Source organism: Arachis hypogaea, chromosome 6 (genome assembly GCF_003086295.3).
Source record: "Arachis hypogaea cultivar Tifrunner chromosome 6, arahy.Tifrunner.gnm2.J5K5, whole genome shotgun sequence".
Taxonomy (NCBI): domain Eukaryota; kingdom Viridiplantae; phylum Streptophyta; class Magnoliopsida; order Fabales; family Fabaceae; genus Arachis; species Arachis hypogaea.
In genome coordinates, this window is record NC_092041.1 from 71,046,507 (window position 1) to 71,118,595 (window position 72,089).

At 35.0% G+C, this 72,089-nt stretch overlaps 4 protein-coding genes, 1 long non-coding RNA gene and 1 other non-coding gene across 9 annotated transcripts; 3 read left to right on the plus strand and 3 right to left on the minus strand.

The window, feature by feature from the left end:
* Positions 1 to 12,071: 12,071 nt before the first annotated feature.
* Positions 12,072 to 15,808, minus strand: LOC112696681 (uncharacterized). The gene is made up of 7 exons (XM_025749508.3): positions 15,444 to 15,808; positions 13,998 to 14,389; positions 13,648 to 13,883; positions 13,355 to 13,571; positions 13,158 to 13,250; positions 12,956 to 13,057; positions 12,072 to 12,588 (listed from the first exon to the last, which is right to left on the minus strand). Exons 4-7 carry the CDS (start codon positions 13,553 to 13,555, stop codon positions 12,211 to 12,213), a joined length of 774 nt encoding a protein of 257 aa, XP_025605293.1. The 5' UTR covers positions 13,556 to 13,571; positions 13,648 to 13,883; positions 13,998 to 14,389; positions 15,444 to 15,808; the 3' UTR covers positions 12,072 to 12,210.
* An 837-nt stretch (positions 15,809 to 16,645) lies between these two features.
* Positions 16,646 to 26,686, minus strand: LOC112696682 (uric acid degradation bifunctional protein TTL). 2 transcript variants are annotated; one of them, XM_025749510.2, is made up of 8 exons: positions 25,981 to 26,639; positions 25,766 to 25,894; positions 25,519 to 25,680; positions 22,775 to 22,866; positions 18,412 to 18,629; positions 18,218 to 18,319; positions 17,263 to 17,356; positions 16,646 to 17,156 (listed from the first exon to the last, which is right to left on the minus strand). In XM_025749510.2, the coding sequence occupies exons 4-8, from the start codon at positions 22,776 to 22,778 to the stop codon at positions 16,900 to 16,902; spliced, it is 675 nt and encodes a 224-aa protein (XP_025605295.1). In that variant the 5' UTR covers positions 22,779 to 22,866; positions 25,519 to 25,680; positions 25,766 to 25,894; positions 25,981 to 26,639; the 3' UTR covers positions 16,646 to 16,899. The 2 variants fall into 2 exon arrangements, with proteins under 2 accessions (XP_025605295.1, XP_025605296.1); XM_025749511.2 differs by lacking the exon at positions 22,775 to 22,866 and having other exon boundaries at positions 25,981 to 26,686.
* Positions 26,687 to 30,846: 4,160 nt separating this feature from the next.
* Positions 30,847 to 30,930, plus strand: TRNAL-CAA (transfer RNA leucine (anticodon CAA)). The gene has a single exon. It is a non-coding gene; the product is annotated as a tRNA-Leu (tRNA).
* Positions 30,931 to 31,481: 551 nt separating this feature from the next.
* LOC112696685 (purple acid phosphatase 22) lies at positions 31,482 to 45,306 on the minus strand. Its single transcript, XM_025749513.3, has 5 exons — positions 44,933 to 45,306; positions 44,254 to 44,545; positions 32,576 to 33,144; positions 32,403 to 32,491; positions 31,482 to 31,966 (listed from the first exon to the last, which is right to left on the minus strand). Exons 1-5 carry the CDS (start codon positions 45,278 to 45,280, stop codon positions 31,750 to 31,752), a joined length of 1,515 nt encoding a protein of 504 aa, XP_025605298.1. The 5' UTR covers positions 45,281 to 45,306; the 3' UTR covers positions 31,482 to 31,749.
* LOC112696686 (nuclear pore complex protein NUP85) lies at positions 34,192 to 38,846 on the plus strand. Of its 3 annotated transcripts, XM_025749514.3 has the most exons (6): positions 34,192 to 36,429; positions 36,991 to 37,097; positions 37,282 to 37,353; positions 37,452 to 37,508; positions 37,810 to 37,929; positions 38,537 to 38,846. In XM_025749514.3, exons 3-6 carry the CDS (start codon positions 37,315 to 37,317, stop codon positions 38,660 to 38,662), a joined length of 342 nt encoding a protein of 113 aa, XP_025605299.1. In that variant the 5' UTR covers positions 34,192 to 36,429; positions 36,991 to 37,097; positions 37,282 to 37,314; the 3' UTR covers positions 38,663 to 38,846. The 3 variants fall into 3 exon arrangements, with proteins under 3 accessions (XP_025605299.1, XP_025605300.1, XP_029143372.1); XM_025749515.3 differs by lacking the exon at positions 36,991 to 37,097 and having other exon boundaries at positions 35,791 to 36,429; XM_029287539.2 differs by lacking the exon at positions 34,192 to 36,429 and having other exon boundaries at positions 36,962 to 37,097.
* LOC112696687 (uncharacterized) lies at positions 44,031 to 45,489 on the plus strand. The gene is made up of 3 exons (XR_003150842.3): positions 44,031 to 44,407; positions 44,906 to 45,056; positions 45,174 to 45,489. It is a non-coding gene; the product is annotated as an uncharacterized lncRNA (long non-coding RNA).
* Positions 45,490 to 72,089: the final 26,600 nt, after the last annotated feature.

Sequence of the window (72,089 nt, forward strand, 5' to 3'; positions counted from 1 at the left end):
AGTCCATACTTTTCCCGAGATTTGATGGCCCAAACCGGCATTGGAAATCAGCTTCAGAATTCCCAGCGTTTAACGCCGGAACTGGCACAAAAATTGGAGTTAAACGCCCAAACTGGCATAAAAGCTGGCGTTTAACTCCAGAAAAAGTCTCTACACATGAAAGCTTCAATGCTCAGCCCAAGCACACACCAAGTGGACCCCGGAAGTAGATTTTTACATCATTTACTCATTTCTATATACCCTAGGTTACTTGTTCACTATTAATAGGACCTTTTGTCTTTTTATCTCTACCTCATGACACATTGCACGTTTCTTATTGTATCTTCTATGGCATGAGTCTCTAAACCCCATGGTTGGGGGGTGAGGAGCTCTGTTGTGTCTTGATGGATTAATGCAATTACTACTGTTTTTCATTCAATCACGCTTGCTTCTATTCTAAGATATCACTTGTTCTTCAACTTGATGAATGTGATGATCCGTGACACTCATCATCATTCTCACCTATGAACGTGTGCCTGACAACCACCTCCGTTCTACTTTAGATTGAGTGAATATCTCTTGGATTCCTTAATCATAATCTTCGTGGTATAAGCTAGAATTGATGACAGCATTCAAGAGAATCCGGAAGGTCTAAACCTTGTCTGTGGTATTCTGAGTAGGATTCAAGGATTGAATGACTGTGACGAGCTTCAAACTTTTGAGGGCTGGGCGTTAGTGACAGACGCAAAAGAATCACTGGATTCTATTCCAACCTGATTGAGAACCGACAGATGATTAGCCGTGCTGTGACAGAGCGCGTTGAACATTTTCACTGAGAGGATGGGAGGTAGCCATTGACAATGATGAAACCCTACATACAGCTTGCCATGGAAGGAGCCTTGCGTGCATGAAGAAGAAGATAGTAGGAAAGCAGAGATTTAGAAGATAGATCATCTCCAAAACCTCAACATGTTCTCCATTATTGCAAAACAAGTATTTATTTCATGTTCTTTTACTTTTCACAATTAAACCTGAGAATTATTGATATCCTGACTAAGAGTTACAAGATAACCATAGCTTGCTTCAAGCCAAAAATCTCCGTGGGATCGACCCTTACTCACGTAAGGTATTACTTGGACGACCCAGTTCACTTGCTGGTTAGTTGTGTGGAATTGCAAGAGTGTGATTGCAATTTCGTGCACCAAGGGACCTGAGCAAAAATCTGATTCAGAGGATGAAAAAGGACTGCTAATGTTGTTGGATTCTGACTTTCCTGCACTCGAAATGGATTTTCTGGAGCTACAGAAACTCAAATGGTGCGCTCTTAATTGCGTTGGAAAGTAGACATCCAGGGCTTTCCAGTAATATATAATAGTTCATACTTTGCTCGAGTTTTGATGACGCACATTGGTGTTCAAACGCCAATTCCCTGCCCTATTCTGGCGTTAAACGCCAGAAACAGGTTACAAGCTAGAGTTAAACTCCCAAAATAGGATACAAACTGGCGTTTAACTCCAAGAAAAGTCTCTACACATGAAAGCTTCAATGCTCAGCCCAAGCACACACCAAGTGGGCCCGGAAGTGGATTTTTGCATCATTTACTTATTTCTGTAAACTCTAATAACTAGTCTAGTATAAATAGGACCTTTCACTATTGTATTAGACATCTTGGATGCTAGGATTTGTGGACGTTTAGTCCTTAGACATTGGGGGCTGGCCATTCGGCCATGCCTGGACCTTCATCACTTATGTATTTTCAACGGTGGAGTTTCTACACACCATAGATTAAGGTGTGGAGCTCTGCTGTTCCTCGAGTTTTAGTACAAAGTACTACTGTTTTCTATTCAATTCATGCTTATTCTTGTTCTAAGATATCCATTCGCACACAAGAACATGATGAATGTGATGATTATGTGACGCTCATCACCATTCTCACTTATGAACGCGTGCCTGACAAACACTCCCGTTCTACATGCAAACGAGCTTGAATGCATATCTCTTAGCCTTTTGGTTCACGATCAGAGTCTTCGTGGTATAAGCTAGAATCAATTGGCAACATTCTTGAGATCCAAAAAGTCTAAACCTTGTCTGTGGTATTCCGAGTAGGATCTGGGATGGGATGACTATGATGAGCTTCAAACTCGCAAGTGTTGGGCGTAGTGACAGACGCAAAAGGATCACTGGATCCTATTCCAACACAAGTGAGAACCGACAGATGATTAACCGTGCGGTGACAGCGCATTTAGACCATTTTTACTAAGAGGACGGATGGTAGCCATTGACAATAGTGATCCCCAACATACAGCTTTCCATAGAAAGGAGTATGAAGGATTGGATGAAGGCAGTAGGAAAGTAGAGATTCAGAAGGAATAATGTATCTCCATACGCTTATCTGAAATTCCCACCAATGAATTACATAAGTATCTCTATCTTTATTTTATGTTTATTCATCTTTTAATTATCAAAACTCTATAATCATTTGAATCCGCCTGACTGAGATTTACAAGATGACCATAGTTTACTTCAAGCCAACAATCTCTGTGGGATCGACCCTTACTCACGTAAGGTTTATTACTTGGACGACCCAGTGCACTTGCTGGTTAGTTGTGCGAAGTTGTGAAAAAGAGTTGAGATTACAATTGTGCATACCAAGTTGTTGGCGCCATTGAGATCACAATTTGGTGCACCACCATGTGATAATAATGGAGCCATTGCACAAGTAAAAGAGGCAAGATCACATCAAAAGTATAAGCATATCTTGAGAATGTATCAATTGATAAGATAGATTGTTGAATATAGAGACGTTGAGATTCAAAAGATTACTGGGAAAGATAATCTAGCAAACCCATTCACTCAGGCGCTTAAATCAAAAGAGTTTGATAAGCATATGCCGGAATTGGGATTGAAATATATGACTGATTGGCTCTAGTACAAGTGAGAGATTTTATTGGAAATATATGTATGCCCTAGATCCAATCTGTCATTGACTCTAGTGCAAGTGGGAGATTATTGGAGATAAATGTGTATGTCCGATAAAATACTATCATTAATTATTATTAATCATAATAATGAGATATACATTTTTGAGTACTTTTAATTTAAACTATTATTAATCATAAAATCACTAAAATTAGGACATTAGTGATTTGGGTAGATTAATTTATATATAATAGTATTCATTGGATGAAGATTAATAGATCTTATTTATTAAATTATATATATAAATGGTACATATAGAGATATAATCGTTGAACTGACTCACTCTGAGAATTCCTAATGGTTATGGTTATCGTATATTTGTCAGTATGATATTCTCATGATGAACATAGTATTAGAATTTTTCTTTGACCTGCGACTATCATAGTAATTAACAAAAGTATTTATTATACTTTGATTTGGAACACCTAATATTCTATGATACTAGTTGAATGGATATTAGGTATGATTTAAATACTTTTAAAATTAATGATTAGTCAATATGGAATCTATCAACTGTGGTAATAAGTTCGAGCTTTACGAACTACGATTATAATGAATGAATTAAACAAAACCTTGGTCAAGAGGTTTGAATGAATAAAGAAATGAATTTCATAGGTCATTCATAATTCATTATAGTAATGGTAACAAGTTAGAGTTTGACAATTAAACTGTACTCTAAAATTAACCAAGAACTAGAAAGATGGTTGAAGGAATTATACGTTTGTTCTTTTTGGATTTTTAGTAAAAATATTATTACTTCAAGCTATCGAGTCGTCAAGAAGTGTTGCTAGACACCAACCTTGATTAGTAAGGTTAGTATGGCTAATTTACTACCCACTTAGTATTGAACCTATGGGGTCACACACTAACGAATGTTCTAATCATTGGTAAAGAATTATTTAATTATTATTTTGATTTGATCAAATAAATAATTATATTAATTCAAATAAAATATTATTATATTCTTTGTTAGCACCATAAATATAATAATATGATAATTGAGTATATTAAGTAATAAATTATTTATTCTATAATGAGTTTTATATCTGGAGAAGATTTAATCGATTCTATTTCAAATCAGTTACCAATCTCATACTATATATATATATATATGTATATGGTAAAAGAAACATAAAAAATTTTTCCTTTACCTCTACATACACAAATAGTCTAATTCTTGGTAAAGAATTTATGGTACAAAGAGTTGTAAGAAGTTTTTTAGTTAAATCTATTGGTCAAGAAGTTGACAACAAAGATCAGTTTCAGTGTGGATACACACAGTATCTTGGTACTATCAAAGGAGAAAATTTTATTCACTAACGTAATCATGTATTGACATCTAACCCATCTTATTTCGATAAAATTTTAAGCATAAATAAATAAATAGAATTACTTTATTACTTTTGCTGCATGTTATGAGCACTTTATAATCCTACAGGAACCTCTAGTTTACTAGGCAGTCATTCATGCCGTGCGCATCTTAGGGCTTACATTTTTCTGAGGGCATCTTAAATTCACATTCTTTTTTATTTTTTAAGGGACTCTTTTGCCCTTAACATAATGTCTTTTATCTTCTAAAAATTTCTTGTCATTAATCTTTTTACATAATGACATTTATGTCCTTTATTTTTTTTCTCTTAAAATTTTTAAGCTCTCTATTATCATATTTACTTTTTTGTCTTTCATATTTTGTAATAGGATTATTTTATCATTTTCTCTTTAATTTTATTATATTAACCTCATAATTTTTAATAATGATAATTTTGACCTAACTATTTCTACTTTTACTATTTTAACATTATATTTTATCAAAATGACCACTTTACTCTTAAATTTTACAATTACTCGTTTTAATATTCTATTTTTTATGCAAAATAATTGTTTTACTCTTAGATTACATAATTACTTATTTTAATCTTATTTGCTACCAAAATGACTAATTTGCCTCTTTTGTCTCCTAAATTACTATTTTATCCCAACTAACACATTTAATGAAAAATAATAATTATGTGCATAATGAGAATCGGGGGTTCTCAGCATGGTAAATGTGCCGCATACATAAGATATAAGGTCCTGGGAAAGCCAGAGGTAATCCTAGAACGCCGACACTCAGATTATAAAACTTAAAGGACTAAAACAAAAACCATAAATCAAGGTGGTTTTCTAAGGGTTTCTATCTCAACTAAAACTAAACCTAACCCTCAATCCTCCTCCTTTCCTCCAATCCTCCAACACTAGAGAACCGCATAAACAACCAAGCAGACAATAACAAACATAAGTAGAATACAAGTACTGCAGGTAGCAAATATAACAATTAACATGGTAACTTCACTTAGGCATTCCCAAATAATGCACAAACAAGCAATTCAAACAATATGCATATGACGCATGCCTGTCCTATGGCTGATGAGTCGCATCTGTCGGTTATCAAGCCAACCTGACAAGTCCAGCTGCTAAACCATAGACTGTCCCTTGATGCGCATCCCCAAGAGTCTATGCATAGCTTTTTCTCATTCATATATAAACTTTGCTCATTAGCGGATATCCTTCCCGGGAATTTATATGTGCCCGGTCACCCTTACATCATAGGGTTAACAGAATATCGAGTCTCAACCTGGAGCACGTGGTGGCAAGCCACTACTCTTTACCCAAGAAAACTCGTATCTCAGATAACATAAGTGCATAAGCCTCATTCCATTTATATTCATTTGTAACCATTCATTTTAGCATCACTTATACATCATATAATTGTACTTTTATACATAATTCATCATAACCCGGAGCAAGTGGCATGAACCACACCTTTGCATCTACCCGGGGAGCCTCTATACTAAGCAAGTAGGGCGAAACCATAACCCTTGTGTTTACCTAGAAGGTACGTTCTCATATGCCCAGGAGGAACAAAGGAGGGGATCCTAACCTCCCACCATCTCCTGGGGATCGTACTTTCAAGAAAGTGCGCTCAGATGAAATATTCATATCTTTCTTTGATCAGTTTTATAATATACAAAGTATATATATACACACACATACATATATATATATATATATGTGTGTATTTATGCCACCTAACTCCCCATACCTAATTCATCACTTCTCAAGGTTCCTTCATCTCCAAGTTACCACCTTTTCCTAGCTTAATCTCATTACTAGGCATACAATTTAGATCTAGGGCTAAAGTAATGAAAATAGAGGTTTAGAGGTTCGAAATTAAACTTTAAAACACTAAATTCATGTTTGCTAAAATAGGGGCCACGCGTACGCGTGGGAATGTAATTTGCCCATCATGTGTATGTATTACCTCATCCGCGTACGTAGGTACACTGGACAGAATCGAACGTTCGCATATGGAGGGATCCACGTACGCATACATTGCATATTAGTCAAAAAATGGTTAAAGTCTGCAGAATTTCAATTTTACCTACCGAACTTCCGACGCACATAACTTTCTTGTTTTAAAACATTTTTCATCTGTTTTTTGAACGGCGTAAACTTTACGAATCCAATTTTTATATGAAACAAGTTTGAAACAATTTGGAAGTCCAGAATCCAAGTTATAGCTCGCCGAAGTTTGACCAAAAATTAGATTTTCACAAAAGTTCATAAACTTCTATTATCACCAACTAAAACTCAATATCAACACTCAAAACATACAAACAGCACCACAACCTTTCAATTCAACATCACAACCCCACATTCTATCAAAGTCCAGCGTACCTCGATCGTGCATACATTTTCTTCCAATATTTTCAATAATAGCATCTAAATCATCAACATTAACATATCCACCATCAACATTTACATTTACCACCATCAAAGTCATCATTCATTAACCTCCTCACCACATCAACTATATTCATGTCACAAAACCAATGAATTTATCATGCCTCATCAAATCAAACATACATTGTCAACTAAACTACCAATCAAATCCAGCATTTTCAATCCAACTTATCCTAGGTCATCTAGCTTAAGTTTTCACAAGACATTACATATTAAATACGAGAAACCAAAATCATACGTTGACCAATTTTCTCGTATATCCCAAGACAATCCACTTAGGCGAAATTGCAAGCCTTCAACTCCAAAAATCCGCAACCAAGATCCAAACCAAGCTTCCAATTTATATATTTACACACCTAATACACATAATTATACATACATACCCAAAATTCAATAATCAACACACTAAATCAAGGAATTAGCTAGAGTTCTAAGATTCTCACCTTACCCAAGAGCCAAAGAAGCAAGAGTGAGCGATTTTCTCAAGCTAATCAGGCCTTATAACATCAAAGAACCAAAACCTCATCACCACTCCATTTAATTTCAAAATTTTGGAGAAACTAAGGCTAAGAACGAGAATGAAGTTTCCTTACCAAATTATGCACCAGACTTTGTAGATCTTGTCACTGGGGATGCGTAGCCGCAAACAGTGTGACGATCGGAGCTTAGAGTGAAAAGTTATGTGGGTTAGAATCAAAACCAAGGGTTAGACCTCTTCTTCCCTTGCTCTCCCTCCAAGAACGTGTTTCCTTGGTTTGGGGAAGAAATGAGCTTCATCTCATTGTGTTAAGGGAAAGTGGGTTGGGCCTTAGGCCCTATTCGACCGGTTCAGCCCGTTTGGTCTAATATTGGGCCAAATTCTTTGAAATTAGTGTTGAAATTCTTATTTTGATTTGCTCTATCTTATTAAACTATAAAATTTATATTTCTAATTTTTTTATTAAAAATTAATTTATTGATTAATTATTTGCTAAATTTTACAAGGTTTACAAGTTAACGTTGAGGGTTGTCCTTATTGAAATGAAATGAGGAGATGATTGATTAACAATGATGAATATTGAATGAGATGATTTAAGCTCCCTGGGTAGATGCAGTGAAGTGATTTCATTTGCTCCAAGTTAAGATATGAGGTATTGATATAGAATTGTTGAGATAAAATAGTTGGTGATGGTTCTATTTATGATTCTATTTTTGTTATGTTGGAGAGCTGGAAAGTTGGGAAAGATAAATTAGATTTAGTATTTTCTTATGAGAGTTGCCTATTCATGGATTAGTGAGAACCTAGGATGAATATTTGATGAAAGGAAGCTTAGGATACATAGTGAGTTCCTATTATAGTGCATTGTATTTATCTGGCACTTTTACCGTATTGGGAACCCATGGGTTGGGGGTTCTCATTTCGTATATATCTCTTGTTTTTCAGATGCAGGTCCTGGAACTCAGCAGTGAACTGCAATTCATCTGAAAGATGGGGAAAATCATTGGACTCCTGTTTTACTTTGCTTAGAATCTCTCCATATTTTATCTTGAAAAATTTATATGTATGTGTAGTCATCATTTTGGAAAACTTTCCTATAGAGAATTTGATGTATATTTTGGGAGAGATAGGAAATATTGTTGTCAAACTGATTTTATTTCTGTACCCTAGTCGGTCTAAACTTCGCAGGTCGCGACTAATGGCTATTATATATACATATATACCGTGTCTTTATTCTATTCTTCCTTATTATTTATACCTTATCTGTTTCGCTATCCAAATACGTTTTATCTTCTGTTTATCGATATGTGAGTGTTTCGTTTTGCGATTTCATTTTACTCTTTTTTTAGGCTTCTCATTTACTACTTTCTTTAATTTCAACTTTTATGTATATGTATATATATATATATATATATATATATATATATATTATAATTCACCTTAAGTCATACCATCTTATTATCATTAACTTATGACTCGAGTATAAGGGTTTGAATATTAGGGTGTTACATTTTTTTATTTTTTAAGGAAATCTTTTGTCCTTAACTCCTTTTATCTTCTAAAAAATTCTTTTGTTCTTAATCTTTTTACATAATGACATTTATGTCCTTTATTATTTTTTTCTCTTACAATTTTTATGCTCTCTATTATCATATTTACTTTTTTTTCTTTCATATTTTGTAATAGGATCATTTTATTATTTTCTCTTCAATTTTACTATATTAACCTCACACTTTTCAATAATAATAATTTTGCTTTTAGTGTTTTCACTTTGACTATTTTAACATTATATTTTATCAAAATGATCATTTTACTCTTAAATTTCACAATTACTCATTTTAATATTCTGTTTTTATGCAAAATAATTGTTTTACTCTTAGATTACATAATTACTTATTTTAATCTTATCTTCTACCAAAATGACTAATTTGCCTCTTATGTCTTCCAATTTACTATTTTATCCTCAATTTTTTAATGATTATTTTATCCTTTTTTAGCCTAAATTATCGTTTCACTCCTATTCTTTTATTCTTATCTTATTACTTTGTTATAATTATATTTTTACTCCTAAAGCTTACTAAAATTATTGTTTATGCCCAAAATTTTATCCTAATTATATTTTTAATCTGAATCTTTTAAATAATTATATTTTTATCCCTAAATCTTTGATGTTCATATTTAAGCCTATTATTTTGTTATTTTTATTTTTAGCTCACTTTTTACTCTAAATTACATATTAATCATATTTGGTGCATCTTACATTTGTGATAAACTTAAAACCTTTGTTTATGATCCTTTTAGAATTTTTTAATTATTTTTCTTCCAATCTTTTAATCTTTTACATAATTAACTTCTTTAAGCATCATATAATGAATTCTTTACTTGATTTTCAACTTTTACAAAATTGTAATTTAACCCCAAGGGCGTTTATACAATCGATCATCATCATACATATTTATCAAAAATTCATATCAAACACTTGTAAAATATATCATTAACTCATCAATCATTCAATCATCAATAAAAACATTTGTAGCTATCAATCATCATTAAAATATCATTAAAAGTGTATTATTTATATATGAATTCTTCTAACTATTCTAATCCTTACCTTTCTTGTTAATCCTTCTAAGTTCCTTCCTTAGGTTTTATAATCACCAAGAACCTTCTAAATGAAAAATAACACAACTTTCAATCACATGGAGGCCTTATGACCGAATTCACAATGAAAGAAAAAAAAAAGAAATTTCTCCTACTTTTGAGCTTGAATTTTGATGTTCTTGCTACTCCTTTGGAAGTTCTAGAGGTGGCTTTTTATACAAGAAAAGGAACAAATTAAAGTCCTTTATAAAAAAACATAAAAACCGAATTTATAAAGAGAATGAATGAAGAAATTCTCTTCACTAATCTTAAAAATTTTAAGATAAAAAATAAAGAAGATGATGAGAGTTATTTGTCTAATTTGACTTTTTGTTAATAGAGTTTGTGCTTTTGAAAATGAAAGAGGTAATTGTATGAATGATTGGTTAGTTTTTCTCTCTTCTTTTCCTCCAATTCAGTCACTCTTTCTTTCTTCTTCTTTCTTTTCTTTCTTTCTCACTAGGTAACTTACTGTTTTTAGTGGTGAAAAATTAAAATAAAAGAGTAAAAGAGAAGGGACATTAACATTAAAGTGAAAGAGAGATAAGGATGATATTTTAATTTCTTTTTTTCCTTTTTTTTCTTGATCTTATCTCACTTTTCTTTCTTGATAATCAAGACAAGAAATTTTGACATCTAATGGAATAAAGAGAAGGAGAGAGGGCCGAAGTTGAGAGAAGAGATTTGCATAACCTTAAATATCATATGATACTAATTTGATGACCTAATCTTGCTTACCTCCAAGTTAATTCACCACATTGTGAATTAACTTGTGGTGGATAATGAACGAGGAAAGGGGAATGATATACGAGTAGTAAAACATGTGGCTAGGATTAATTCTTAGAGGATAATTACCAAAAATAATAATTATTTGATCACTTATTTTTACTATATCAGATAAAGCAAATAATCATACCAATAGGAGTAAGACTAGTATCATATATTTGTTATCTCAACTCTAAAATATTTTTAAAATATTTTGGTGAAGTTAAACGAATCAAAGAATATTCGTAAAAGTTTGGGTTAAGTACTTTTTTCGTCCCTAAAGTCTGAGACCAAAATCAAAATCGTTCTCGACCTTTTTTTATTATTAAAATCATCCTCAACATTACAAAACGTTATAAAATCGTCCTTTTTATTTTAATTTTATTTTTTACTAAATTACCCTTAATAATTAATATAAATAATAAAAATAATATTAAAAAATAAAAAACAAATCCTCCCCCTCCAGCCCACGACACCCATCCCCCCGGCATCTGCACTTTTGTATCTCTTCCCTTTCTATTACAAGGGATTGGAAGAAAAAGAAAAAGCAAGTTTGATTGTCTCTGTAGCCTTTTTTTTCTTTTTCCACACCACACGCTTCTTCATCTTCTAATTGAAAATCTTCTCTTCATTGTTCAACAAAAATTTTATTCCTTGGAAGTGTTCTTGAACTTCCATTTCAGCAATTCCATTCTCAAGTTTGCCTTTTTTTTGGCGAACACAATAGAAATAGATACTTGTCTATTAGGTGTTTGCTAAAATTTCACAATATCAACCATCTAAAGAAACTTTAAAGCTTGATACTTTTTTGGGTTTAGATAATAAGGCCCTGTTGAAAGTTGCTGAGAAATTGGAGCTGAAGGTGCACTACAAGAAGTACGGTTAACAGCAGCGGTTTTAAACCGCCGCAAAATCATTTTCTGGCGGTTCACCAGACAGCCATGGATATGGGCGCCGCAGTTGGATTTGGCGGCGGTTTCCAGCAACCGCTGGCATAACCGCCGCTAAATCAATATTTTGCGGCACACTAACAGAAAACCGCCGCCGAATTTTGCTGACACAATTTCCCTCATATTTACCGGCGGAATCTTAACCGCCGCAATGTTATACGATATGTCTGACTGGCCGCACGTTTAGCGGCGGTTTTAAAAAAGCCGCTAAATGCTAATGTAGTTTCTGTCAGAGATTCCGGCGGTTACAAACCGCCGCCAGATATAATAGTTTCTACAATCATCGAACCAAAATAGAGGCGGTTTAAAACCGCCGCTATGTAATATGAAATTTAAAAAAAAATTAAAAATTTAGAATTTTTCAAAAAATCACACCAAATTGGTTTAAAATATTATTCAATGATTTTTTAAAATTCTTCTTATATTTTTTATTATTTTAAAGATTGAATATTTTCAATCTTAGAATCTAAACTTGTATCAAAAACAAAATCGAGATATAAGCAAAACATGAAATATATATATCCATGAAAATACGAATAAAAAAAATCTCTTTCAAAGAGTTGCTCAGTCTAATTCAATAAAATGTTTGCTTCAATGCAACATATCTCGAATTCTAATATTCTAGTATTCACTCTATCATCCCACAAAACTCATCCCTGCAGCGATGTCTGGTGGCAGCTCCTCACCCTGCCGTTGAAACAGATAAATTAGAGCACTCTCCATCGCCTTCATCTTTTTCTTATCTGCTGCTGCCTCATCCTCCATCGCCTTCCTCTTCAACTTCTCGCCTTCCAGCTGTGCCTCCAGTTCAAGCAGCTTCCTCTGAGTCTCCTCTTGTTGGACTCCGTTGCCAAGCCCATGTGAATTTGGACCGAAGAGTTGACTAGGAGTCGGTCCAAAACCCACACCACGTACTCTACCCGGTTTCTCTTTTCCGAAAACCTGAGCAATGGAATCATTCTGAGACAACACTCTAGATGACTCATCCTGTTGCTCAATCTCCTCAATTCTTTCCTACAGACACAAATTAGCAAATACAACAATTTTGTTGATGAGTCCATCTCATGTCAAAAACACGCCAAATGATAACATAGGATGCCAAACACTATAACTAGCTGTAACGGATAGATAAAAATCATTCATTCAAATTCCTGCTCCCAACTATTTCCAAATTACGTCGAAGTTCAAAAAGTCTATAAACATAACAGGCAAATTAGCAATCACACTTAAAGTAAGCTGGAATATGAATTGTAAAAGTATCTAACATAGAGTATCAAACCATTCATCAAACAAGAACAAAAACAAAATAACATAGAAAATTAGACTATTACCCTATTTGAGGTCATAACTTTATCTACCAATTATAAATAGTGGTACTTACACCGATTGCTCTTGCTTCATCATTCATGTAGGAGCCGTCCTTTTTTTTGTGCACTGCGATCCATAACTCCCCTCTTCCGACTATTCTCCCTTGTTGTTCCGACTGTATCAACAAATTTTATGCCATTACCGTTTTTCATACAATCAAGGCAATCTCAAGTCACAGAAATAGTCCAAAGAGTGAACAAAAAAAAGTAAAGTACCTCTTCTTCGATTCGCCGTGCAAAGCTTTTTGAACCGCCAGTGTGGGTATATTGTTGTTTTGATCGATTCTTCGCATTTTTCTTGCACTTCTCCTATTGGTCCAGTAGAGACAAAAGGTGATCATAAGATGATCTAAAAAGACTCAATGCAACAATAATTTTCATAAAAATTGTGTACCAATGATATACTAGATTACCTTCGTTTCAGGTTTGGCGCGATAGTCAAGGAACCATCTCCAATGTTCTCGATCAATTCCCGGCGGACGATTCTCAATATTTTGTTTAGTCGTGAACGTTGGCTTGAAATAAGCATTATACAACCTCAGCCTTGTCTCCTTCCAGGACTTCCCCATACTTTTCAAGATATTTTTTTTTGATAACTCCTTCGCTATCTTCATCAATGTGGAAAATTTGCTATACAAATAACCAAAAATTTGTCAAATATTGTAAAAATAAGCAGATGTATTTTAAAGGGGATATAAATTTTTACCTTCACACATTCGTTATAGACTTTGTCCTTTGTAGTAATCTTACGCCAGCTTTCCTCACAGATAGGAAACTTTCCAAAGTCAGATCCTAGCAGACCAAGCACGCCACTCAACAATCCAGCTTCGTTTCCAATGGCTTGCTTTGCTTTGTTGAACCTAAGGACGATCTTTCTACCGTTAGGCCGTTCCATGGCCTCCCTCACGCTTAGTCTTGCCGGCTTCATTGTGCCATCGGAATCTATAAGCCAAACATAATACCTTATGTTTAAATAAATGGACAGCATGCGAGAGTAATAAAACTTAACAAGAGTCTAAATCAGGTTGAACACATCAAATTTAATAGCTAAATTACCGATTATCCTGACTTCCCAAAACTATGTAGTCTTGCGTCCTTTGCGATTCTGAGCTCTAGAATCAACAAAGGATTCATCAGCTGCTTGATCAACAGAATCCACATCATTAGCATTATCTGCCGAGTTTACATGGCTTGGCTCCGAGTTTTGAATGTTTGTTGTGCTCGTTTGTAGAGCCGGCCTTGGTACACTGCGCGGCGGAAGGAATGGACGTGAAGTTTGAGGGACACTATCACCACTGTCCGGAAGAATTTCAGAGTCATCGCAGTGGGAAGCCGAGGCCGGAGGCGGGACCGGAGGCGGAGCCGTTTGTGGTTGCTGACATCCTGGTCCTACTTTTGGTTTTCTTGTGAAACGACCTTTTCTAGCCATCATAAATTTTATAGGGCGCCTGTTTCAACCAGAAAAGAAATTAGAATCAAGAAGAGTCAAAGCACATTCATGCTGTTTTGGTAAATTTGTTACAACCAAAATTGAAATATAACTCATTGACTAATTCATATAGAAAACACAACTCTAAACATGGATATTAGATTACATATATGTGGAAATATAATTTCTGCCTAGGAATCTAAGATACTCCCAAACATTTCTCTGAAGAAGATCCACATACATTCAAGAGTGTAGCACATGCAAACGGCAAGTCCAAATTTCATAACCGCGTTCCATATATAGCTTTGGGCTTCAAATATCACATACACTATATCCAATAATAATATAATTTTATTCAATATCTCCTTTTACTGCCATGAACATTCTAACGATAATAAATGGAGTAGGTTAATATATTTATTTAAGGCTAAGTGACTAAATAGGACAAATCTATGCTAAACGGCCACGTTGGTGACTGCAATCGGGGTAACATCTAATTAGAAGCTCTCATAAGTTCCTGAATCAGTCAATGCATTTTTAATACTAAGTCAAGTATACTTCTAAAAGAGTGGTGCATTTTAAACTACCAAATCTAAAACTTGTATACCCTTCCGATGCACAAACTCCGAAGTCCCACTCCTCCGTTCCCAACTTTACATTGAATTTTCCTCTCCATAACATTCCTACTTCTGCATCAAATTAATCCTTTTCAAGTGATATTTGCATTTCAGTAGTACAAATTATACAACCCAAATTAGCCCATACATAAAGCGGACGTCAAGCTATGAATTTTAAATCAGGAAACTACAGAGCAGGTTAAAATAGTGTAGCCTCAAGTCAGCAACAAACTGAATCAAAATAAATCCTCTTAGTTCATTAGAATTCATAAGTCCTTATTCTATTACGGGGACTATACACCTTCATATTAGCATTCTATTGTGTTCACCTCTTACCCAGAAGAAAATAGGCTTACGGTAAAAGGAACAAAACAAATTTCAGTCATATTAAGAGCACCCACTGAAATCAACAATTTTAACATCACCCATTTTGGTGTTAGAAAGAGGGAGGGTTACCGGAGCAGAGACATTGGGCCAACAGTAATCCCGACCGGAAGACGACCACACGGGCGGAGAGACCTGAGCGACCGGCAGCTTGTCGAGACCCAGGATCCAACGCGAGTTAACAATTTTTCGTTGGAGCCCAAGATGTCAAAGCTTCTATGGGTTGGGGGTGCCTTCGTTAAATGTTTTTGAGTTAGGGTTGGAGTGTATAAGGATTGGGGAGCAGATGATATGACTATCGCAGAGGCTGGGGTATGAAAATTTCAATCAAAGGAGTATAATATAATTTGGCGGGTCTTTGAATTTGCCTAAAACCCAAATCCCTAACTTCTGCCTTTTAAAGCAAATATATTAATAAGATAAAATAATGCATCAGTAACAAAATCCAATTGAAAAATGCACTATGTTAGCCATGATGCAAAATTGTACAGGGGTTAGTCGATATAATAATAATAATAATAATAATAATAATAATAATAATAATAATAATAATAATAATAATAATAATAAATTAATAATATAGTATAGGGGTTAGTAATAAATTGAATTCAATGGATTTGACTTAGGTGAAAACATTCTTGAATAAAAATAGAATCAAGTATATAGTCGAATTAGGTGTATGTTTAAAATGCTAATATATCGAATGAATTGGTTTTGATTTACATGTTTGCTTTAATTAAATTCGTTTTTAAAGGAAAATATCATTATAAATGTTTAGTATTTATTTTTTTTAAATTAAACTAAAAATAATTTTCATATGGCCCAATTAATAATAATTATATTTAAAAAATAATTTTTTAAAGTTAAAAATATTATAATAAATATAAATATTTAACAAAATAACTAAATTTATTCATTTATTGATACATAAAGTTATGCCAAAGATTTTAATTTTCACAAGAAAAATTTAAAACTTGCCAAAGAACCAGTCATGATTTACCACAAAATTTTAAGCCCTGGCGAATGAACATTTAGTTCTGCGTCACATTCCATAAGTTTTCCAACATGAAACATTATATATTTATATTTATTATAAAAACATGGCAGTTAACAAATTATTTATTTAATATAAATATTATTTGTTGTGCTTACTGAAAATTATTTTTAAAGTTTCATTCATAAATCTTATGATACAATAAAGTTTATTTAAAATTTATCTTTTAAATAAATTAAACACCAGCAAATGAAATATGTATAAAAATAGACTGCAGAGGTTTTTATTGTGGCACGGAATAGTGATAAATTCATTAATTAATCAACTCTAAAAAATAATAACTGTACCAATCTTTGACTAAAACTCGCATTCCCCAAGTTCTCTAACATGATAAAACGTTCCAACAAGAACAATCTCAAAATAAATAGCCTGAGTAGTTATAAAGTCACGACAAAAATAATGAACAAGGTTCGACTTTCCTAAATAACCTGAATTGGAAATCTTCAGATAACCTAAAGCACTGTCCTCACGGATTCAAGTACCGTGTTGCCAATTAGCCAAGTGCCATGCATTCTTCGTTCCAGGAGACATTCCACTGTAAGGATATTCATTCTCATCTGGCGTTTTGTTGAGGTCATATGACAGCAGGGAGTAATTTCGTCCTGCAGAAGTGGTCTCATCAGACCCATCAGAGGACCCATCAGAGGAGACAACGCCCTCTTTTTCCATCGAATCTGGAACCACCTCTCCTGGTGTTTCGGATGCATATTGAAAATTGGGTCGAGATAACCCTGAGAGTTGTGCATCATATCCAAACACAATAAAAAAAATTAAAGAATTAGAGTCCGAATACAATCCTAAACATTATTAACATTGCATATATCATGTCTGTCTTACTGTCCCATAGTCGTTCAAGGCCATGTTCTATGAGCTTGAATTCCTCCCGTGATGCAACATCAAGTTCAACGACCAGAGTATTTTCATAGCGTGCCTACACAAATTTCCAAAATTAACATGAATAATAAGAAGACTTATCAACCAATTATCAAACAAAAAGATATTAGGACAACAAGATATTACCCAGGGAATTAAGATACTGCTCAGAACTAACTACTTATCTTTTAGAAGCCTTTACGACCCATGTACCATTTTCATGAATAATTGGGTGCTTTGATTAGCCTCTGCTTACGATTCCACTTAATTGAGGTCCGGGAAAAAAAAGTAATAAATATACGAATACTAGCTATGAAGCTCCATACATATGGTAATGAACGAACTAATAATTTTCTTTGACATAATACTTTATATTTGAATACTAGTTATGAAGCTCTAAGAAGAAATTGAAAATAAATAGCCTGACATGGAATCCAATAAATTTTGGGCAAATTATACTGACCCTTCTAAAGTTTGGTTAAATTTACTGTGAATTCCTTTTATTTGCCCAAATCACATTGAAATTGACTGTGAAATTCACCTTTTAGAAGAGTTCTGTATTATCTTTATATTGATATTCTGTGTCACATTTTATAGAATATAAAAATACCAATGGTATCTAAATTTTATGAGAGGGTTGAATTTCATCTAAATTCTTTGAGCTCACATCATGCCAACACAACCAAGGGGAAATAGAGTTTACTCTGATCTAAAAAATACAATTAAATATCCATCCTCAATGGTGACTCAGCTTCTTTAATTCTAATCATTATGGGATGAACAAAAATTCACGTATAAATGCAAAACTGTTTCCCTTGTATCCATTTTACCAAAACAGCACAAGGTAGGAATTAAGTTACATGGATAGAGAGATGTGGTTTAAATTAGATAAATGGAAATGAAAAATAGGAAGCATTACCTTCGCCTCGTCAAGTATTTTCTGTGTGAACCACAATTCCGTACTTGTTATAAACTCAAACCCGAATTTAGCCCGGTACTTTCGGTCCCAAAATAGCAATTCCTAAAAATTTAACATAACCTCATGAAATCGGTTTCAAAAAAAAATATGACAAGGAAACACATACTAATTAATTGGAGTCTATGCAAACAAACCCTCATCAGAGAAGCTGGCGCTTGGGAAATGGCTCGATAGAGGTGACTTTGTCCAGAAAATGCATCCAGCCATGACTGTATACGCGATTCTTTGAACCACAACTGCCTTGCAAAGGATGTTGCATGGTCCAACGAAGAGAATGGAGACGCCTCTATCATCTTCTCTGCGAACCAAGCACTTCTAGTAATGAGAAAGAAGTCTCGGCTCTCCAATTTCCCTGAAAGGCAACGGAGATAGAACGAACGTACAGGGACAATTAAAAAATGTGATTGTAGGAAATCTTATATGAGAGGCAACAGTTAGATGAAATCGATTTATATCATAACCAAGTCAAATCAATGAGCTTTATATTAGGGGATACATTTTAAATAATAAGAAATAACTAAATCTAGATATCTTTTCTGGTAATGAAATGAATATAATACAATCAACTATCTCTCCTAGCTGAATCATGACAGTAGTATATATGCATGAAATCCCGTGAATATGAGCTACATCCATCATGGAGTAATGTACTTTATGACTCAGCGGCCTCATCACAATCCTCATTCATGCCATGAGTAGATTCCTCTAAAACCTCATCTCTTGTCAACCGCAGGCCTTCAACATCAAATTCAGGCAAGCTCGTCATACAAAACTGGGGGTGAAAGTCGACCTCACAATGTTCATAATCTTCGCCCATGTCAAACAAATCTCTTGGCATCACATGGACTACTACACTCCATCCGTTGTCTACCTCATCCTCCACGTAGAACACAAGACGCGCCTCAGATGCTAGGATGTACGGCTCATCGTCTTCTCATTCACCGGTGTGAATTGGATTGGCAAAATTGACACAGGTATGACCCAACTCGTCTTGTCGTATGCCTCTGCCCGACGTGGTGTCTGTCCAGAAACACTTGAACAAGACTACATTGAACTGACCACTGTAATTTAGCTCGATGATGTCTACTAATCTCCCGTAGTACGAGACACCGCCAACGGCAACATTGACATCCCGTTTGCTTGCATAACTCCTAGTATCCGAAGTGACATAAATCCCGCTATTTTGTGTTTTCATCCCTTCCTCCCTCGAGATGGTTCTAAATTTAAATCCATTGATGTTGTAAGCTTGATAGCGTCTGGCCTGAGCAAGGGGTCCACAGGCAAGCCATTGCAACTCGTTCGAATGACTGGTGCTTCCAAATGGGACCTATAATTGAACCATTAGAGGCAAGAAAGCATCAAAGGGTAGTGGAATCCTATGATATTAAGGATTACCTGATGCCTAAACCAGTTGGGGAATTCTCTGTGCACCGCATTGTCTATAAGAGACTGGGACCTTGTTCTGCTTCGCATTTTTCTCTTTGTGATGGCTCTGTACTCACTATGCACAAATCAAAATAATATTCACCTTTATTATTGTTAAAGCTATATTGGCTCGTTGGATAATTTTAGAACTCGGTCCCGATACTTACTCTAAGAATTTCTCTACAGTAATGCAATTGACCAGTACATGACGATGTGCCTAAAGAATTTCAGTGGGGGTCAAAGTAAAAAATGAAGCAGCCCCGACCGCCTTTCCAACTTCTGGGAACATGCTGGCAGCCTCACTGGGCAGGGCATCACTCAACCGATCGTCAACCCGACTTGGTCGGTTGATCCTAGTCTCGACGTTATCTAGATATCTTGAACAGAACGTCAGAATCTCTTCTGACAAGTAGCCCTCTGCAATAGATCCCTCCGGTTGTGCCCTATTACGCACGTACTGCTTCAGACGACATAGGTACCTTCGGGAACATAACACATAAAATTATAGGTGACAGATATCCTAAAAAAATAGATCGAGAAAGCTTAGGTAGATTTCTACCTCTCAATTGGGTACATCCACCGGTAATGCACTGGGCCACCGAGGCGTGCCTCCTCGACCAAATGCACCGTTAGATGAACCATGACTGTGAAAAAGGAAGGTGGAAATATCATCTCCATGTGGCATAGAGTATGGACCACACGATCCTGAAGGAGAGGTAGTTGACGAGGATCTATGCATTTGCTGCATAATAGTCGAAAAAAGGCTGATAACTGAGCCAAGACAGCGGACACTTGGGTGGGCAATACATGCCTTAACGCAATTGGCAAGAGATGTTCCATTAGAATGTGGCAGTCATGACTCTTCAAGCCCGATAACTTGCGCTGTTTTAAATCAACACATCGAGAGATGTTGCTAGAGTACCCGTCTGGAAAGACCACATTCTTGATAGTCCTAAGAAATACCTCCTTCTGTGGATTTGACATGGTAAAGACTGCAGAGGGATACTTTCCACCTTCAAGTGGCCACATATCATACCTGATTCCCATCAACTGGAGATCTTTTCGAGCTTTTAGGTGGTCTTTGAATTTACCACTCTCGTTCAACATGGTGAACACAATGTTGTCACACACATTCTTCTCTATGTGCATCACATCTAGATTGTGACGTAATTCGTTGTTCTCCCAGTATGGGAGATCAAAGAATATACTCCTCTTTTTCCAGGGAGACTCGTCTTGTACCCCGGTCTGCTGTACGCGCCTTCTTTTACCGCCCACCGCTTGCACCTTACCGTGTGAGACTGGCACACCCTCCAACTGTCTCAAGATATCCCTGCCAGTGAGTTTGAAAGGGGGGATCTATAATCTACCTTTCCATCAAATCTAATCCGGTCCTGCCTATATCTGTGATCGTGATTCAGGAAGCGACGGTGACCCATGAAACACCATTTCTGACTGAAGGTGAGTCGCCTAGTCTCAATGTCCAGATTGCACGTGGGGCAAGCTCTCCCGCCGTACGTATTCCAGCCAGATAAATTGCCCAATCCAGGAAAATCGCTGATGGTCCACATCAACGCAGCACGCATCTTGCATGTTTTCTTCTCACTGGCATCGTATGTATCAACACCGGCCCACAACTGCTTCAACTCATCGATCAGTGGCTGTAAGTAGACATCTATGTCATTGCCAGGCATTTTAGGACCAGGAATAATCATGGAGAGAATAAAGTTGGTTTGTTTCATGCAAATCCATGGGGGTAGGTTGTACGGAATAAGAATCACTGGCCATATTGAGTACTTTGAACTGAGGTTTTCATAAGGATTGAAGCTATCACTAGCCAGGGCTAAGCGAACACTGCGCGGGTCGCCAGAAAAGTCAGTATATCTCCTGTCAAATGCTTTCCAAGCCTCGCCGTCCCTGGGATGCCTCAAGGAACCGTCAGAATTGGTTCTTCTCTTGTGCCACAACATGTCCACTGATGTCTTGCTGGACATGAATAATCGCTGCAACCGTGGAATCAGAGGAAAGTAGCGGAGAATCTTCGCCGGCAGAGGCTTTCCATTCTTTTTGACAACGGCATTGATCCTTACTACGGAATTCTTCCGAGTCTTTTGCTTCCACCTGGATGCTCCACACTGTTTGCACCTAGACAGGTCTTGATCGGAGCCCTGATACAGCATGCAGTCATTTGGACATGCATCTATCTTCTTATACTCAATACCGAGCTTCCTTATGATTCTCTTGGCATCGTGCAACGTCTTCGGAATCACTGCGTGCTCAAAGGCATCCCCCAGTAGCTCTAGAATCAAACCAAAAGCCTTGTCACTCACTCTGCACATGCACTTGATATGGTAGAGCCTCACCAAGAAAGACAGCTTCGAGAATTTTGAACATCCCGGATACAATTCCTGCTCACCATCCTCTAGCAAGTCGTGAAAGGCACGAGCCTCGCGGCTAGGTTCGTCAGATATGAACAGCAGCCCCTCCGCAACGTTTCCGACATGCCCATTAATCGAGTCTTCATTGTCACTTTGAAGTCCCGGCAAGTTGAATGCGTCGTGGACCATGTCACAAATTTGATCTCCTAAATTTACAGTGGGTTCTAGTTCTTCCCTACCGTTGGGTCTCTCGTCTACTATCCTCTCACCGTGATGTAACCAGAAGGTATAGTTAGGGGGAAATGGTTTCATTAGAAGATGATCGTAGGCGTCCTCTCTAGTTTGGAAAAATCGGAACCCGCACAAAGGGCATGGACAGTGTATCATCCCATCGGATGATGAATTGGCAAATGTGAAGTCAAGGAATCTATTCAAACCATCCCTATACTCTACACTACCTCGTGGCTTTGTAATCCAGCTCTTGTCAATGTCTAAATAAATGAAATAGCACAGACAACTAAATGAATAGTAAAAAATTACATTAAACTATAAAAAAAAGATGAAAAAATGGGGTGTGTGTCAATGAAAACCAATAACAGTTTATCACAATTATGAGATGGGAGAGTGCCATACGTAGTAAACTAGACAGTATATTGCAAGCAGAGCTATGTAGAAAGGTATTGGGGAGGTTGCTTACTCATTGTCAAAATGTGTGCTTTCTAAAAAATTACTGGTAGAAAGAATTGCTGATCCGAAGTCCAAAAAATGAAATTACAAAGAAGGAAAAACCTTAAAAAATGAGGAAAAAAACAATAGGGGTAAAAGTTAGATTTATGTAATAATTAATAAGAAACTAAATCACAAAGAACAGAAACCTCAAATACAAATTTTCAGCCCTTAATTACGGGTTAACTCAACAAAATAATAAGAGAATTGCCGGATATAATTTCCTCTGTTATGTTTAATTTAAATTCTTTGAAAGATAGATTTGATTAAAAAGATCACTTGGAAAAAAATGTTCATTTTAGGGAAAAATTAATAAAAATTTTATTCTCCAAAAAATATTTTGGAGATAAAGCTTAACATTTACTCCGAAGATTATCTAGCAAAGCATGCTGGCATGTTTATGTTGACGATGAAGATCTTTGCAAGGATGACAAAAGGTTCTTGATAAAGCAAACTAACATGCAGTGGCAACTACATATATTAATACTTATATAATTCGTATATAACTCTCATGCAGTGACAAAGGGCTATATATACATTGAAGACAACAATCCAGATATCACAAGCCCAAGGCTATATTTTCTTTCAGTCAACACTATGCTGGCAAATGAACCATAAGTAGATAAATTAAATAAATAAAACGAACATTCAATTACAAAGCTCAAATATTGTTTCGAATATTGGATAATTAGTGCTCTGCAACATATTATTTTATCTGTTGATAAACCGGGATGCTTTGCACTAAGCTTTAAAAGAAAAGGGTATATGGGAATGCTAGCCCCATATACAGGACCAAAAAGTAAGTCTCTCAGAGCACAAGTGTTCTAATTTGTAAGTGTATTCATATAGAGTAAGAAAACTGTACTAATAGCAATCAAACACAGCACAAAATAGAGAGACCAGTGTCATAGACCTGTTCTAATAATGGCAGTGAAAGAAAACAAACAACACACAGCTTCACTCTCCATAGAACACACTCTAATAATATATTTAATCAATTAATTAAGGAATTAAAAATTAAAAGTGTAAGTAAGTAAATAAGATGGGGCCTTGATGCAGAGACATTCCCAATGCATTAGAGACAAATAATTATTTTGAGTTAAATGACAACTCTAATAATTAACATGCATGCGTGATTCATACGTCTTCATTCTCACTCTCATATATATATATATATATATATATATATATGTATATATATATATATATATATATATATATATATGTATATGTATATATATATGTATATCTTAATTTCATATAAGATACTAGCATTTAAAAATTAAACTATTATTGGTACTATGCATTTATTTTTGATATTTTAATCAAATAAGGAAAAAAAAGTATAATTTGGCTCAGTTTAACCGAAAAAAATGAAAAATAAAAATTGAAACATGCCTCACTTTTGTAAAACATATACAACAATTTCTCCACCAATAATAAACACATAAACCAGTCAAGCTAGCTAGCTGCACGAATTCATTAGGTGCTATTTTCTAATTTCACATAGCGGATAATACAAATGCAACTACTATATTCTGAAACAATTTTCTAACATGCATGAAAGCTGCCAAACATGAAATAGGACTAGGTTCACACTATACAGCAAGTGTAATCAATGATTCAGACACAATAAACCAAATTTTCTGATAATGCAGCCATCACAGGAACCAAGCAGCAAGGAGAATTTAAAATTGTACAATGACATGTACAGACTTCAAAGAGATTCAACTAAGCAAGCATATAGAAAATTGTTTCATCAAAGACATTTGATTGGATCAACATTATCAGATCAAAATTTTGTTGAAATAAAATGTTAACCTTATCTAGCAGAAACTAGGGCCAAGTAGTAGAGTTGAGCAGATGCCAATTTTGTATATTGCTTATAACGCTTTAATAGTATCATAGTTTACATCAGTCTCAATTCCTTTTGAGTATTTTTCAATTTCCTTACTACAGAAATATCAATTCTAATCCTCACAAAGGCTAAAGAGGAATAGTACAATAATAGTAAATCAAGATCATCATATACATATATAATAAGAAACTAAGCAGCAAGGAGAATTCTTAATTGTACAATGACATGTATATGCTTCAAAGAGATTGAATTAAGCAAGCAGGTACAAAATTGAGTACTGATAAAATATATATATATATATATATATATATATATATATATATATATATATATATTTAAAGCTCATTGCTAGTTACTGCTGAATGGAATTCTATTCCATTTAACACCTCTAACTTTAACTTGGCATGCAGTGCACATTCTGTGGCAGGGATGGTATAATGGCAATGATTGAAGGAAGAGACCAACCTCTTACTCATTCACAAAGTCATTCAGGGAAGTATGTAAACTAACTATTATAGTTCAGTGTTGCTGATATATAATCTAACTACTGTAATTAGCTCTTATAGCTTTTCTCTAACTAGGTAAAAGTAAACATTATCAGGTTGTATATTTACTGTTGAAAACTAGATATATGTTATCCCTTATGCTTGAAAATTACTTAAGAACTCAAAACTTGTATGGATATTAATTTTCATGGTGAAGCAAGGTTAATATTAACTCGACCTTTTTCCATCTTTAGGTTCTAATTAAACAAGGCATACTCTGTCAGAGAGACAAGGTTGCATTACAATATGTTAATCCAAAATTCCGAACCAAGAGTGAAAACATGAATGAAAGCTCAAAATGTTAGAACTCACCAGGGACAGGGAGAGGCCGCGATAGCTCAGGATGGTGAATGGTGGAGGGTGGCTCAACAGTTTCGCACAAGGCGGGCAGAGGACCCAGGATCGGCAGCACCTTCGCAGTGGAGCAGCGACGGCAGCAGAGTTCGCGCGCTTCCAATGACTCTTCGCGGGGTTCTGGTTAATTTGGGGAAGAATGAATTAGAATTTATAGGAGAACTTAAAAAGGCGGAAAGGAGAAATTGAGTTAACAAATCCTCACCTGGTGGCGTTTTGTGATGCAATCGCCGCTGATTTGTGGCCCGCGAAGGAGTCCTGCCTTCACAACCTTGTTTTGGAATTGCAGCAATGGGTGTGCTTCGCGGGCTACCAGTTACTCTTTGCGGGTTTTCTTGAAATTTGGGGGGAATCAACTCAGGGTTATAAGAAAAAAAGGGGGCAAAACAAAAATTAGATTGCTTAAGATTGGATCCTCACCTGGCGGCGTTTTGTGATGGAGTCGCCGCTGATGATAAGGCACGAGAAGGAGTTCTGCTTTCCCAGCATATTTCGCGGCGGCGAGGTGTGTGGCCTCCAGATCTTCGCCGCTATTTACCGTGCCTCACATAGGCGATGGCGACGTTTTTGGTGGAGTCGCCGCTGATGATCGTGGCACGCAAAGGAGTTCTGCTTTCCCCAGCATGCTTTGCGGCGGCGAGGTGTGTGGCCTCCAAATCTTGGCCGCTATTCACCGTGCCTGGCGTAGTGGTGATGATTGAGGAAATGGAATCTTCAACAAGCATGCATGATATTCATGCAGTGTTCATTTGTTCAATTTCACTTGCGCCAATGTAAGAGCCAGTGATACTTTTCACTGGCCAAACCTATGAAAGATCCAACATCGTTAAATAGTTCTCACTTGGCCACAGAACTTGTCCCATAACAATGCAAGAACTTTGGAATGATGATGATGGTGATAATTCTCTCACACCAAACAGTACTCTCAGCCACTTGATCCTCACTTGGTTCTCTCACAAGTACATAGCCATGAAGAAAAAATTGGAGGATGTTCAAGGTAGGTTGAGCTGTGATGTTCAAGGTAGGCTAACCTTTGAAGGATTGGGGTACCAGTGTGCAGGGGGTATGAGGAAAGGGATGGGGAAAGAAGAAAGGGAAGAGATACGGGAGGATACGGGAGTGGGGTGGAGGGTGGGGGAAGGTTTTGTTTTTATTTTTTAATATTATTTTTATTATTTATATTAATTATTAAGGTAATTCGGTAAAAAAATAAAATTAAAGTAGAAAGGGACGATTTTATAACGTTTTGTAGTGTTGAGGATGATTTTAATAAAAAAAAAATCGGAGACCATTTTGATTTTTTTCCTCAGACTTTAAGGACGGAAAAAGTATTTAACCCTAAAAGTTTTTTAGTGGTTGAATTTGGACCTGATAATTAAATGTTATAATTAAGAAGTACTTTTTTGTTCTATATGAAAATTAATATTTTAAAAAACCTCTTTTTATGTTTGATATGGGTCTGTCTCATTAAAATGAAGCGAATTGTGATTATCGAATTTCACAAATTTTCATCGTAGAAATTCTGAAAAATCATTTTATAGAGAATCATGTTCTTACATTTCTCAAGACTAGAGATTACTATTATATCGATTTATAGAAAAGATCTTATTTATGGGTGTTACTTCTGAGGTGAGTTCTTGTTCATATTCAATTTCTAAGATTATTTTTTAATTTTTTAGGTTTAGACTTCAGCTAGTTTTCTCATACTACTTAAGGATTAGTATATTATACACTTGAACAAATATTAGATAACAATTAATAAAGACTAAATTATCATTTATATTTAAGAATTTCAGAATATTGACAAACTTATCCAAAAAACTAAAATTAACATTGTACCCATGAAAATAGATTTTGATAGACAATATTATCCAAACACTTAAAAACTATCCAAAATTTTCAAACTACCTCTCTTAACTAACTTAATCTTAAATCTCCAATCTCCAACTTTTCACCACAGCCACCTCATCCTTAGCCTAGTTATTCCTACTAAAACTATAAAGATTATTCGCACTTTAAAAATCTCTATAACAAGATATAGAAAATATTCCATCTGTTGGCTACCATGTTTTTCAAAGAAATACCCTATCAAAATTGCTTATGATGCAATCCATTAGACTAATTTTGTTAGCAATTTTAACTTTAGTAGATTTTAAAAACTATAGATAGGTCACAACTTTAAGCTTTTACATGGCTTATGGCTCATAGCGCCTCACTTACAAATGAATAGAGTTAGAGAATTCTAACTTCGAATCTAAATTGCATATGTTGTCAAGTTGAAGACAAAAACCTTAATCCATATCTTGTGTGATTGTCCCTATCAGAGTAATGTGTGAAAAGCTTGGTAATTAGGAATTCACAATAATTATTCTCCCATAAACCCATGCATTAAGGAGTGGCTAACGAAGAATATATAGAACCCTCGAAAACTAAATGGACTAGCAAGCCTATCATTTTCTCTACCACATGCAATTTGGCTTGGAAAATAGGAATAAACTCATTTTCAATCAAAATATGATCCCTAGCAATAACATGACTTTCGAAATAACTAATCTTGTCGGAGGAACAAATTTTAATCATTTAACAGCTTGTGAGATGCTTAGGGTTGAAAACACGTTAGAACATGCTTCATCTTTGACAGGTCAAGCTTGTAATAAGATTTGTTGGCCTAGACCAGTTTATGGTTTATTATAGACTATTTACTAAATCTAAATTTGATCTAACTTAAAATTTGTTAAAAGATCTAATCATTTAAAAAAATAATAAAAAATGATAAATAAATAAATAATAAAAAATAAAAAATATTAAATATATTTTAAAAATATATATGTAATTAAAGAAATAAATAGTTTAATGGATAAAAGTTTTTAAATAAAAAAATAATATACATTTAAACTCTCATTATTATATTTTTTAATATAAAATTATAAAAAAATTATGTATTTATATATTTTAAAAGACCAAACAATCTATGTAATAAACCTGAGTCTGACTTATCAAAAAATTTAAACTTTTAAAATAATTTGAGTTTGGACTTATTTTCTATCAAACCATAGAAGGCCTACAGGCCAGTCCACAAGTTTCTGGCAGACTATTTGGCCTTTCTCCATCTCTACAGATGCTGATTAGTTCTAGACTTCTAGGCGAGAGGAACAAATTGGATGACAACTTTCAAGAGAGAACTAGGTAAATTGAACTTAGAGGGATCTATCCTCTAATATTTTGGTTCGCCTATGTAAGATCCTGTATTTTTTTAAAATTAAATAGTTAAACTATTTATAAACTAATATATTATATTGAGATGTAATTTTTTAAGAAAATTATTTATTAATATTATTATTATTATTATTATTATTATTATTATTATTATTATTATTATTATTATTATTTGGTTTTATGCAACTAGTTAAAACGGAACAAAGAAAAGAAAAAAAAAAGAAAGTTAAATGTGAATTTTTATATGCATGTTCATATATATATAATGAGGACACATAATCCAATTATTATTATTATTATTATTATTATTATTATTATTATTATTATTATTATTATTATTATTATTATTATTATTAATTGTGTGATTTTAATCACTACAAATAATTTTTTGATATTTTCTTATAAACTGAAACGCGATATCGACCTAAAGGCTCAATATTAAATAGTAAATCAGGAGAACAGGTTAGTAACTCCTTACTTTTGGTACGATCATGACGTGCTAAAGGTTAGGGTGTTACAGCCTACATGCGTTAGGCTCCTTCTTATTAACAAATAAGAGTTATAGCTAGTTTTCGTGCTGAATTTTTGCTATAAACCATCGTTGTGGCATAAATGTAGGGCTTGTACGTAAGATTGAAGGCAGCAGCAGCAGAACATAAGGTAGCAGCAGCAGAAGACAAGGCAAAGATACAGATCATGGAGAACCTGGTGAAATACATCATCCAACAGCAAGAACATACTTTACCACCTGAAATTGATGCACAGCTTAAGTCTTTGGGGAGTGGAGCAAAATAAGGATCTTAAGTACAATTTTTTTTCCTTTGTGAACAGTATACTTTGAGAAGTATTTGTTATTAACTATTTTTGTTTGGGGTCTATAAATATCAGTTAGAATACCACATCATTGTGTTTTAAGTCAAGTATTTTTTTTACTGTAATTACAAACATAATCAGTTAAATTAATACGTAACATGTTAAAATTAAAAGATTTTTTAAATATTGATTGTGATATAAAAACAAAATTCAAATAATCAATTTAAATCAAAATAAAATTGAACTTTTAGCGGCGGTTACTATGGGACGACACAAAATCCTAACTTTAACAAAATTAAATAGCGGCGATTATCTACCCGCCGCAAAATCGGTGTAAAATCAGTTCTAAAAGATAGCAGCGGTTGCTAACCTCCGCAAAATGTTTTCGACGCTAAACACAGTTTGACAGCAGTTATTCCGGCGATCGTAAAAAATCGCCGCTAAAGGTTTACCGGCGCCCTTACTAGCAGCGGTCAAAAAACCGCCGCCATTTGAGGTTTCAACCGCCATCATCTGCCGCATTTGTTGTAGTGTAAAAACAGATTTGATATTGATATGTATTTTTTGACTTATTTAATGACATTTTGTCGAACACTTAGAGAGAACTTTCCTTCTTCGAGCTATTAACGTAATTCTAGCTCACTCATGGGACGTAAGCATATCTAACTTTTACAGGAAAAAAATATATGCATAAATTTTTTGTGAAAAAGTGTATTTTTAACTGACTGGCATTTTCTATTTCGACGCACCTCCATGGCGAGGACTTGTGGAATTACTTTTCTTAGAATTATTTTAGTTGATTTTGTTTTTTGGAGTTTTGGTTCGTTCAATATAAAAAAAAACATTTTAATTTTGTATTTTATATACACATATTTAATATTTTTTAGCAACATTATTTACACAATTAAATTGGTATTTATTCTAAATATCAACTTAAATTCAAATTTAAAAAGAGGAATAAGTAAAAGTGAACAAAAGTTATAATTTAATTCATAATTGTAAGTTAGATGTTTAAAATAGAACACCGCTTTAGATATGAAAATTGCATTATTCTTTAATCATAATCTTAGTAGACGAATTCTGTCTACTTGTCTCTTATTTGATTTCATGGTTGCTCATCGCTTGTTTATTGCTTTTTTATATTGTTCTGTTGGATACTTAATGACATGTGTAACGGTATCAGGAAAGGAAGGCTATGGTCCGGATAGAAGAATATCATATAATATATAAAATTATTGTCGAATTTCTTGCGTAACTGTCAGGATGGCCGAGTGGTCTAAGGCGCCAGACTCAAGTTCTGGTCTTCGTGAGAGGGCGTGGGTTCAAATCCCACTTCTGACATATTTTTGTTTCTCAGTTTTGGCTGGGCCGAAACAAGTTATTCTTAACATAGGAATTAGGAAATCATTGTACCCAAGGAAAAACTCCAAAAAATAAAACAATCATTTGGTTTTTGTTGAACCAGTGGGGCCGGAGCCCAAAAGACAAAATTACATCAAAGAGTTCTCTTGGAGCATAAAAATTCACTATCTGATTCTAACAAGTGTGTTTTTTGACCTTTTCTTTTGACCCACAACAACTGTTTTAATCTGGTGGTTAAGCCAACCAAACATTATTACGAACTTATCACGCCATATGATCTTCCAAACCCAGGAAAAAGCTGTAGGGTCTTAGACCAAGGAGCAAGGAGGGGGAAAAAATACCGAGGATTTGAAAATTATATTCTTGACCCAAAAAAAGAACATTATATTAAGAAATAAGAACCAAAATATATATATATATATATATATATATATATATATATATATATATATTTTACACGCTATTCTTTGTGTTTGTACTTCGGATGAGTGACATTCCATTCTTCCAAAAGACAAAATACGTTACAGACATTTATGAATGAAGTGTCTTTATACTTATTAATTTGTTTATTTGAGTATCATTACTTGATTATACATACATCATGTAATGTAAGAAAATTGAAAGAAATAATGTTATAAATCTACCAGCGGCTAATTTACTGCGTACATTTTTCACTTTCCACATCCTATCAACTGAGCAGCTAATTAAGTAGATAACTTAAAGTTATTGCAAGCAAATCACCAATCTTCCTTTGTTGGCAGAAAGGAACAATACATCATTCGAGTTGCACTATATAATCTACAGTTCTTCATGAACAACCTTTTGGTCTGGTCTACCTGAACATGCTTTTGATCTGCTTAAGCTCTCTATCCAAACACCATCAGCTATTACTGCATCAGTGTCATTGTTGCGGTGCCATGACCAGTATGCACGTGTTTCGTCTACTATTTTCAACCTTCCATGGCCAAAGCTTGGCTCCCGGTACAACGACAGTGGACTTGGAGGGCTTTTAAAACTATCATCGCCAATCAATCAAATGTATACATAAAGAAAATTACACTTAATAAAGTAGTTAAAGAGGTGTGAAAAATATTTTCTTTAAAAACAAATCTAGCTACTTATTATCATCATCACTTGAAAATAAAAAATTAAAAACCCTAGAAAAGTATGTAACAATAATCTCTTTCCACAATAATATGAAAAATGTTAGGGAGTTAATTTTTTTACATCAAAGTCATTTTTTTTTAAAATTAATTTATTTATGTTAAATTTTAAATTCTAAATTATAAATTCTTAACTCTCAAACTTAAGATCTCAAACTTAAATAATTTTAAATCTTAAGTTGTAAAAAAAATGAAAAATAAAAAAAAATAGATAATATTAACTAATAAAAGATTAGTTATTTTATTTTCTCTTATACTATATGCTATAGGGGGAAAAAACCATCTTACTTCAATGCAAGGCCTTCACGATTTCCTCCATCACCAACTGTCACATATATTGGACCACAGGAATCAGCTTTGTTGTCATAAATTCGAGTCTGCAGGAAGAATCAACAAAACATTTCGTAAAAAAACTATAAATACTTGAATGGAAAAAATTGTAATAAGAAAGAATGACATACAAATCGTTCATAGGCATGAACATGTCCAGCAAAAACCAAGTCAACCCGTGCTTGATAGAGCAAATCCTCCATAACTTTCCTCATACTCTCACCTTCACCTTGGTGTGCCTCATTAGTATTATACCAAGGCGCATGCAACAACACAATCACCCAAGGCGTCTTGCTCCTATCGATGTTAGCCAAATCGTTCTGAAGCCACGTGTACTGCTCTGATTGGGCGTCGAAGTCCGTGTAGGAACCGAGCATGATGACGTGGGTGGAAGCAACCTCGAAAGAGTAGTATAGATTTGAAGTTGATCCGCTTTCTTGAAACGGCATCGCCCACCTTGCGTTGTAAGCTTTGAAGCCGTGAGGGTAGATGATGGGGAAAATCTCCATCTCGTGGTTTCCTTCAGTAACCATCCATGGCCTTTTGCTGGCGTATGGTTGCACCAAACGGCCGAAGGAGTCCCATAGAGGTTGCTGTGTATCGGCGTACGATAAGTCACCTGGTAATAGGAACACGTCGTAGTCGCTACTATCCACGTGTTTTAACGTCGATGCTGTCCATTCCGTTTGTCCCAAGTCCCCTACACATATACGGTAAATTATTCCTCCAACAGATTCGAAAATGTCCAAATCTAATTACTGTTGTTACATTAGTATGACAATGTGCAAAGTAGGATTTATGAAACTAGTCCTCAGCCTTTAATTTCACCAGCGCTCACCTTATGATGACCTCCGGTTCCAGTTTAAAAATTAAAGCAAAAACTATTCCAAAAAGAGTAAAGCTAGGGAACCAAAAGCATATCAGCCAAAACTCAGTCAAATATTTTTGGATGAATTCAAAATTTTTACGAGTTAATATATATGGATGTTTCTTCTACTAAGTATTAGAATGTTTTTTTTTCATATTAAATGGATGTTCTTTTATATATTTTTTGAATTTGTGATTGTTAGAAGTGGATAGATTAATGTGAGAAAAAAGAGGAAGGTTTTTATAAAATTTTTTAAATTTTGAATTTAAAAAATTTAAAATTAATTAATGATTGATATAAATGAATATAGTTTTGTTTAGTTTTTGCCTGTTAAGTTTTTGGTTCTTTATACTTTTCCTTCCAAAAAAGCTATTGGCACACCAAATTGAGCCACCAAAAGTATGATTTAATTTATTTTTAATATGTATTTATATTTCAATATATATTTTATATTAATAATTAATTTTAATGATTAATTTTAGGGAAAAACTCTGCGTACAAGCGATTAGGGCTTGTAAGTATTACAAGCCAATTAAACTCTAATTCCCAAAATTCGCTGCAAGTGCTACGTTCCTTACACGCGCTACATCCCTTCTTCTTCTCCTTCTTTTTCGATCGTTCTTTTCTCCTCCTTTCTCATTGGTTTGTTCTTCGTCGTTGACGTTAGTTCCTCCACATACTGTTACGGCACATTTTCATTGCACCTTCTTCTTCTTCTTGCTGCACGTTCTTCTTCCTCTTCCTCTTCTTCTTCTGCTTTTTTGTTTCTTGCATTCTCTTTCTCCTTCTTCATTTACGTGCTTTTCTCTCTGTTTTCTTTTTTCGTTATTCTCGATTTCTATTGTTTTTTGACATCAAGCTCTGAAATCATTTTTGAAGAAGAAGAAGTAGCAGAAGATGAGGAGGAGAAAGAGAAAGAGTTCTGAATTATGCATGATTTTGGGTGTATTTTTTAAATCCTTTGGGTGTATTTTCTGTAATCTTTTGGGTGTATTTTTATAATCGTTTGGGTGAATTCCTGTAACCGTTTGGGTGTATTTCTGTAATCTCTTGGGTGTATTTTATGTAATCGTTTGGGTGTATTTCTGTAATGCCACTACAACATTTTGGGTCTATGGCCACGGTTTTTTTGGTCACGGTAAAAAACCGTGACCATAGACCCTCTATGATCACGGTTTTTTGGGGTGACCAAAAAAAAAGCTATGGTCACGGTTTTTTTAGAAAGGGTGACCATAGAGTACCTATGGTCACGGTTTTTTAAAAAAGGGTGGCCTAAAAGGGTCTATAGTCACGGTTTTGAGGGGTGACCTAAAGGGATCTATGGTCACGGTTTTTTACAGTGACCAAAAAGGGTCTATGGTCACGGTTTTTCAAAAAAGGGTGACCTAAAAGGGTCTATAGTCACGGTTTTGGGGGGTGGCCTAAAGGGGTCTATGGTCACGGTTTTAGGGGGTGGCCTAAAAGAGTCTATGGTCACGGTTTTGAGGGTGACCTAAAGGGGTCTATAGTCACGGTTTTTTACAGTGACCAAAAAGGGGCTATGGTCACGGTTTTTCAAAAAAGGGTGACCTAAAAGGGTCTATGGTCACGGTTTTGGGGAGTGACCTAAAGGGGTCTATGGTCACGGTTTTAGGGGTGACCTAAAAGGGTCTATGGTCATGGTTTGGGGGGTGGCCTAAAGGGGTCTATTGTCACGGTTTTGGAGGGTGGCCTAAAAGGATCTATGGTCACGGTTTTAGGGGTGACCTAAAGGGGTCTATAGTCACGGTTTTTTACAGTGACAAAAAAGAGGCTATGGTCACGGTTTTTCAAAAAAGGTGACCTAAAAGCGTCTATGGTCACGGTTTTGGGGGGTGACCTAAAGGGGGGTCTATTTTAAATATTAAAATTTTAAATTTAATTTTATTAATAAAAAATTAAGTTGAATATTATTAATTTTAAATTAAAAAAGATTTAAAACTTAATAACATAAAAAATTATTTAATAACTTAATAATGGAAGTGTTATATAATTAAATTTAAGAAATTTCTATTATGAATAAATTATGGTTTATTTATTAAATTGAGTTCTTAGAGTTAGAGATTAATTTATTAGGAATGATTAAATGAATTTTTGTAAATATTTTAGATTTAAGTCAATTAATATTTATGTATAACTTTTATTTTAATTAGTTGTTTTATATAAATTGAAACTAAAATTATGATAAAAAATAATAAAAATTATATAATTTAATTTAGGTAATTAATATTTTGAATTTAATCGTATTTTATAAAATATAATTAATATATTTATTTTATAATTTAAATTAAAAATAATTATTTAAACTCAATAATATCTTGATAAATAAAATTTTATCTGTTCTAAAAATAATTCATATAATATTATATTTAAATTCTAGATTGTTATTCTATCATAAATATTTTATAAAATTATTATATTATTTATATATATATTTAACTTTAACTCTAAAATTCCTAAAAAAAAACCCTAATTCCCCAATCCACATAAATCAAAACACAACGCACGCACACGTTCAAAAAAGGATGGAAACGAGAAACAGGGGGAGCTCGAGGGGGAAGAAGAAGGGAAGGAGAGGGAGAAGAGCGTGCCGGCGTCGCGCCCAGCTCGTCGCCGTGGAGCTGTCACCGCTCTCATCACGGGCCGTCGCTCGTTGTCGCTGCTGGGTTATTCGTCACCGCTACTGCAGACAAGAAGAGAAAGAGAGAAAGCCAGCGCGAGAGAAGAGGAGGAGGGCCGCTGTCTCGCGCCGTCACTGTCACGCCTTGTTGTCGCAGCTATGGAGACCGCCACCGTTGTTGGAATCGCTAACTGAGGAGAAAGGGAGAGCGACGCTGAGAGAGATTGACGGAAGCCAGTGAAGCGCGTGAGAGAAGGGGAGCCGATTTCCGTCACCGCCACCGCACCCAGTCGCCACCGGTGGAGCTCGCTGTCCCTGGAGGTGAATCGGTGTCGCGTCCTTGCTGCCAGGGCCACCAGCGCTACTGCTACTCCTCAAATTCGGCCTCCTTTCCTTTGGGGGTTTCTGCCGCAAATTCCACCCTCAACATCACCATCCTTCTTGTATTCATCATTTCTTTGCTTCATCCAATATTTTCGGTAATCCGCATGTTATTTCTGTTATACTTTCCAATGTTGTTTAAATCATTTGAAAGTTCTAATTTTACTACTTTATTCAGTTGTATGTATTGGTGTTGTTTGATTGGTTGTGTGTCCCTTTGATGATCTTGCTTGGTGTATTGTAGTGTTTTCTGTTTCTTGATTCTCAATGAAAAATGAAAGCTTGACAATTTTCCTTTCTCAATTAGCTGTTAAGGTCTAGTTTGATATGATAAACATAGTTGAATCTGTTTTTACTCTTTGTTGAGTTGTGTTGAGTTGAGTTCAGCTTAATTATGTTATGCTTGGTTGCCAATGATTACGTAGCTGGTTTCAAGTCTGGATAATTAAGGAGGATTTTAGATGAGATTGGAGGAGGATAAGTTATCAGAGAGAAAGTAGCAATAGCACATGTTGAAGAAAAATATGTTGTTCAGATGGTTTTATGTATTTTCTTGGAGTAGAAACAAAATGATAAATTTCCCTCCAGAAAATGTTAATTTTTTGTTACACATATTTCAAAACTGATGCAAGTGTTTTATTTTTTGTTTCTTAATACAGGTATTATGGACATATCTTTGTTAAATGTGCTCTCCAATGGCATATCCTCATTTTTGCATCCATCATTTTCAGAATTGACCAAAAAAAAGTTGTATCAAATTTAACATGTATGGATTTCAGAATGTGTTTTATTAATTCATTGTACTAAAGTTGAACATAAAGATATATCTGTAAAAAGGCAGAAACCACAGAACACCAAAAGGCTGCCTTCATACTATATATCTTATAGTTTTGTGTTTAACCAATTACGCTCAGGCTAGAGAAGTATAAATATCAAATTTGTTTGTATAGGTGCTTGAGGATGACCTTAGATATTGGCAAGTGATGTCATCTGCACTCTCAGTTGGTTGGCTTGATATTGTGGTTAGTAAAAAGCTAATGTATTTCTTTCATTTTCTTCTTCACATATATTGTTTCCTTGTAAATAAATACTGCATGTTGAAGTTGGCTTTTGTGTACAGGTGAAAATGCTGCGGTTGCATGGATCTTATCAACTAGATCAGCTTAGTAATCGTGAGGTTGGCATCAAATCATGAACATAATATTATATATGATTACTTGTATTGGTTGTATATAGGGATGTGTCTTTTAGATATATGCAGAGAGATTGAAAATCATTGTTTTGTTTGTGTACTTTTTTATCCTATCCTTTTTATATTATGGATCTGTTAGCCTTGTAATATCTTAATAATGTTTCTTCTTTTACAACCCCCCAATAAATAAAAATCCTGGAATTGTTTTATATGAAGCTGATGCTGTTGCTACTATATCACATATTTATTACTGTATCTCATTTTCTGCCATCATCTGATTACTCAGTTAGAGAATGGGCTTGTGGAGGCAGTTGCTGTTCTTATTTCCAAAATGCTCCGCCTATGTCATGAATCTACCAATGGAAAATTAGGTGAACTCTTTAAATCCAAGCCTGACTTCATCAAGGTATATTCCAATGCTGCTATAGAGAACTACTTTTATGTTTGCTTTTAGACACATTTATTCTTGTGATCTTTGTAATTCCATTTTAGGACTTGTAGATATATGCTTGAACATGATAGTTATGGATGCCACACAATGTGTTCCTTACCTAGAATGTCAACATGAAACACTTACTTAGTTATTAAGTTTTAAAAAATAAAGCTATAGTAGGATGACACAAATTCTCACATTTAAATTCCAATAGAAATTTTTTTTTGTTGAATTTGTATCTCAATGGGAGCTATAACTAGGTAGGCTTTTATCATTCACTTTCTAGCTTCGACCTTTTTCTTTGGAATGAGGGTTAGAAATGGCTTGCTAAGCAACAATGGGTTTGTAGGGAAAAAAACTTGGGTTTAGTTCACAGTTAATGCATTGTCATAATTAGTTGCCACCGAAGAGATTTCATTAATTTGTTAAATACTTCCTCCATTAAGATTTTGTGGTTATTTGTAAGGAACTAAGGATTTCATATTATATTCATGAGCAAAAATTATTTTAGGTAATTTTATTTGTTGAATTGGAAACTCATGTATGTTAAGCTGATTTTGTTTGATTTTTAATGTTATAGGTAAAGTTTGCAATCCAATACATGCGAAGAGCAATTCTAAAGCTTTTGGGTTGCACTGAAGAAAATCTAGAAGAAGGGAAAGGGTGCTGCCTAATTGTTCTATTCTCATACTTGGATTTTGGATGAGATGGAATGAGTCTTATAATGACTTTAGTTATCTACATGTAATATTTTGATGTCTTGTGTACTTTTTGAAACGAGATTTTACGTGTTATTACATGAAATCGATATTTACACTATTTTTATTTGTGTTGTTTGGACTAAACATATCTAGATTATAATAAAATTTTTATGATTTAGATTTCTTGAATTTCTTATTTTTAGATTTATTTGGTGATTATGATCATTTTGGGATGTGATTATGTTTTAAAAAAAATTAAATCGTATAAAACAAAACAGGCTATGGTCACGGTGAAAACCGTGACCATAGATAACGTTATAGTCACGGTTTTAAAGAGGGGTGACCATAGACAAGGCTATGGTCACGGTTTTAAGGAGGGGTGACCATAGAGGCTATGGCCACGGTGAAAAACCGTGACCATAGATAGGGCTATGGTCACGGTTTTAAGGAGGGGGTGACCATAGAGTCTATGGTCACGGTGAAAACCGTGACTATAGATAGGCTATGGTCACGGTTTTAAGGAGAGGGTGACCATATAGGCTATGGCCACGGTGAAAAACCGTGACCATAGATAAGGCTATAGTCACGGTTTTAGGTGGGGTGACCATAGAGGCTATAGCCACGGTGAAAAACCGTGACCATAGATAAGACTATGGTCACGGTTTTAAAGAAGGGTGACCATAGAAGCTATGGTCACGGTGAAAACCGTGACCATAGATAAGGCTATGGTCACGGTTTTCAAGAGGGGTGACCATAGAGGCTATGGTCACGGTGAAAACCGTGACAATAGATAAGGCTATGGTCACGGTTTTTACACGTGACCATAGATTAATCTATGGTCACGATAAAAAACGTGGCCTAAAGTGTCAGATTTTGAAAATTGAAACCGTGACCATAAAAACCGTGACCATAGATAAAAAAACCGTGACCATAGACCTATGGCCACGAGAGAATAGACCACGGTAAAAAACCGTGACCATAGGTCCAAAACCGTGACCATAGATTTATGGTCACCCTTTTTCCTAGCTATGGTCACGGTTTTTTACCGTGACCATAGACCTTTTTTTTTGTAGTGTGCTTGTCAGTTTTTCTGAAATGAAAAATACACCCATAGATATCAGTAAGATACACCCCATAGATATGAGTCAGATACACCCATAGATATCAGTCAGATATCACTCAAATACACCCAAATGATTACAGAAATGCACCCAAAGGATTACAGAAAATACACCCAAATGGTTACAAGAATTCACCCAAACGATTATAGGAATACACCCAAAGGGTTACAGAAAATACACCCAAAGGATTTTAAAAAATACACCCAAAATTCGTTGAAGTACATCTTATGCATAATTCAGAACTCTTTCTCTTTCTCCTCCTCATCTTCTGCTGCTTCTTCTTCTTCAAAAACGATTTTACCATGAAAAATCGAAAAAAAAGAGAAAACAGAGAGAAAAGACGTAAATGAAGAAGAAGAAGAAGAAGAAGAGGAAAACGAGGAAGAAGAACGTGCAGAAACGAAAGAAAAGGAGAAGAAGAAGAGTAAGAGGAAGAAGAACGTGCAGCAAGAAGAAGAAGAAGAATTTCAGAAACCATGAAAATCGAAAAAAAAAACGAAGAAGAGGAAGAGGAAGAGGAAGAGGAAGAGGAAGAAGACGAAGATGAAGACGAAGAAGAAGAAGAAGAGAAGAAGAAGAAGAAGACGAAGAGGAACCGTTTGAGTGGGGCGCGTGTAGTTACGCTCCATTCAAAATGAGTTAATGCGCGTATTAATGAAGTTTGGGTTGATAACTTGTAAAACTTGTACGACTTTTTTACTTGTATGTGTAGCAGGCCCTTAATTTTAATATATATGTAAGGTAGTCCAAATTATTCTTAGTGAATATACTCGTCAATACCACGCACATACCTAATAGCGTCACAAACATCCTCTTTCTTTATAGAACGACACACATCTATGCAAAATTTTAATTTTTTTAGGATTAACCGCTAATTTGATAAACCGTTGATAAAAATGTTATGGACAAACAGTTTTTGAAAGATTTAAAAAGTGATAAAAAATAATCAATAAATATTATATTTTTTAAATGACAAAAAACTTTTGTATTTAACAAATAACTTGTCTATTGAATCAAATTTTGTGGCAAAAATTTAAAAAGTGCAAAAAATATTAAGCAAAATAGTTGATCTCTAAATATTTTTTATTTAAAAAAAAATGTGTTCATTTAGAATTATTTTTTTTAAATTTACTTTTTACAAAATTATTAAATTTTAAAGATAAATATATTTTTTTAAATTATAATTACAAAATTTTCTATCAAAATCTTATCTCTAAAGTCTTTTTTTTAAATATATATTTAATATTTAATTCTTTTATTTTCTCACGTTTTTAAATCTTTTGAAAATTTATTTGGTCGTTAGCATCTTTTGAAATTTTTTTTGTCAGCAATACATGTGAACTTTCAGCTACTATTTTGATAATTCATTTATTTTAATTTCTTATTATTAAAATCACCAATAAATACTATTAGAGGATACAGCAAAAATGGTGAGATAGATGGTTATGGTGACAAAAAGTTCTTGAGTTTGAGGTAAAAATTTGTTATTTAAAGTGGATGATTTTTTCATGAAAAGGGATTTTATCATTTTTATTTTGATAATACAATTTTTTTTATAAATTTATACAAATATACAATACAAATAATTCTGAGTAGAGTGATATTATTATTTTTTTATTCGACTAAATGATTGATTAAGGATATAATTGTCTATATAACAAAAGTTTTGGTCCTTCTTTAATTTTCATTTGAATAGGGTTTTTTAATAATTTCAATATAATTAAATTTTTTATTAATAAACTTTATTCATGGTCCTTAGTGTTAATTTAGTCTTCATTAAACCATTCTGATAATAATTAAAGTGAAATAAAGTAGTATAATGAGGAAAAGAAATTATATGATGGGATTAAGTTCCCTGTACTGAAATTGGAATTAAAGCAGCAGTTAAGTATGATTATCTATTGATGAAAAAATGATACATCGTTAAATGTTTTTCATTATACGACGAAAGTCATAATTCTTGTTAATTAAATAAATTTTAATTTTTAGTTTGTTATATTTTATATTAACAATTTAAATTTAAAAAAAATAACTTGCTAATGAAGTTAATTACCAAAAACGTCCAAATTTTTAATACACAGACAAAAATATTTTTTACTTTTTTTAACGATAAAAATATCCTCAAAATATTTTAGAATTTGATAAAATTATCCAACGTTAAATATATTTTTAAAATCATTCTCAAAAATTGTTTTAGAATTTAGATTTTGATCCCATTTTTTTAAGTACGATTAAAAAGATGAGATAGATTTATCCTTAAAATTTAGTAATTTTATATTTAATATTTTTTTGAGATTTTTTTCTATCAATAACCAAAAATATTAAAAAATATAGAAATTGAATTTTTTTATCCAGTTTTTTGTATTATCTAGTTTCTAAATAATTATTTAAATATTTTTATAAAATTTTAAATTAAATGTATAAGTAATTTATTAAATACAAAAATTGTTTGTTATTTATAAAATATATTATTATTTTTAGTTATTTTATCGCATTTTATAATGTTAAAAATATTTGTCATTATCAAAAGTAAAAATTATTTTTGTCAACGTTTCAAAAATTGGGTATAATTTTGATAATTTTGACATTATAAAATAAAGGTCCAAAACTTATTATTTGTTACTTCTATTGGTGGATCATTTTCTTAAAACAATTATGCTAGATGATGTTGGAGCATAAACTATAAAAAAAAATATTCAATTTGGTCTTTTGAAATTATATTTGAGCCTCAATTTAATTTTGATATTTTAATTTCCTCAATTTAATTTTTAAATTTTTTAATTGATTCTATAATAAATGAAAATTACCGCAAAATTAATGTGATTAAAATTTAAAAAATTTAAAAATTTAATTGAAGTAATTAAAATTTTAAAAATAAATTAAAGTTCGAGTATAATTTTAAATACCAAACTGAATATTTTTTTTAATTTTATGCTTGTGTTGTTAATTGAAGTAGTTTAGTATAGTTTATATTATTATATATGCTATATTATGTATTAGTCACATATTACTCATGTCATCAAGACTTCTCCCGCTCCACTAAGTCTATGGGGGCATAATTGTATAATGAAAAATTACTGGTAAATAATAAAAATATTAAACAATGTAAATAATAAATATATTGAATGTTTATTTTATTAGTATACGGATGATTATTTTAATATTAAAATTTAAAAAATTAATTTAAAAATATAATATATTTTAATTTAATTAATGGTTATTTATATTATTTAACAAAATCATTGTCTCCTAATATTTTCCTTGTATAATTAACTTATATAGCCCCATTTGCTAAACAAGCTGATGAGTTGTTTAGATATATTTATAATATATTTTGTATTTATTTTATTCTAAACTCTTAGCTTTAAAGAGTAAGAAAAACATGCTTGTTTTGGTCACCATGATAAATTCTTGACTTTTTTTATATTATAATAAGACTATTAACCTTACTAAGATTGTGACTTAGACGTTATGTTATTCGAACAATATATAAAAAAAATATTTATCAAACTAATTTTAGTAGCTAATTTTATATGTGTTTTACATTCTTTATTTTTTTCTGTATCCGATTGAAAGTAGGTAAATTGAAAAAAAACGAGAACCAATTACAAAAAAAATTGTTTAAAAAGTCAGTAAAATTGATTAAAAAATAAAAACCGATTAAATCAATTTAATTTTTTTATTAAAAAACCGATTAAAAATCAATTTTTTAAATTACTTTTTAAATATATAATATATAGAAGTATATTATTTTATTATATTTAATCTAACTCTAACTCCAACTAAACTTTTAAAATAACAAACACCGACGGTCACCCTAATTCCTAACCCTTTCAGGCTTTCACTTTCAAGAGTTCCTAGGGCCAGCCCCTACTCATTCCCATTTTCTGCCACGACATTTAGCACGTCTCACGTGCCTAAAGTTTAACTAGCATATTACATATACATCAAAATTAATTATTAATATAAAATATATATTTATATATAAATATATTAATAATTATTTTTAATAAATAATTTTATTATAAAAATAATATTTTTTTTAAATAAATATTATAATAAATCATATTTAATAAATTTTAAATATTTTATTTTTTATTTTAATTATTTTATTTTTTATTTTTTAAAATAAATAAAATAATTTAAACACCATAATAAAAAACATTATAGAATTCACTTTTTTTTATATTTTTTGAACAATTCTTTGTTTAGTTTGGTAATATAAGTTTGGCAACAGAGCCTGATAATGAGTAGCGTACACTCCACCACCACACACCCGTTAACCACCTTATCTGCTGTTTCCTTCCAGCTCAAAGCACTCATCAACAACGTAACTACAACTACTTCTATAACTAACTTTACTCCATCGTGGTCAGATGCAAAAGGGTATCAATCAAAATGTACCCTTACCAAACCATATGCCAAATTACCAAAGCTTGGTAAAGAAATTAAACCAAAATCAAAATGAAACATACCTACGATGACGAATTCGATGGGCAACTTGGGCGGTGGAGTCTTGAATGAGAACTCGGGTCCGGAGCCTCCACAGCGGTAGAAGTAAGTGGTGCTGGGCTCAAGTGGCCCTATCACGGCGTTGTGGATCCTGCCGGAGTTATAGAAAAAATACTGGTACGAAGTATGTTTTCCGGTAGCTTTTTTGGAATATTCTCCTGACTTTGTTCCGTACTCTACCACAGATTTTGTGTGTTTTCCTTCTGTAATCCATGACACCCTCATCTTGTCTCTTCCCACCAACGAAATGTGCACCTTTAAGAATTTACAAACATTTTCAAATCATAATATTCTATGGAAATATTTAAACATTAGAAAATGTCGAAGAAGCTAATTAACATGGCACAGTAAACATTGCACTCACCATTTAACGTAAATATATATATAAAATTTTTGAAAACAAGAACATTCCAAATTCAATTCAAAAAAATATTTAAAATTTAAACTCAACAGAAACAAAAACTCATTTTAAGGGAGCTTCATACGGAACTTATTTGACAAACTATTATAATATTAATTAAAATTGACTGCTATAATATCGATTTTATACTATCAGTCTGTACATATTTTCGTATAAGTAGAATATTGTTAAAATTAAAATTATATATTATGCAGATATAAATATTTTTGCAACGAACGAACCTGCTGAGGTTCGGACTCAGATAATTGATGAGGAGTGATGATGGTTGGACGAGCAGGGAGGCGAACGAAACCACTAATATCATGAGATAGAAGGGGTTGAGGGAACAAGAGAAAGCATAATAAGGTGTGTATGAGGAGTGGGAACGTAGCAATAGACTTTAAACATTTCGACATGATGTTAATATTGTTGTTATTATAGCATGGATTATTTATTGATAATGATAATTTCTTCAATTTGTAGCTGCAGCAAGTAGTAAAGGATAGCTTCTTGAACGTAGTGATGGAGGAAGAACAGCCATTCTTGTTATATAATGGGATTGCGGAAACAGAGGACGAGAAAGAATACATTTAATTAAAATAACAATTTGTATGGGTTGACTATATGGAAGGGAGGTTGTGCTTCAATGGCTTAAGGCAAGATCCGTGTAAAGATTAACTGTATTATGTTATTAGGTAGTACCACATGACGATGGAATCATGGAATCAATCTTATTCCTTTGACACGGGAAGCATACGTTGAGCAGAAGTGATTTATTAGTTTATTTGTCTTTGTTTAACCAATTGTTTTGGCTTTGGTTTTGTTCTTAACTTAAACACTACAAATTTAAACGAAAATGGTTAGTAATAAAAAAATTAATTAAAAATAGATAAAATTTATTTTATTTAATATTATTAATTATTATTAAAATTAATGAACATTAAGTAAAATAAATTTAGACTTTTTTTTTAAGTTTCTTAACACATCGAGAACAAGAAAAAAAGAGTACAAGCTAACGAGAAATTAACCCTCACCGATGCTTTGGCTCCTTCTACAAGTTAAGGACTATTATCAAAATTGATATTGCACTACAAGATAAATGGTAAATTGCAGCGAAAAATTGTTGGCAATTTCTTGAACAGCTGCCAATCGATGGAATAGTGGCAATTTCGGTAGTGAACACATGTTCCGTTGAAAACTGATGAAAATAGCGGCGGTTTAATTTTTAAACTGCTGCGAATAAGATTTTGCAAGAGTTTATTAAAATTTTTGGCAAAAACATAAATAGTCATTTTTCATGTTCTCGCGTGAATCCTACGGGACCAAAGGTGTCAATCACCATCTCTGAGATACTCCGTCGCCGTGACTCTTTCCTCCGTCAGTTCCAGTCGTTACCTCCGCGTTGTCGTTCTTCACCGTCATTGGACTGCTCCCTTCGCCGTGTAGCTCCTGCGCGCGAAAGGAAAGTGGAAGGGGTTGTCCAAGTCTTCTCACTCCGCTGTGCACGTCTGTGTCATCAGTGTCCTTCCTATCCGTCCGTCCTGGTGTCAGCGTCAGCATCTTCCCTCCTATTGTGCGCTGCTCGATCGCTATCTCTCTCCTCTCTTTGGTTCGTTCTTCTCCCTTCTCCTTTTGTCCCAGATCTGCTAGTGATGAATTAACTGCATTGGTGGTTCTCATGTATATAACTAGGCATAAATACAATTGTTGTAAAACTGTACAAAATGATTATGAATGAATAATATTCTCTGCTTTACTCTTAATTTATAATTCATCTTCTGTCTGCTGAAAATGTACTAGTTCGTGATAAAATTTCCTTTTATTCTTTCATTTCATTTTAAATAATTCATAGTTACTAAAAACCTTTATACTAGATGTCAATAACTTACTCTGTAGTAGCATTTTTTTCAATTTCATTCATAGGACTTCATAAATTCTTAAGGGAAGATATTAAAGTTTAATGTGAAGTATCATACCAGTTTTGATGGTATCTTTTCTTAGCTATCAATTACTTTTACTAAAGGAAATCTCGTGCCTACCTCTGGTTTGGTAGTAGATATTGTTGGGATTGGTGATTCATTAATGTCTTAAATTTGTCGTTAAAAAAACTATAATTGAGCTAATAAGGATTGTAGAAGATCAGGATTGGTTTAAAGGCTTAGATGAGAAATGGAAGGTAACAATAAATTTTCTATTTCTTAACTTGTTGTGCAAATTTATTCTTTATAAGGCAAAATTTTTGTTTTTTAAGCTTATTGTAGTGTGAAATAATGATTCTGCAATCATGAAGAAACATTTCTGAGTGCCTCTATTCTAGAATTAAATCTCTTGAAAGTATAGTTTTATGTTCCACTTACAAAATTCCAAGTATATCTACACAGGAACTGTGAGGGAAAAATGGATCCTAAAGGTGACATATGGGCGATTCCATATAGATGGGTGACGGAGGAAAAATGTCGGTAAAAATTTTCACAAAAATATTGTGTTGCAAGTATAATTCTAAACCGACAATTAAACCTCAATCAATATTGAAATTATTTGTCACTCAAGCAAACCCAATAAAATTAACCGAAGTATTAAACCTCGGTCGTCTCTCAAGGAATTATAGAAAAGTGTACTTATAATTGGTTATGAAAAAGTATTTTTGGGGTTTTTGTGATAAGAGACAAGTAATATAAATAACAAGGAAATAAAATAACAACTAAGAAAAGTCCTAGCAAGGATTGAGAATTGGAATTCCTATACTCGTTATCATTATCAATTGTGATGGTAATTGCCTTTTGCTTGCACTTAGTTAACCTCTAATAATGAAGGAAAGTCAAGTGAGCAAAATCAACTTAAGTTCACAAGTCCTAATCAATGATTAGATTTAGTGATGTCTAAACTAACTAGCAATTTTTAATCACCAATCAACAAAAGAATTTTGATAACTTAAGAGTCTCTAATTGATCAATCCAAGTTAAGATCATAAAAATCTAATTTAAAATCCAACCAAGCATTTTATCAAAAACTTGGGAGGTATAAAATAAAAACAAAGAAAACTAACAAGACATAGCAAAACCTAAGACTAACCAAAGCCAAGAAATAACAATAACAAGGCGATTGAACAATAAGAAACGTGAAACATAAATTGCATTAATGAAAGTTGAGAGTAACACATGAGTTCATAAACTAAATTAGCAAAATAAAGGAATCAATAGGAGAAGTAGATAACTAAAGTGTTAGAACAAATAAGACTAAAAATCCTAAAAACCTAGAGAGAGGAGAGAGCCTCTCTCTCTCTAGAAAATTACATCTAAATCTAAAGTGTATGAATGAAGTGTGAATGATTGATTCTCTTTTCCAGCTCCACTCTATAGCCTCTAATATGTATTTTCAGGCAAACTGGGTCAAAAGTAGCCCAGAAATTGCCCCCAACGTTTTCTACAATTGCAGCACGTGACGCTCTGCCACGTGTACGCATCGCCCACGCGTACGCGTTGCTTGAACTCGGCACTGTTCACGCGTAGGTGTCAGCCACGCATGCGCGTTGTATGAATGCTGCACCAGTCACGCGTACGCGTCGTCCACGCGTATGCGTCGCTTCCAGCTTCTCAAAACAACACTTTCTTGTGTTCCTTCCACTTTTGCATGCTTCCTTTCCATCTTTTAAGTCATTCCTGCCCTATAAAACGTGAAAACACTTAACACACATATCACGACATCGAATGGTAATAAAGGAGAGTTAAAAATTAGCAAATTTAAGGCCAAAAAAGCATGTTTTCAATCATAGCGCAAAATTAGGAAGGAGAATGTAAAACATGCGAATTTTAAGAATAAGTGTGAGAATAATGGATAAAATTCACTCATTTCAGTACAAAAATAACCATAAAATAGTGGCTCATCAATAGGGCTACATGATAATAGCGTACAAGACAAATGAATTTCAAAAACATACGTTGGCTCCTATAGAGGTGAGTTATCTTTTAATAAACCTGGTAAAACTCTTGCAAGGCATTTATGGGTTATACAAACTTCAGTTACAACACTGGTAAGATCTGTGGCGGCCTAATCTTAAAGGGATAAATTTGCTTTGGTAATTTTAAAAATTTCTTTTTTAATTTCTATAAGTTTTTCCTTGATTTGGAATGAGTAAGCAAATGAGGATTAATGGAAGTTAATTTATTTAAGGATGGATCACTCTTGTCTGCTTTATGGTGTCAAATATGTTTTAGTAGGCAATGGGATTGATTGGCTTTTATTAATAGAAATAAATAAAGATGCATTATTTATTTATTTTTTTAATTTATATTTTTTTAAAGAAAAAGAAAAAGAACTTGCCTTCTCTTCAGTTTTTGTGAGGGTAAATTGTCTGTTTCTCCCCTAAAGAAGTATGTGCAGTTGCACTTCTCATGTATCGATGTTGATCAAGATTCTTTGATTCATGGATCCTTTTGAAAGGTTAATAGTCATGTACCAGAAGTAGAAAGAATGAAAGATGATTCCTTGCCAATAATTTAGTCTTTTCCGTGGGACAGGTATTGTCTCTTGAAGCAAATATTGATGAGTGAAAGGATCGATGCCAGAAGCTATTCAAAGAATGTAAGAAGTTTATGTAAGTTCTTTATGGTATTCCTATATTGGGTCTACTATTGCATTAATCAATCATTATCATTGTTATACAAAAATTGTCTACTCGAGATTTCAAAGCTATAACTTTATACAAGAGTGGTTTTTCTTTTTATTTTGCATATAAAGAAAAAATATGAGATTTTTCTCCTCTACTCATGAGAGTTCAATTGAATTTCTATCAATCATATGCAAAAAAATTAAATATTTTGTTGCATTTGTGGGTGTATGATCTTGGTGTTTTATTTTAATAATTCTTTTTGAGCAAATTTCTTATCATACTCTCAATTATCCTTGCTAATCTCTTTGTGAATAAATATGCATATATGTAATATGGATTTTGTAATTGTAAATTTAGTTAATGATGTATCAACTCTATTTATCTATAGTGACATCGATTTTAAGAAAATTTAACTTGGCTTTTGATTTTAAGTCTTTTATGCAGTTTAATTTAGTAAACAGCTAGATCGTTCAGAATAATGACTTGTTGTATGGTTTTTTAAGTGAAAACTTACTACCGAATGATTATGGTATCTAAAATACATGGTTTAGCCCATCAGACTATTTTGGAATTGCAAATTAAAAAGTCGTTGATTTTTTATCTGTATCTCCTCAGGATAGCTTTGGGGGAAGCATATAATGGAGAAATTGGCTTTGTTGATTCGTTAGAAATATTTGGCGGTGGTCTGGATGACTGATGAGCGGATAATTTATATGTTTTTTGGCATTGTTTTTAGGTAGTTTTTAGTATGATCTAGTTATTTTTAGGGATGTTTTCATTAGTTTTTACGCTAAATTCACATTTCTGGACTTTACTATGAGTTTGTGTGTTTTTCTATGATTTCAGATATTTTCTGGCTGAAATTGAGGGACCTGAGCAAAACTCTGATAGGAGGCTAACAAAGGACTGCTGATGCTATTGGAATCTGACCTCCCTGCACTCGAAATGGATTTTTTGGAGCTACAGAACTCCAAATGGCGCGCTCTCAACGGCGTTAGAAAGTAGACATCCAGAGCTTTCTAGCAATATATAATAGTTCATACTTTATTCATGATTAGATGACGTAAACTGGCGCTCAACGCCAGTTCCATGTTGCTGTCTGGAGTCAAACGCCAGAAACACGTCACGAACCGGAGTTGAACGCCCAAAACACGTTACAACTTGGCGTTCAACTCCAAAAGAAGTCTCAGCTCGTGGATAGATCAAGCTCAGCCCAAACATACACTAAGTGGGCCCTGGAAGTGGATTTATGCATCAATTACTTATTCCTGTAAACCCTAGTAGCTAGTCTAGTATAAATAGGATAGTTTACTATTGTATTAGACATCTTGGGACGTTTAGTTCTCAGATCATGGGGGCTGGCCATTCGGCCATGCGTGGACATTCCACTTATGTATTTTCAATGGTGGAGTTTCTACACACCATAGATTAAGGGTGTAGAGCTCTGCTGTGCCTCAAGTTTCAATGCAATTACTATTATTTTCTATCCAATTTGATTTATTCCTGTTCTAAGATATTCGTTGCACTTCAACTTGATGAATGTGATGATCCGTGATACTCATCATCATTCTCACCTATGAACGCACGTGACTGACAACCACTTCCGTTCTACCTTAGACCGGGCGCATATCTCTTGGATTCCTTTATCAGAATCTTCGTGGTATAAGCTAGAATTGATGGCGGCATTCATGGGGATCCGGAAAGTCTAACCTTGTTTGTGGTATTTCGAGTAGGATTCCGGGATTAAATGATTATGACGAGCTTCAAACTCCTGAAGGCTGGGCGTTAGTGACAGACGCAAAAGAATCACTGGATTCTATTCCAACCTGATTGAGAACCGATAGATGATTAGCCGTGCTGTGACAGAGCATTTGGACCATTTTTACTGAGAGGATGGGATGTAGCCATTGACAACGGTGATGCCCTACATACAGCTTTCCATGGAAAGGAGTAAAAAGGATTGGATGAAAGCAGTAGGAAAGCAGAGATTCAATAGGGACAAGCATCTCCACACACTTGTCTGAAATTCCCACCATTGAATTACATGAGTAACTCTATCTTTATTTTCTGTTTTTTATTATTCTTATTTAAAATCAATAATCTCTTAAATTAGTTAAATCCACCTGACTGGGATTTACAAGATGACCATAGCTTGCTTCATACCAACAATCTCCGTAGGATCGACCCTTACTCACGTAAGGTATTACTTGGACGACCCAGTGCACTTGCTGGTTAGTTGTGCGGAGTTGTGACTAAGTGTAATTCACGTGTGAGAGCTACCAAATTATTGGAGCCATTGTTGATGATCACAAATCCGTGCACCAAGTTTTTGGCGCCGTTGCCGGGGATTGTTCGAGTATGGACAACTGACGATTCATCTTGTTGCTCAGATTAGGTAATTTTCTTTTCAAAAAGTTTTCAAAAATTTTTCAAAATTTTTCTTTGTTTTTCATTTTTCCAAAAAAATTATTTTCGAAATTTTTTTTAATTATTCTGTGGCTTCAAAACTTTCAAGAATGAATTCTAGAGTTTCACGGTAACATGTTGAATCCTAGATGGCTGCAAAGCCATATTCAAACTCCTTTGGAATTGGTCTTCAACTAATCACCACAATGCATGTAATTTCATCCTAAAGCTGACTGGCTATTAAGCCATGTCAAACCCTTTGATTGGAGCTTCGGGCTAATATTGAAAGATTCCTGGAATTCGTCTTAAAGACTTTGAATTTCTTATTTTCTTTTTCCATATATTTTTCGAAAAAATATAATAAAAATACAAAAAAAAATAGAAAATCATAAATACAAAAAATATTTTGTGTTTCTTGTTTGAGTCTTGAGTCAATTTTTAAGTTTGGGTATCAATTGCATGTTTTAAAAAAAATTTTTATGCATTTTCCGAAAATTCATGTATTCATGGTGTTCTTCATGATCTTCAAGTTGTTCTTGGTAAGTCTTCTTGTTTGATCTTGATGTTTTCTTGTTTTGTATCTTTTGTTGTTTTTCATATGCATTTTTCGTTTGTTAGAGTCCATGCATTAAAGATTTCTAAGTTTGGTGTCTTGCATGTTTTCTTTGCATAAAAAATTTTTCAAAATTATGTTCTTGATGTTCATCATGATCTTCAAAGTGTTCTTGGTGTTCATCTTGACATTCATAGTGTTCTTGCATGCATAATATTTTTTGATCCAAAATTTTCATGTTTTGGGTCATAATTGTGTTTTTCTCTCTCCTCATTAAAAATTCAAAAATAAAAAATATCTTTTCCTTATTTCTCTCCTAATTTTCGAAAATTTGAGTTGAATTAGTCAAAAATTTTTAAAATTAGTTGTTTCTCATAAGTCAAGTAAAATTTTCAATTTTAAAAATCCTATCTTTTCAAATTTTTTTTTTCAAAAATCAAATCTTTTTCATTTTTATCTTATTAATTTCGAAAATTTTAAAATTATTTTCAAAATCTCTTTCTTAATTTTATTTCAAATTTTCGAAATTACACTAACAATTAATGTGATTGATTCAAAAAATTTGAAGTTTGTTACTTTCTTGTTAAGAAAGGTTCAATCTTTAAATTCTAGAATCATATCTTTTAGTTTCTTGTGAGTCAAGTAATTAATTTTAATTTTAAAAATTAAATCTTTTCTAACCATATCTTTTTATCATATCTTCTTATCTTATCTTTTTATCATATCTTTTTCAAAATTTTATCTTTTTCAAAAATTTGATTTCAAAATATCTTGTCTAACTTCTTATCTTCTTATCTTTTCAAATTTGACTTTAATATCTTTTTCAACTAACTATTTGACTTTTTGTTTGTTTCTTATCTTTTTCAAAACCACCTAACTACTTTTCCCTCTCTAATTTTCGAAAATAACTCATCCCTTTTTCAAAATTCTTTTTAAATTAACTAATTGTTTTAAATTTTAAGTTTAATTATATCTTATCCTTAATTTTCGAAAATCATTAACTACTTTTTCAAAATTATTTTCGAATTCTCCCTCTCTTCTCTTCTTCTATTTATTTATTTATTTACTAAAACTTCTCTTCACCTCTCTTCATCTCCAATCACTACCTCTATCCTCACCCTTGTGATTGGATTCTCCACTTTTATTCCTTTCTTCTTCTACTAATAATAAGGATCATCTTTGTCCAGATATAGAGGATTCTTCTTCCTTTTCTTTTTCTCTTCTCTTTCATATGAGCAGGAACAAGGAAAAAGACACTCTTGTTAAAGCTGATCCTGAACCTGAAAGGACTCTGAAGAGGAAACTAAGAGAAGCTAAATTACAACAATCCAGAGACAACCTTTCTGAAATTTTTGAGCAAGAGAAGGAGATGGCAGCCGAACCCAACAACAATAATGCAAGGAGAATGCTAGGTGATTTCACTAAACCAACGTCCAAATTTGATGGAAGAAGCATCTCCATTCCTGCCATTGGAGCAAACAATTTTGAGCTAAAACCTCAATTAGTTGCTCTAATGCAACAGAACTGCAAGTTTCATGGACTTCCATCTGAAGATCCTCACCAGTTTTTAATTGAGTTCTTGCAGATTTGTGAGACTGTAAAGACGAATGGAGTAGATCCTGAAGTCTACAGGCTCATGCTTTTTCCTTTGCTGTAAGAGACAGAGCTAGAACATGGTTGGACTCACAACCTAAAGATAGCCTGGACTCCTGAGATAAGCTGGTCACGACCTTCTTGGATAAATTCTTTCCTCCTCAAAAGCTAAGCAAGCTTATAGTGGATGTTCAAACCTTCAAGCAAAAAGATGGTAAATCCCTCTATGAAGCTTGGGAAAGATACAAGCAGATGACCAAAAAGTGTCCTTCTGACATGTTTTCAGAATGGACCATATTAGATATATTCTATTATGGTCTATCTGAGTTTTCCAAAATGTCATTGGACCATTCTGCAGGTGGATCCATTCACTTAAAGAAAATGCTTGCAGAAGCTTAAGAACTTATTGACATGGTTGCAAATAACAAATTCATGTACACTTCTGAGAGGAATTCCGTGAATAATGGGATGCCTCAGAGGAAGGGAGTTCTTGAAATTGATGCTCTAAATGCCATATTGGCTCAGAACAAAGTGTTGACTTAGCAAGTCAACATGATTTCTCAAAGTCTGAATGGATGGCAAAATGCATCCAACAGTACTAAAGAGGCAGCTTTTGAAGAAGCTTATGATCCTGAGAACCCTGCAATAGCAGAGGTAAATTACATGGGTGAACCTTATGGAAACACCTATAATTCATCATGGAGAAATCATCCAAATTTCTCATGGAAGGATCCACAAAAGCCTCAACAAGGCTTTAATAATGGTGGAAGAAACAGGCTAAGCAATAACAAGCCTTTTCCATCATCTTCTCAGCAACAGACAGAGAATTCTGAGCAGAGCCCCTCTAATTTAGCAAATTTAGTCTCTGATCTATCTAAGGCCACTTTAAGTTTCATGAGTGAAACAAGGTCCTCCATCAAAAATTTGGAGGCACAAGTGGGCCAGCTGAGTAAGAAGGTCACCGAAACTCCTCCCAGTATTCTCCCAAGCAATACAGAAGAGAATCCGAGAGGAGAGTGCAAAGCCATTAATGTAATCAATATGGCCGAATGCACAAGGGAGGAGAAGGACCAAAATCCTAGTGAGGAAGACTCTCAAACAAGAAGGAGTTCTCTATTGAGGACCTAAAGGAATCTGAGGCTCATATAGAGACCATAGAGATTCCATTAAATCTCCTTCTGCCATTCATGAGCTCTGAAGATTATTCTTCCTCTGAAGAAGATGAAGATATAACTGGAGAGCAAGTTGCTCAATATCTAGGAGCCATCATGAAGCTGAATGCCAAGTTGTTTGGTAATGAGACTTGGGAAGGTGAACCTCCCTTGCTCATTAGTGAACTAGACACATGGGTTCAGAAAACTTTACCTCAAAAGAGACAAGATCCTGGTAAATTCTTAATACCCTGTACCATAGGCACCATGACCTTTAACAAGGCTCTGTGTGACCTGGGGCCAGGCATAAATCTTATGCCACTCTCTGTAATGGAGAAACTGGAGATCATTGAGGTACAACCTGCCTTATTCTCCTTACAATTGGCAGACAAGTCACTAAGACAAGCTTATGGATTAGTAGAGGACGTGTTGGTAAAGGTTAAAGGCCTTTACATTCCTGCTGATTTCATAATCTTAGACACTAGGAAGGAGGAGGATGAATGCATCATCCTTGGAAGACCTTTCCTAGCCACAGCAGAAGCTGTGATAGATATTAACAGAGGAGAATTAGTCCTTCAATTGAATGGGGACTACCTTGTGTTTAAGGCACACAGCTATCCTTCTGTAACAAGAGAGAGTAAGCATGCAGAGCTTCTCTCAATACAGAGTCAAACAGAGCCCCCACAATCAAACTCTAAGTTTGGTGTTGGGAGGCCACAACCAAACTCTAAGTTTGGTGTTGGGAGTCCACAACATTGACCTGATCACTTTTGTGGCTCCATGAGAGCCCACTGTCAAGCTATTGACACTAAAGAAGCGCTTGTTGGGAGGCAACCCAATTTTTTATTTATCTAATTTTGTTTTTATTTAATTGTTATTTTGTGTTTTAGTAGGTTCATGATCATGTGGAGTCATGAAAAAATTATTAAAATTAAAAGCAGAATAAAAAACAGCAGAAGAAAAATCACACCCTGGAGGAAGGACTTACTGGCGTTTAAACGCCAGTAAGGTGCATCCGGTTGGTGTTCAACGCCAGAACAGAGCATGGATCTGGCACTGAACGCCAGAAACAAGCAACATCCTGGCATTTGGATGCCAGGAATATGCCCTGAGGAAAGCTTGCGCTAAACGCCACAAGCACGGAACTGGCGTTTAACGCCAGAAACATGCTGCACATGGGCGTTGAACGCCCAGAACGTGCATCACTTCGGCGTTTAAACGCTAGAATGGTATGCTAAGGCATTTTACATGCCTAATGGGTGCAGGGATGTAAATCCTTGACACCTCAGGATCTGTGGACCCCACAGGATCATCTCAGGATCTGTGGACCCCACAGGATCTCCACCTAACATATTCCCACCTTACCTCCTAATTAATCCTATAACACACTTTTCCAAAAATCCTTCACTAATCACCTCAACCTCTCTTCCCAATTACCCCCTTCACCACTCACATCCATCCACTCTTCCCCATAAACCCCACCTACCTTCAAAATTCAAAAATCTTTCCCACCCAAACCCACCCTAAATGGCCGAACCTACCCTCTCCCCCTTCCCTATATATACCCCTCCATTCTACTTCATTTTCACACAACACAACCCCCTCTTCTATACCTTGGCCGAATCCTACACCTCCCCCTCTCCTCTATATTTTCTTCTTCTTCTTCTTCTTTTCTTTCTTCTCTTGCTCGAGGGCGAGTAATATTTTAAGTTTGGTGTGGTAAAAGCATAAGCTTTTTATTTTTCCATAACCATTGATGGCACCCAAGACCGGAGAATCCTCTAGAAAAGGAAAAGGGAAGACAAAAGCTTCCACCTCCGAGTCATGGGAGATGAAAAGATTCATCTCCAAAGCCCATCAAGACCACTTTTATGATGTTGTGGCCAAGAAGAAGGTGATCCCTGAGGTCCCTTTCAAGCTCAAGAAAAATGAGTATCCGGAGATCCGACATGAGATCCAAAGAAGAGGTTGGGAAGTTCTAACCAACCCCATTCAACAAGTCGGAATCTTAATGGTTCAAGAGTTCTATGCCAATGCATGGATCACTAGGAACCATGATCAAAGTGTGAACCCGAGTCCAAAGAATTATCTTACAATGGTTTAGGGAAATACTTAGATTTTAGTCCGGAAAATGTGAGGTTGGCATTCAACTTACCCATGATGCAAGGAGACGCACGCCCCTACACTAGAAGGGTCAACTTTAATCAAAGGTTGGATCGAGTCCTTATGGACATATGTATGGAAGGAGCTCAAAGGAAAAGAGACTCCAAAGGCAAGCTGGTTCAACTAAGAAGACTGGACCTCAAGCGTGTGGCTAGAGGATGGTTGGAGTTCATTCAATGCTCCATCATCCCCACTAGCAACCGATCTGAAGTTACTGTGGATTGGGCCATCATGATTCATAGCATCATGATTAGAGAGGAAGTAGAAGTTCATGAAGTCATCTCCCATGAATTCTACAAAATAGCCGATAAGTCCTCTACTTTGGCAAGGCTAGCTTTTCCTCATCTTATTTGCCATCTATGTTACTCAGTTGGAGTTATCATAGAAGAAGACATCCTGATTGAGGAGGTGATGAGCGGATAATTTATACGCTTTTTGGCATTGTTTTTAGATAGTTTTTAGTGAGTTTAAGCTACTTTTAGGGATGTTTTCATTAGTTTTATGTTAAATTCACATTTCTGGACTTTACTATGAGTTTGTGTGTTTTTCTGTGATTTCAGGTAAATTCTGGCTGAAATTGAGGGACTTGAGCAAAACTCTGAAGAAGGCTGACAAAAGGACTGCTGATGCTGTTGGAATCTGACCTCCCTGCACTCGAAATGGATTTTCTGGAGCTACAGAACTCCAATTGGCGCGCTCTCAACGGCGTTGGAAAGTAGACATCCAGAGCTTTCCAGCAATATATAATAGTCCATACTTTATTTGAAGATTGACGACGTAACTTGGCGTTGAACGCCAAGTACATGCTGCTGTCTGGAGTTAAACGCCAGAAAAACGTCATGATCCGGAGTTGAACGCCCAAAACATGTCATAACTCAGAGTTCAACTCCAAGAGAAGCCTCAACTCGTGGATTGATCAAGCTCAGCCCAAGCATACACCAAGTGGGCCCCGGAAGTGGATGTATGCATCAAAAACTTACTCATGTAAACCCTAGTAGCTAGTCTAAGTATAAATAGGATAAGTTACTATTGTATTAGACATCTTTTGACAGTTTAATCTCTTGAATATTCGGTCACTTGATCATGGAGAGGGCTGGCCATTCGGCCATGCCTGAACCTCTTTTACTTATGTATTTTCAACGGTGGAGTTTCTGCACACCATAGATTAAGGGTGTGGAGCTCTGCTGTACCTCAAGTATTAATGCAATTCTATTTTCTTTTATTCAAATCTCTCTTATTCTTATTCCAAGATATTCATTCGTACCCAAGAACATGATGAGTGTAATGATGAAAGTGACGATCATTATCATTCTCACTTATGAACGCACGTGATTGACAACCACTTCCGTTCTACATGCAACCGAGCTTGAATGTGTATCTCTTAGATTCCCCAACAGAATCTTCGTGGTATAAGCTAGATAGATGGCGGCATTTATGAGGATCCGAAAAGTCTCACCTTGTCTGTGGTATTCCGAGTAGGATTCCGGTAATGAATGACTGTGACGTGCTTCAAACTTGCAAGTGCTGGGCGTTAGTGACAGACGCAAAAGAATCAAGGGATTCTATTCCAGTAGGAGCAGGAACCAACCAGTGATTAGCCGTGCTGTGACAGAGTGCGTGAGCGTAGTTTTCACTGCGAGGATGGGATGTAGCCATCAACCATGGGTGATGCCTCCAGACGATTAGCCGTGCGAGTGACAGCCGTATAGGATCATTTTCCCGAGAAGATTGAAAGTAGCCACCGCTGATGGTGAACCCCTATACACAGCTTGCCATGGAAAGGAGTAAGAAGGATTGAGTTGAAGCAGTAGGAGAGCAGACGTCCTTGAGCCATGCAGTATCTCCATTCGCTTATCTGAAATTCCCACCAATGAGTCTGCATAAGTATTCTATCCCTTTTATTATTTATTTTCTTATTTTTATTTTCGAAACCCATAAACCAATTTAATCTGCTTAACTGAGATTTACAAGGTAACCATAGCTTGCTTCATACCAACAATCTCTGTGGGATCGACCCTTACTCACGTAAGGTTTATTACTTGGACGACCCAGTACACTTGCTGGTTAGTTGAACGGAGTTGTGAGCTTCTCTAACAGTGCCTGAAACTCTTTTATCACAATTTCGTCCACCAGGAGGACAAGCCCATCACTAAGAAAAGGATGGAGCAAACAAGAGAGCCCACTCATGGAGCCCAAGGGACGCATGAGGAAGCTCATCACCAAGAAATCCCGGAGATGCCTCAAGGGATGCACTTTCCTCCCAACAACTATTGGGAACAACTCAACACTTCTTTAGAAGATTTGAGTTACAATGTGGAACAATTAAGGGTGGAACATCAAGAGCACTCCATCATTCTCCATGAAATAAGAGAAGATCAAAGAGTAATGAGGGAGGAGCAACAAAGGCAAAGAAGGGACATAGAAGAGCTTAAGGACATCATTGGTCCTTCAAGAAGAAGACGCCACTAAGGTGGACTCATTCCTTGTTCTTATTTCTCTGTTTTTCGATTTTTATGCTTCATGTCTATTTAGGTTTTGTGTCTCTACTTCATGATCATTAGTATGTAGTAACTATGTCTTAAAGCTATGAATAAATTCCATAAATTCTTCACCTCTCTTAAATAAAAAATATTTTTAATTCAAAAGAACAAGAAGTACATAAATTTCAAAAATTGTCCTTGAATTTAATTTAATTATATTGATGTGGTGACAATACTTTTTGTTTTCTGAATGAATGCTTGAACAGTGCATAATTTTGATCTTGTTGTTTATGAATGTTAAAATTGTTGGCTCTTGAAAGAATGATGAACAAAGAGAATATTATTGACAATCTGAAAAATCATGAAAATTGATTCTTGAAGCAAGAAAAAGGAGTGAAAAAGCAAAAGCTTGTGAAAAAAAAGGTGGCAAAAAAAAAAAGAGAAAAAGAAAAAGCAAGCTGAAAAAGCCAATAGCCCTTAAAACCAAAAGGCAAGGGTAAAAAGGATCCAAGGCTTTGAGCATCAATGGATAGGAGGGCCCAAGGAAATAAAATCCAGGCCTAAGTGGCTAAATCAAGATGTCCCTAACCATGTGCTTGTGTCATGAAGGCCCAAGTGAAAAGCTTGAGACTGAGTGGTTAAAGTCATGATCCAAAGCAAAAAGAGTGTGTTTAAGAGCTCTGGACACCTCTAACTGGGGACTCTAGCAAAGCTGAGTGACAATCTGAAAAGGTTCACCCAGTCATGTGTCTGTGGCATTTATGTATCCGGTGGTAATACTGGAAAACAAAGTACTTAGGGCCACGGCCAAGACTCATAAAGGTAGCTGTGTTCAAGAATCAAAATACTTAACTAGGAAAATCAATAACACTATCCGAAATTCTAAGTGCCTAGAGAAGCCAATCATTCTAAACTTCAAAGGAAAAAGTGAGATGCCAAAACTGTTCAGAAGTAAAAAGCTACAAGTCCTGCTCATCTAATTAGAATTAATATTCATTGATATTCTGAGATTTACAATATATTCTCTTCTCTTTATCCTAATTGATTTTCAGTTGCTTGGGGACAAGCAACAATTTAAGTTTGGTGTTGTGACGAGCGGATAATTTATAGGCTTTTTGGCATTGTTTTTAGGTAGTTTTTAGTATGATCTAGTTACTTTTAGGGATGTTTTCATTAGTTTTTAAGCTAAATTCACATTTCTGGACTTTACTATGAGTTTGTGTGTTTTTCTGTGATTTCAGGTATTTTCTGGCTGAAATTGAGGGACCTGAGCAAAACTCTGATAGGAGGCTAACAAAGGACTGCTGATGCTGTTGGAATCTGACCTCCCTGCACTCGAAATAGATTTATTGGAGCTACAGAACTTCAAATGGCGCGCTCTCAATGGCGTTAGAAAGTAGACATCCAGAGCTTTCCAGAAATATATAATAGTTTATGCTTTATTCGTGATTAGATGACGTAAACTGGCGCTCAACGCCAGTTCCATGTTGCTGTCTGGAGTCAAACGCCAGAAACACGTCACGAACCGGAGTTGAACGCCCAAAACACGTTACAACTTGGCGTTCAACTCGAAAAGAAGCCTCAGCTCGTAGATAGATCAAGCTCAGCCCAAACATACACCAAGTGGGCCCTGGAAGTGGATTTATGCATCAATTACTTACTCCTGTAAACCCTAGTAGCTAGTCTAGTATAAATAGGATAGTTTACTATTGTATTAGACATCTTGGGACGTTTAGTTCTCAGATCATGGGGGCTGGCCATTCGGCCATGCCTGGATCTTTCACTTATGTATTTTCAACGGTGGAGTTTCTACACACCATAGATTAAGGGTGTGGAGCTCTGCTGTACCTCAAGTTTTAATGCAATTACTATTATTTTCTATCCAATTCGATTTATTCCTATTCTAAGATATTCGTTGCACTTCAACTTGATGAATGTGATGATCCATGACACTCATCATCATTCTCACCTATGAACGTGCATGACTGACAACCACTTCCTTTCTACCTTAGACCGGGCGCATATCTCTTGGATTCCTTTATTAGAATCTTCGTGGTATAAGCTAGAATTGATGGCGACATTCATGGGGATCCAGAAAGTCTAGCCTTGTCTGTGGTATTCTGAGTAGGATTCTGGGATTGAATGACTGTGATGAGCTTCAAACTCCTGAAGGCTGGGCGTTAGTGACAGACGCAAAAGAATCACTGGATTCTATTCCAATCGAATTGAGAACCGACAGATGATTAGCCATGCTGTGACAGAGCATTTGGACCATTTTCACTAAGAGGATGAGATGTAGCCATTGACAACAGTGATGCCCTACATATAGCCTACCATGGAAAGGGGTAAGAAGGATTGGATGAAAGCAGTAGGAAAGCAGAGATTCAACAGGGACAAGCATCTCCATACACTTGTCTGAAATTCTCACCATTGAATTACATGAGGAACTCTATCTTTATTTTCTATTTATTTTATTATTCTTATTTAAAATCAATAATCTCTTAAATTAGTTAAATCCACCTGACTGGGATTTACAAGATGACCTTAGCTTGCTTCATACCAACAATCTCCGTGGGATCGACCCTTACTCACGTAAGGTATTACTTGGACGACCCAGTGCACTTGCTGGATAGTTGTGCGGAGTTGTGACTAAGTGTAATTCACGTGTGAGAGCTACCAAATTATTGGAGCCATTCTTGATGATCACAAATCCATGCACCAATGACCCTGTTAGTGAGTCACTTAGAGGTTGTTAAAAATCATGATTTTACATATATTCTATTTTAAAGGTTCATGTTATGTATTTTACGTACGTGTTATATTTTTGTAGGTGCAAGTATTATAAAATCTCTTTGCTTTTTCTGTTATCTCTTTGCTATTTTAAAGGTTCATTCGCAGGTAAACCATTGAACATAATGCTGCACCTTTTTCTAGAGTTTTCATGTAGCAATCAAAACTCACCACTAGAAAATTACTTATTACAGACAGATATTTCTGACAGATTTTATCCCATGGAAATATAGATAGATTTTACGATGGAATTTTTGTCCGAAACAAAAAAATGAATTAGCATAAATTACAGAAAGAAAAGAGAATTTGTCGAAAAATTTGTCAAAAAAATTAATATTTTTCATGGATTTTTATCACTTTCAATTTTTTGGATTTTTATTTTTTTGTTTGAAATACTGATTGTTTAGATTTTGTTGTTCAATTAGTTTATTCTTTTTTCAGTTACTAAGATGATTATATGGCTTTAAGTCTAAAACATGAGAAATTAAGGCAAAGGTTCTATGATATTACATTCATTTGATATATTGTCAGATCATATAAGAATATATGACTTTCAGAGTAGTGGATATAAAAGACTAACCTGTTTGTTGTTAAGACATCATATAATAGGATGACTATGCAAAACCTTGTGTACTATCATCATATCAAAATTAGTGCAAAATTCCTATACTTCGTACAACTAAACCAGCAAGTGCATTGGGTCGTCCAAGTAATACCTGAGTTAGTCAGGGTTGATCCCACGAGGATTGTGATTTGAAGTAAGCTATGGTTATCTTGTAGATCTTAGTCAGGCGAATAAAGAGTTGTTGGATTTGTTTAAACGCATAAAATAGAATAAGATGGAATTACTATGTTTGATTATAATCAGTGATAAGAAGATGGTTAAGGCTTGGAGATGCTTTGTTCTTCTGGATTTATTCCAGTCTTACTGTCTTCTTTAGCTGTGAATGATTTCTTCTATGGCAGGATGTATGTGTGGTGGCACGAATTTTCACACTTCGTACAACTGAACCTGCAAGTGCACTGGGTCATCCAAGTAATACCTAAGCGAGTCAGAGTCGATCCCACGAGAATTGTGGTTTGAAGCAAGCTATGGTTTTCTTGTAGATCTTAGTCAGGCGGATAGAAGAAGTAGATATGTTGTTTAGACGAATAAAAGGAAATAAAGAGATCTTAACTAGGTTGATATGTTTGCAATGATAAGAAGACGATTAAGGCTTGGAGATGCTTTATTCTTCTGGATAACTCTGGTTTTACTGTCTTCTTCAACTGTTAATGATTTTTTCTATGGCAGGCTGTATGTGATCAATGCCGGTTGAGAGATTGCGAATGCTCTTCCAGATTTGAACCCCCAGGGTTAGTGTGGATACATTCTAATTGAGGGTGAAGCTTCTGGAGTCCATTCTCCTTTATGATCCTTCTCAGAACGCCACAGACAAGGTCGAATCTTCCAGATCAGAGAATGCTATGCCTTTGGGTTCTAGCCTCTACCATAGAGACCCTAATCTCCCCAAACCTCGGCTAAACTGGTATCTCTAGAAGTCCCCAACGAAGTCGTGGATTAGCCGTCTAAGAGATGTATAATCAAGGTAGTGGTTCATCATTGTCCGATAAAAGACGCACTCTGAACCCCTGTAGAATGATATAACCTTATTCCAGTTCAACGCATACATAATGATGAAGAATGAAGATACAACTTAGAATAGAGAATCAAACACGGATTGAAAAGAAACAGTAATACTTTTATTGATCCATAAAACTCAGCAGAGCTCCTCCCCTCAACCTAGGAGGTTTAGAAACTTATACTGATAGTGAATATAATATGAAAAATGTGTAAAGTGTCTATGATCTTTGAATAGTGTAAAAATTCTCAAATAAATGCTAGACTAATGACTAAGGATTACATAAGAAGGGTAAAACAGTCTTTTAGTGCCAAAATCCATTTCTAGGGCCTACTTGGTGAGTGTTTGGGCTGAACTTTGATGAGATCCACGTGATAGGAGGCCTTTAGGGCATTGAACATTGGCTATGGGGTCCTTTATGGGCATTGGACGCTGGTCTCTTCTCCTTTGGGCGCTGGACGCCAGAATAGGGCAGGAGGCTGATGTTGGACGCCAGTTTTAGGCCTTCAATTATGAAGAAAAGTATGAACTATCATACATTGATGGAAAGCACTGGATGTTAGATTTTCAAAGCCGTTGAGAACACTCTATTTGGATATTTGTAGCTCCAGAAAAGCTCTTTCAAATGCAAGGAGGTCAGATCTAGACTGCATTTGCAGTGCTTTCTCTGTCTCTGAATCAGACTTTTGCTCCAGCTCCTCAATTTTAGCCAGAAAATACCTGAAATTGCATAAAAACACACAAACTCAAAGTAGAATCCAAAAATGCAAATTTTGCACTAAAACCTATGAAAACTCAATAAAACATAAACAAAACATACTAAAAACTATATGAAAATAATGGAAAAAATCATATAAAATATCCGCTCATCAAAACACCAAACTTAAACTGTTGCTTGTCCCCAAGTAACTAAAAACAAAGTAGGATAAATAGAAGGGTAAGATATAATAAATCTCAAAGTTTCCAATAAAGCTCAGTTTCAATTAGATGAGCGGGACTTAGTAGCATTTTACTTCTACATAGTTTTGGCAGCTCACTATCCATTGAAACTCAGAAGTGTTGGTCTCTTTAGGAACTTAGAATCCAAATGATATTATTGACTCTCCTAGTTTAGTTCTTTTTTATTCTTGAACACAGATTTTTAGAGTCTTGGTCGTGACCCTAAGCACTTTGTTTTTCAGTATTACCACTGGATACATAAATGCCATAGACACTTTAACTGGGTGAACCCTTTCGGATTGTAATTCAGCTTTGCTAGAATCCACAGATAGAGGTGTCTTTGGACCACGACTTTAACTGCTCTGTCTCAAGCTTTTCACTTGACACCTTTACACCACAAGCATATGGTTAGGGACAGCTTAGTTGAGCCGCTTAGGCCAGTATTTTATTCTTTATAGGCCCTCCTAACCATTGATGCTCAAAGCCTTGGATCCTTTTACCCTTGCCTTTTGGTTTAAAGGGTTATTGGCTTTTTGCTCTTGCCTTTTCGTTTAAAGAGCTATTGGCTTTTTTTGCCTTTTTTTGCATGCATATATATATATATATATATATTATTTTTTTCTTTTGCAACATGCTTTTTCTTTTTCTTTTTGCTGCTTTTTCTTGCTTCGAGAATCAATTTTTGGATTTTTCAGATTACCAATAATACTTTTCCTTTTTCATCATTCTTTCAAGATCCAATATTCTTAATTTCAATTTCAAATATGCACTATTTATTCATACATTCAGAAAACAAAAGCAATGCCACCACATCAAAATAATTGACTATTCTTATTATAAACTTGAAATTCATGTATCTCTCAATTCTTTTCAAATAAAATTTTCTTTTTAAGTAAGGTGAGAGATATATGGAAAATCTTATAACTTTAAGACATAGATAGAAATGATCATATAATAAGAACAAGAGAACAAACAATACAACCTAACAGAAAATAGAAAAAATAACATAAGAAAAGGGGATTAAGAGAACGAATCCACCTTAGTGATGGCGGATACTACTCCTCCTTGAGGATCCAATGTAGTGCTTGATCTCTTAAATGTAACGCACTTGTCTCTATTATTCTTCCCTCACAGCCCTTTGATCTTCCCTCATAGCCCTTTGGTCTTCTCTTATTTCATTAAGGATGGTGGAATGCTCTTGATGCTCTAACCTCAATTGCTCTATATTAGTGTTTAATTCTCCAAGAGAATTATGTAATTGGTCCCAATAGCCTTGAGGAGGGAATTGCATCCCTTGAGGTATATCAGGGATCTCATGTTGAGGCAGTTGCACAGGCTCTTGTGCATGCTCTCTAGTTTGCTCCATCCTTTTCTTAGTGATGGGCTTGTCCTCCTCAATGAAGATATCTCCCTCTATGACATTTTCAGCTGAATTGCATAGATGACAGATGAGTTGTGAGAATGTCAACCTTGCTTTGGTGGAAGGCTTCTCAGCTATCTTGTACAATTCTTGAGGGATCACCTCATGTACTTCCACCTTACTTCTAATCATAATGCAATGGATCATGAAGGCTCTTTCAATAGTCACTTCTGACCAGTTGCTAATGGGGATGATAGAGCGTTGGATGAATTCTAGCCAACCTCTTGCTATGGGCTTGATGTTAAGCCTTCTTAGTTGAATGGGCTTGCCTTGGGAATCCCTTTTCCACTATGCTCCTTCCACATAGATGTATGAGAGCACTTGATCCAGTCTCTGATCAAATTTGACTCTTCTAGTGTAAGGATGTGGATCTCCTTGCATCAAGGGTAAGTTGAACGCCAACCTCACACTTTCTGGGCTAAAATCTAAGATTTTCCCTCGGACCATGGTGCTCCAATTCTTGTGATTTGGGTTCACATTAATGTCATGGTTTTTCGTGACCCATGCATTAGCATAAAACTCCTACACCATTAAAATCTCAACCTCTTAGATGGGATTGGTTAGGAATTGCCAACCTCTTCTCCGAACCTCTCTTCAGATTTTCGGATACTCATTCTTCTTGGGCTTAAAAGGGACCTCAGGAATCACCTTTTTCTCTGCCACTACTTTATACAAGTGGTCTTGGTGGGCTTTGATGATGAATCTCTCCATCTCCCAAGATTCGGAGGTGGCAGATACTGCCTTTCCTTTCCTCTTTCTAGAGGGTTCTCCAACCTTGGGTGCCATAAGTGGGAATAGAAAGCAAAAAACAATGCTTTTCCAACACCAAACCTAAAAGCTTTGCTCGTCCCCAAGCAAAAATAAAGAAAAGAGAAGAATAGAGTAGAAAAAGAAGAGAATAGAAGGATATGGAGGGAGAGAGCAATTTGGCCAAGGGGGCTTTGATGTGTATGAGATGTGTGTGTATGAAGGGTTAGTAAGAGGGGTATTTATAAGAGTGAGCTAGGGTTGGGTTCGGTCATGGGTGGGGTAAATGGGAGGAAAATTGGATTTTGAAGTGGGTGGAGGTTGGTGGGAGTTATGATAGTTTTGGGGAAGTGATATGGATGTAATTGGGCTAGGGTTTATAGGGAAGAGTGTATAGGAAAGTGTGAAAGTAAGTGGGGTAGGTGAAGATGCTATGGGACCTACTAGTTCTGAGAGGCTAGGGAATTTAGATTTCCTGCCCTTTGCATGGGCGTTGAACACCCAGCACTTTGCCCAAAGCTAGCATTCAATGCTAGCCAGTATTCCTTGGTTGGCGTTCAATGCCATCAAGACACTCCATCTAGAGTGTTCTGTTTTCATTGCTGAACCTTTCTATCTCTATTATGACTGTTGCACATGATCATGAACCTAAGTAAATAAATTAAAGAAAAACAAAATTAAGGAATTAAAAGAAATAGAAATAATTAATTAGGGTTGGGTTGCCTCCCAACAAGCGCTCCTTTAACGTTACTAGCTTGACGGTCAGCTTCTTACAGAGGTTGATATGGGCTTAGAGTTTTGCCCCTTACAGTGAACTTTCTACTTATCTTCTCATGAATGAGCTCCACATGCTCTAGAGACAGGACATGATTCACTGTATGTGGTATGACCGGTTTTTTGGTGAAGACAACTCTCATGTTAGGTGAGAGGTCTTCAATGGGGATTTTCTTATCCCACCAGCCTTTAGCTACTTTCTTCCTAGTACCTTTATTCTCAGTGCTTGTTAATGGCCGCCCAACACCAAACTTAGAATTGATGTTTGGGGGCTTAGTAAAGCTCTGGACTGAAAGAAATGGTTGGAACACTAAGTGTTGCACAATTATCTCTCTTTTTTCAGAGGGACAGTTGGGGTGAGGTATCCTGAACAAGATGTGATCCTTCCGTAGTTGTAGAATCAATTCTCTCTTTGCTACATCAATGATAGCATTGGCAGTGGCTAGGAAAGGTCTTCCAAGGATGAGAGATTCATCCTCATCTTTTCCAGTATCTAAGATAATGAAGTTTGCAGGGATGTAAAGGTTTTCAACCTTCACCAAGACATACTCTACTAAGCTATATGCTTTCTTCATTGATTTGTCTGCCATCTCTAATGAGATATTTGCAGTTTGTACCTCAAAGATTCCCAACTTCTCCATTACAAAGAGTGACATGAGGTTTATATTTGACTCTAGGTCACACTAAGCCTTCTTAAAGGTCATGGAGCTTATGGTGTAAGGAATTAGGAAGTGTCCAAGATCTGGAAGCTTCTAAGGTAGCTTTTGCTGAACCAAAGTATTGAGTTCTTTGGAAAGCACTGGAGGTTCTTCCTCCAAAGGCTTTGTACCAAATAGCTTGGCATTCACCTTCATGAGAGCTACTAGGTACCTAGCAACTTGCTCTTCCCTAGTGTCCTTATCCTCATCAGAGGATGAGTATTCACCAGTACTTATGCACTGCAATAGTACATGCAAGGGAACCTCTATGGTCTTTATGTGAGCCTTGGCTTCCTTTATTTTATGGACATGGATAACTTCAGTAGGTAATGAGCATTTGGGAGGTGTGCCATTACTGGTGTTCAGTGCCAGTTCTTTTTCCAAGTTGGGCGTTGAACACTCAGGAGGGACCTCCTTCCTGGCGTTCAACGCCAAGTTCTCTACCATTTGGCGTTTAGCACTAGGCTCTTGGCGAGTTTAGGCATTGAACGCCATGTGAGGTCTTCCTCACTTGCGTTCAATGCCATCCCATTCTCTCCAGATTTGGCCTCATCCTCTATGGTGATAGCCTTGCACTCTTCTCTTGGGTTTACTTCAGTGTTACTAGGAAGAGTGTCAGGAGAAGTCTTTGGGTTTCTCTTGCTCATTTAACCAACTTGTATCTCCAAATTTCTAATAAAGGATTGATAAACCACTATTTTATGGTTTATCTTATGCTCAATTGAGTGGTTTTTATCAACCTTTACCCACTTATTCATATGATTTGCATGTTTTATATTTTCCTTCCTGATTTTGTGCTATGATTGAAAACATGCTTCTTTGGCCTTAATTTTGCTATGTTTAATCCTCTCTTATTACCCTTCGATGCCTTGATATGTGTGTTAAGTGATTTCAGAGATTACAGGGCAGGAATGGCTTAGAGGATGGAAAGGAAGCATGCAAAAGTGGAAGGAATACAAGAAACTGAAGGAATTGCCAAAGCTGTCAGCCTGACCTCTTCGCACTCAAATGGTCATAACTTGAGCTACAGAGGTCTAAACGAAGTGGTTCTAGTTGCATTGGAAAGCTAACATCCGGGGCTTCGATTTAATATATAATTTGTCATAGTGGCCGTATAGCTAGGTGATGAGAACGCGTGCTCTACGCAGACGCGTTGCATATGCGAAAATCAGCGTGGCAAAATTTGTTTCCAGCGATTTCTGGGCTCCTTCTGACCCAGTTTTCAGCCCAGAAGACACATATTAGAGGCTATAAATTGGAAGAGTCCATCCAAATAGAGGAGGGAAGATCTCATTACTCATAACTTTAGCTTTTAGATGTAGTTTTTAGAGAGAGAGGCTCTCTCCTCTCTCTTAGGATTAGGATTAGGACTCCTCTTAAAGGACTTAGGAATATTTTTATCTTCTTCAATTACAGGTCCAATGTTCTTTTTATTTATTTTTCCAATTTGATTTATGAACTTTTCCATGTTGGATTGATTTTCTTTTATTAATACAATTAAAGGTATTTCGGAATTATGATTGCTTTTCCTTATTTATAATTTAGATTTTTTACTATTGACTTTGGTTGATTAATTGGTAACTCTTGAGTTGTCAAACTCATCGTGATTGATAATTAATATCTTTGCTGATTGATTTAGATTCCTATAACTCTAGTCTTTCCTCAGGAGTTGACTAGGACTTTAGGAGTTGAATTGATTTACCCACTTGACTTACCTTCATAGTTAGAGGTTGACTTAGTGGTAGCAAAAATATAATTCTCATCACCATTGATAAGGATAACTAGGATAGGACTTCCAGTTTTCATACCTTGCCAAGAGATTTTCCAATTATTAATTTATTTTTCTTATCAATTAAATTATTTGCTCAAACCTTTTCAAAACCCCAAAATATACCTTTGCATAACCAATAATAAACACACCTCCCTGTAATTCCTTGAGAAGACGACCCGAGATTTAAATACTTCGGTTATCAATTTCAAAGGGGTTTGTTACTTGTGACAACCAAAATATTTGTAAGAAAGGAATTCTTGTCGGTTTAGAAGCTATACTTACAACGGAAATTTATTTGTGAAAATTCTAGATCGCGCGAGAATTTCGTTCTTCAAAATGGCGCTGTTGCCAGAGAATTGCAAACGTGTGCCTTATTATTGGTTATTGTAAATATTTTTCAAAAAAATTCAGATTTTTATTTTAAAATTTTTTATCTTATCTTATCTTTTTTCAAAAATCATATCTTTTTTCAAAATCTTATCTTATTTTTTTTCAAAAATCATATCTTTTTCAAAATCTTATCTTATCTTTTATTTCTTATCTAAAAATCATATCTTTTTCAAAATATTTTCTTTTTATTAGTTTTTGTTTTTATTTTCTCCTACTACTATGAACTCTCACCCCTCTGGCTTCAAGTTTGATTCCAATGTTGTTGTTAGGAATGGGAACTATAATGAGAACGGGCATCAAGGTTGGAAGAATCAAAGATGGGAGGAGCCACAAGGATTTGATCAACCCTCATGGCAACAACCATTTCCAATGGACTATCAACAACCATTCTGTGATGCATATCAAGGCAACGGCTATGGTGAGCACTCTTTTGATTATCAACAACCACCACCATATGCCTATGAATCCCCTCCTCAACATGACTTTGGACCACCATACTCACAAGCCCCTTACTACCAAACAATCTCATATAATCCTAACCCTCAACCACCATACCAACCACCTTATGAGCCATATGAACCATATATAAAACCACCTCAATTCCAACCCAATTACTCCCAAGAACCACCACCTCAATATTCACCATCTTCATATCCATCAATCCAAGAGCACTATGATCCTGCTTATGATAGCCGAGCGCAACAAGAATCAAGGGATCGTCTCAAGGAAACAGTGGAAAAACTTCATGCAACCCTTCGCCAACTGGATCAAGTGATAATTCGATTACCTTCCCGATGTTCGGACATTCAAGGAACCCCCATGGCTTCATGTGGAGAATCTACTGAAGAACGTGGCGTGAAGGAGAAGTTGAAAACTCCAGTGGACAATGAGCAGCACAATTTTGTATTGGAACAATTGGAAGAAGCTACGCCTGCCATTGAAGAAGAAGAAGTGGTTGAAGACTTAGGAGATGCAGAACCTCCATGGGAAACTCAAGTCACAGAGCCCCCTTCTAAGGAGTTTGAATTTGATGTTGAGGAGGGTGTACAACCTGCAAGGCATATCATGGTTGAAGACTTTGAAGGGGACGATCAAGAGATGGATTCAATCATTAATGAATTCTTATCTACATTTGAATCCTCTCCCATTGGACTTGACATGGAGATTAAGGAAGAAAAAGCACAACCTCCCATGCCCTTGGTGAACGATGAAGAAGAAATTGAATCGGAAGAAAGCTCCCAAGAGGAAGAGGTTGATATTAACAAAGTTTGCAAAGAGGTGGAAGTTATCAGA

Coding starts and splice junctions, on each gene's coding strand:
- LOC112696681 (XM_025749508.3), bottom strand. CDS start 13,555: ATGAAGATAGCGAAGGAGTTATCAAAAAAAAATATCTTGAAAAGTATG. Junction 13,251..13,354: donor GCGCCAAACCTGAAACGAAG/GTAATCTAGTAT, acceptor CTGGACCAATAG/GAGAAGTGCAAGAAAAATGC. Junction 12,589..12,955: donor ATGAAGCAAGAGCAATCGGT/GTAAGTACCACT, acceptor TTGTGTCTGTAG/GAAAGAATTGAGGAGATTGA.
- LOC112696682 (XM_025749510.2), bottom strand. Junction 18,320..18,411: donor CGCCAGCTTCTCTGATGAGG/GTTTGTTTGCAT, acceptor TTAAATTTTTAG/GAATTGCTATTTTGGGACCG. Junction 17,157..17,262: donor CCTTGAACGACTATGGGACA/GTAAGACAGACA, acceptor CACAACTCTCAG/GGTTATCTCGACCCAATTTT.
- LOC112696686 (XM_025749514.3), top strand. CDS start 37,315: ATGTCATCTGCACTCTCAGTTGGTTGGCTTGATATTGTG. Junction 37,354..37,451: donor TTGGTTGGCTTGATATTGTG/GTTAGTAAAAAG, acceptor TTTTGTGTACAG/GTGAAAATGCTGCGGTTGCA. Junction 37,930..38,536: donor CCAAGCCTGACTTCATCAAG/GTATATTCCAAT, acceptor TTAATGTTATAG/GTAAAGTTTGCAATCCAATA.
- LOC112696685 (XM_025749513.3), bottom strand. CDS start 45,280: ATGTATTCTTTCTCGTCCTCTGTTTCCGCAATCCCATTATATAACAAG. Junction 44,546..44,932: donor CTGAGTCCGAACCTCAGCAG/GTTCGTTCGTTG, acceptor AAATTCTTAAAG/GTGCACATTTCGTTGGTGGG. Junction 32,492..32,575: donor TTCATGCCTATGAACGATTT/GTATGTCATTCT, acceptor TTCTTCCTGCAG/ACTCGAATTTATGACAACAA.